Here is a 72,089-nt window from a genome sequence, read left to right on the forward strand (position 1 = left end):
AGACTGTGATTGTCTACTGTTGTGACTTAGATGAAGATCAGATCACATTTTATGACCAATTTGTGCAGAAATCCATATCATTCCAAAGGGTTCACATACTTTTTCTTGCAACTGTATATTGTGCCTGTGAATAAATCAAACTGAAAAAATGGCATGGTGTTAAACAGGCAGGAAGTGATCAAACCCATATGCAGTTGTGCATGTATATACAGGGGAGCCGCAGAGTGCACCTGTCTTTGCAAATATTATTATACTGTGAATAAATCAGTAAAATGTACAGTATATTAGCTTTCTGAGCAGATCTCATGGTGGTAATGCTATAGTACATAGAACATATGACATTCAGATGCTAGGGCACAGCTCTGTCCTCAGCATGTTTAGCCCTGTCAAACAAGGGGAGGACGAGTGTGCAGAGCACAGGGGTGTTATAAAGCAGTGCTCAAATGATTTATCCCTGCCTCCTGGTGCTCCAACTTCTCATTTACTTATAAATAAAAATGCAGATATCTCTGCAGCTGTTTAGCATATAGATTAAAGAAAGGTATTGCTTTAATCAGCATGATGAGCCTTATCAGCCAGTATGCCTAGTTTAATAGGTTTGATCCTGGTTACAGAGCAGCTTCAAACAGTAGTCAGTACACAGCTGTCATCATCTAATGTGATTCTGATTAACCCTATTTAAAGTTCAGCTGTTCTAGTAGGATTTTATTTTCTTAGTTGCATTTTACAGCAAATGCCATGGTCAGTAAAAAGCCTACAACACATCAAAGGGATCTCATTGTTGAAAGCTATCAGTCAGGGAAAAAAATGGCGTTAGACATACAATGGAACACAGTGAAGATGGTCATCTAGAAGTGGATACAATTTGGCACAACAGTGACACTACCAAAAACTGGAAATCCCTCAAAAATTGATAAAAATACAAGATGAAAATTGATCCAGGAAGCTGCCAAGAAGCCTACATTAAAGGAGCTGCAGGAATTTCGGGCAAGTACTGATTGTGCACTGCATGTGACAACAATCTCCCGTATTCTTCATATGTCTGGGCTGTGAGGTAGAGTGGCAAGACAGAACACAAGAAAAACATCCAAGCCCGGCTATGTTTTGCCCAAACCTGCGAAAAGCATGTGGGAAAACATGTTATGGTCTAATGAGACCAAAGTTGCACTTTTTGGTCGTAATCCCAAAAGGTATGTTTGATGAAAAGCCAAGACTGCACATCACCAAAAGAAGACCATACCCACAGTTAAGCATGACTGAGGCAGCATTATGTTTTGGGGCTGTTTTTCTGGAACTGAGGCTTTAGTGAAGGTGGAGGCAATAATAAGCAGTTCCAAATATCAGTCAATTTTGGCACAAAACCTTCAGGCCTCTGCTAAAAAGATGAAGATGAAAAGGAATTTAATATTTCAGTTTGACAATGACCCAAAGCATATCTCATCATCGGAAGATCAAAGTTTTGAAATGCCCCAGCAAGAGCTCAGTCCTGAATCCAAATGAAAATCTGTAGGCTGCACTGAAGAGGGCTGTACAGATGAGATGTCCTCACAATCTGACAGATTTGGGGCACTTTTGCAACGAAGACTGGGTAAAGATTGCCAAGTCAAGATGTGCCATGTTGATAGACTCCTACCCATACAGACTGAATGTTGTCATAAATTCGAAGGGGACAAAAAGTACAGTGTGCTAGTTTAAGGTTCTAAATATTTATGCAACTGCATTAATTTAGTTCTTTATTATTTCACCCTAAAATATCTGTATTAAATTGTACAGATTATAGGCAATATTAAAGGTGGAAAAAGGTCTGAAATGAATCTTCTTGGTCTGATTTCCTTACATGGCATCTGCATAGGGGAGTGTAGACTTTTTATATCCATGTAACTGCCCATAGGAGCCAGAGTCCAAATATCATATTAATAAACCCCCAAACATACACCCACAATATTTCCAGTGCTTAAAGGGATTGGCCGAAGATAGACCATCACTATTTAATCAGTGGGGGTCTGTCACCCTGTACCACTGCCATCAGCTGGTTTGTAGTAGCTCCAGCTCCAAAACTACATGGTTCTGTCCACTGTGCAGTGAATGTGCAGCGTGCCAGACTGCAGGGGTAGAACACGTGAGGTTCACGGTGGGCCGGAATGTACGAACAGTTCATCGGTTACTAATGGTTTAGAAGACGCCTCCCTGGGCCAGCAGTGCAGTGAAGGGGAGAACAGCACTGGATTCTCTGGGGCACACTCTATTACAGGGGACACAGGCCAGATGGTGATCAAGGTGCCCTTGATGGTGAATGGGTGCTGAGTGCTTGTGCGACTGGGCCCCTGACTTGTCGTGATGCCAGCACCTTGATGGTGCAAAATATTGAGAGTGGTAGTGGTTAGAGTTGAGCGAACACCTGGATGTTCGGGTTCGAGAAGTTCTGCCGAACTTCCCAAAAATGTTCGGGTTCAGGATCCGAACACGACCCGAACTTCGCCCCGAACCCAATTGAAGTCACTTTTCGGCACTAAAAAGGCTGTAAAATAGCCCAGGAAAGGGCTAGAGGGCTGCAAAAGGCAGCAAAATGTAGGTAAATCCCCTGCAAACAAATGTGGATAGGGAAATGAATTTAAAAAAATAAAATAAAAATGAACCAATATCAATTGGAGAGAGGTCCCATAGCAGAGAATCAGGCTTCATGTCACCCACCACTGGAACAGGCCTCTGTGAGATATTTAGGCCCCGGCACCCAGACAGAGGAGAGAGGTCCCATAGCAGAGAATCAGGCTTCATGTCATAGCAGAGAATCAGGCTTCATGTCACTCACCACTGGAACAAGCCACTATCAGATATTTTTAGGCCCCGGTACCCAGACAGAGGAGAGAGGTCCCATAGCAGAGAATCAGGCTTCATGTCATAGCAGAGAATCAGGCTTCATGTCATAGCAGAGAATCAGGCTTCAGGTCACCCACACCTGGAACAGGCCACTGTCAGATATTTTTAGGCTGCGGCACCCAGACAGAGGAGAGAGGTCCCATAGCAGAGAATCAGGCTTCACGTCACCCACGACTGGAACAGGCCATTGTCAGATATTTTTAGGCCCCGGTACCCAGACAGAGGAGAGAGGTCCCATAGCAGAGATTCAGGCTTCATGTCATAGCAGAGAATCAGGCTTCATGCCACCCACTACTGGAACAGGCCATTGTCAGATATTTTTAGGCCCCGGCACCCAGACAGAGGAGAGAGGTCCCATAGCAGAGAATCAGGCTTCATGTCACTCACCACTGGAACAAGCCACTGTCAGATATTTTTAGGCCCCGGTACCCAGACAGAGGAGAGAGGTCCCATAGCAGAGAATCAGGCTTCATGTCATAGCAGAGAATCAGTCTTCATGTCATAGCAGAGAATCAGGCTTCAGGTCACCCACACCTGGAACAGGCCACTGTCAGATATTTTTAGGCTGCGGCACCCAGACAGAGGAGAGAGGTCCCATAGCAGAGAATCAGGCTTCATGTCACCCACGACTGGAACAGGCCATTGTCAGATATTTTTAGGCCCCGGTACCCAGACAGAGGAGAGAGGTCCCATAGCAGAGATTCAGGCTTCATGTCATAGCAGAGAATCAGGCTTCATGTCACCCACTACTGGAACAGGCCATTGTCAGATATTTTTAGGCCCCGGCACCCAGACAGAGGAGAGAGGTCCCATAGCAGAGAATCAGGCTTCATGTCATAGCAGAGATTCAGGCTTCATGTCATAGCAGAGAATCAGGCTTCATGTCATAGCAGAGAATCAGGCTTCATGTCACCCACCACTGGAACAGGCCACTGTGAGATATTTAGGCCCCGGCACCCAGACAGAGGAGAGAGGTCCCATAGCAGAGAATCAGGCTTCATGTCACCCACCACTGGAACAGGCCACTGCCAGATATTTTTAGGCCCCGGTACCCAGACAGAGGAGAGGTTCATTCAACTTTGGGTTGCCCCGCAATATAATGGTAAAATAAAAAAAGAGGACTGAATTAAGTGCCCTGGAGTACAAGAATATATGGTTAAGAGGAGGTAGTTATAAATGTCTAATCTGCACAAGGAATGGACAGGTCTTGTGGGATCCATGCTTGGTTCATTTTAATGAACGTCAGCTTGTCCACATTGGCTGTAGACAGGTGGCTGCGTTTGTCTGTAATGACGCCCCCTGCGTGTGAAGTTATTGAGGATGACCCTATCAGCACCTTCAATCTAATATACCCTTTTATGGATAGATTTAAACTTGGCCTGATACAGCAGAAACCACTGATTTAGGGAATTGCTAATTTGGGAATTGAATTTCATTCCAGAACAAAATATATCCTTTGCCAGACAGCAGACAGTATTACAATTGGCTAGCCACAGCTGAAACACCAGATTTAGGGTACTGTTATTTTGGCAATTGTATTTCACCCCTCAATAAAATAGCAAGCACAGCCAAGCCCCTGATGTAGGATATAGCAAAAAAAAAAAAAACACTATTGATGGTTAAATGGACTTGGTGGCAGCTTGTGCTGGCGCACCACAAGGCACAAAATGACCGCTGATCACCCCAGAAAAAAGTAACAGAAAAACGGTCTGGGCAGCTTAAAAACAGTGAGCAATTAAATAGCAGAGGTTGAATGATTCACAGCTGTAGATCGATCACTTCATTAAGTGTTTTTGCTGAGTTAATCACTGCCTAATCTCTCCCTCACAGCAGCTGCATCCTCTCCCTACACTGATCAGAGCAGAGTGACGGGCGGCGCTACGTGACTCCAGCTTAAATAGAGGCTGGGTCACATGCTGCACTGGCCAATCACAGCCAAGCCAATAGCCTTTCAAAAAGCGCCAAGAAAGCGCCGAACCAGAACTTTTACGTAAATGTACAGTTCGGGTTCGCTCATCCCTAGTAGTGGTTTGAAGTTAGGAGAATGAGAAAGGTTTAAATCCAACTGTAAACTTTACTATAACCAGGTTCCAGATAACAGATTACATCCAGTGATAAAAAAGTATCTGATACACATGCGGGTTAGATGTGATGAATCCCAGTAACAGGCTGTGCTGGTAATAATGTGTCAGGCTAGGGTAGTTAGTTAGGTACTCACTGATACTCAGCTCTTTAATCTGGTTCTGTTTCTCCAGCTCTTTGATGGTGAGGCTGCCAGAAGCTAGTAAGTCCTTCACCTTGGAACCAAAGGTCCTTAAAGCCTGAATAAATGGCTGTTGTCCTTTGTGTCTTATTTCTCTCTGTTTCCCTTGAGTTGCCTTGCATTTACTACAGCTAGCAGATGCATTCTCACTCCTTCAACTCTTACTTCTTCTTTAACCCCCTAACTAGGCCTGAACTGCCCTATATATACTGTGGTGCTACCCCCATCTAGTGGTGCGATGTATGTGGTGCACCTGACAGCCTGGTAAAAAGGGATTTCACATGATAACACAGTGCAGCATGAAATTACAGAAGACAACAAAAAGCTTTAGCAGTTCCCACATAAGCTAGTGGCGCTGCAAATGCAGGTGGTTACTGCAATGCTGTTTCCATTCCCTTCAATAAACAGAGCCGTGAAGGCTGGCAGGGGGAGGTCTGGGGTGTTGGACCCCTGCTGATCAGATAGTGATGGTCCATTACTTGTAAAGTGTTGGACAGCCTTTTTAAGGGTTTAATTACTAGTATTATTCTTCAAAGCATCTTTACCACAGATTCTGGATCATCCATTCTTATGGCTCTAACTTGTGGCTCAGAATTTGTGCTGAACAATGCACATCTCTTCTATAACTGATATGATTACATGGCGCAATAATGCTAGGGTTAATTTCTTTTCAGGTAGTGACAAGGAGAAGGTGCAGCACAGGAGGAAAGTGATTATACCATCAAATTCAATCAGCTGGATTATCCGTCTCCACTATCCCTGACCTTGATTCTGTTTTCCAAGGCATGAATAACCTCCCCTTAAAACGCAATGATGGGTCCTTATGGAGCACATCACATCTTTCTTTCTGTCTAAAGATGTAAGAGGTCTTTAAAAAAAAAAAAAGAGATGAAGATCGGAAAGCCAGCAAAATAGTTTTATTCAGATGAAGAATTTCTGTGAATGCCTAATAGATCTCTATGTATGGAAAGGTCCTCCTAATTCCTAACCTGCCAGACTGATCAGATACTTTATAAAGTTTTTCCACTGAAGAACCTACAAAAGAACTCCTGATAACAAGATTCTTACTCTAAAACATGTACAGTCGTGGCCAAAAGTTTTGAGAATTACATAAATATTGGAAATTGGAAAAGTTGCTGCTTAAAGTATAACTGTCATATATATATTTTTTTGGAGTATTGGATTGTGGTGATTAATATCTCCTTGGTGGCCCTATTTCAACTTTTCACTGTGTATTCAATTACCCCTTAATTCCACAGTTTTGTTCCCTGTACTGCCTACTTTTACCTTTGCTTAAAATAAGGTTGCTATGCATGGTCCGATGGACGGAGGACGCAGAAGCACGCAGCCTGCAAGGTCACATTACTGACAGCCAGGGACTGTAAGTAAATGATTAAAGCCAGGTCCTCCCCAGCAGCTGATAACAGTGCCTGGGCTGTGTGCACTTCTCCCTGTCCCTGCGCTTGGCAGACGCTCCCTCACTCAGCAGACTGGGACAATGCAGAGTTGAAGCAGCGCAGACCAGGGAAGGGAGATCTGCCGTCTGCTCAGTGTATAAATGAAAGCAACATGTGGTAAGAGGACCCCTCTGTGCTTCAGTAGATTAACCCTTTAGGGGGAGGGCTCTGGTTACTGACACTTTTGGGGGCTATTGTTACTGGCTAGTGAGGGCAGGCGGGATTAGCCTCAGGGTGAGGGCAGTGGCGGCCATCTTAACTGAATAGTAAAATTGCAGTTTTATGCAGACTGGTTGCTAAGGGCTGAACCTTATTAAATATGGGGTAAGTCAGTCTAATAGTAACTGATTCTGGAATATCATGTTATTAGTAACTACATATATGAAAATTGAAATTAGGGTCTAAGTGTGACAGTTATCCTTTAAGTTTTTAAAATAGCAATTTGCATATACTCCAGAATGTTATGAAGAGTGATCAGATCTCAGCATAGTCCTTCTTTGCCATGAAAATTAACTTAATCCCCAAAAAAACTTTCCACTGCATTTCATTGCTGTCATTAAAGGACCTGCTGAGATCATTTCAGTAATCGTCTTGTTAACTCAGGTGAGAATGTTGACGAGCACAAGGCTGGAGATCATTATGTCAGGCTGATTGGGTTAAAATGGCAGACTTGACCTGTTAATAGGAGGGTGATACTTAAAATCATTGTTCTTCCATTGTTAACCATGGTGACCCGCAAAAAAAACGCGTGCAGCCATCATTGCCTTGCATAAAAATGGCTTCAACAGGCAAGGATATTGTGGCTACTAAGATTGCACCTCAATCAACAATTTATAGGATCATCAAGAACTTCAAGGAAAGAGGTTCAATTCTTGTTAAGAAGGCTTCAGGGCGTCCAAGAAAGTCCAGCAAGAGCCAGGATCGTCTCCTAAAGAGGATTCAGCTGCGGGATCGGAGTGCCACCAGTGCAGAGCTTGCTCAGGAATGGCAGCAGGCAGGTGTGAGCGCATCTGCACGCACAGTGAGGCGAAGACTTTTTAGACGATGGCTTGGTGTCTAGAAGGGCAGCAAAGAATTCACTTCTCTCCAAAAAAAACATCAGGGACAGATTGATCTTCTGCAGAAAATATGGTGAATGGACTGCTGAGGACTGGGGCAAAGTCATATTCTCCGATGAAACCTCTTTCCGATTGTTTGGGGCATCAGGAAAAAGGCTTGTCCGGAGAAGAAAAGGTCAGCGCTACCATAAGTCCTGTGTCATGCCAACAGTAAAGCATTCTGAGACCATTCATGTGTGGGGTTGCTTCTCATCCAAGGGAGTGAGCTTACTCACAATTTTGCCCAAAAACACAGCCATGAATAAAGAATGGTACGAAAACACCCTCCAACAGCAACTTCTTCCAACAATCCAACAACAGTTTGGTGAAGAGTAATGCATTTTCCAGCACGATGGAGCACCGTGCCATAAGGCAAAAGTGATAACTAAGTGGCTCGGGAACCAAAACGTTGACATTTTGGGTCCATGTCCTGGAAACTCCCGAGATCTTAATCCCATTGAGAACTTGTGGTCAATCCTCAAGAGGCGGGTGGACAAACAAAAACCCACTAATTCTGACAAACTCCAAGAAGTGATTATGAAAGAATGGGTTGCTATCAGTCAGGAATTGGCCCAGAAGTTGATTGAGAGCATGCCCAGTCGAATTGCAGAGGTCCTGAAAGAGAAGGGCCAACACTGCAAATACTGACTCTTTGCATAAATGTCATGTGATTGTCGAAAAAAGCCTTTGAAACGTATGAAGTGCGTGTAATTATATTTCACTACATCACAGAAACAACTGAAACAAAGATCTAAAAGCAGTTTAGCAGCAAACTTTGTGAAAACTAATATTTGTGTCATTCTCAAAACTTTTGGCCACGACTGTAAAGAATGCAAGAATCAGAAAGTGACAATGATTTATCTAATGCACTGTGCTTTGTGACGCTATAAATGAGTGTTTGTGAATACACACTTAAAAACGTTCTCATTTAACTTATTATTACAATACCAGAATCTAGGTCCCATTTTGGAGAAGTTAGAGAGCCTCTAGTCAGAAGTCAGCATCCTCCAGCACCCCAGCTGCTGTAAAACTACAAGTCCCAGCATGCACACCAGCTCGGCTGTGGTCAGAACTTCCACAGTGAAGTAGTAGGTTCACAACCTGTTGCTCAAGAACAAGACCCCAGGTAGTACAAGCCATTGTTACGGGCAATGGTTGTGAAACAACTGTGCTAACTAACCGGGTTGGCCCAGGGCTAACCCTAAGGCACTATTCTGGCAGGTCCACAGCATGCACCCTTTAACCCTTATACAGGGATATGTACTTTGCTGCAGGTTGGAAACCAGACTGCTACCTCCTGGGATAGTCTTGGTGTAGTTGGCAGCCAACACACATAGGTCAGAGGCACCAGTGAAAAGGGCCAGGGGCACAGACAAGGAACTAATACAGAACTAGAATGAAGAAAGATATTGGGACTGTGCTGCTCTTTCTTTTCCAATATACAAGCAGTAGCAGGTAAAGCCTGTAGATGACCTTTTCCATTTTTTTCTTTTTGCGTAGTCTGTCACCGTTTTTCATATTCTTTGCAGTATAGCCTCCAAACTCTCTATGCCTCCTCATTTCCTGTAGTTGATCAGAAATTTAGGGGCAAAATAGTGAAGTACTGCAGACATCAGTATAAAACCAACAGATGTATTATACTCACAAAGGTAGCTAAAATCAAAGTGCATCAAATGTTTTAAAAGTCCGGTTGCCCATAGTTCGCTAGATTTTTGGCAATTTTTCCACCTTTTTCCTGGCACAAATTAGTAACTTTGCCGAAGCCAGGGTACCGTTCCCTGCCATTCCCTCGTGTCTCACGGTGTTTAAAAAGTCACAAGAAAGGGGTTGTGCAACAATTTTAAGCCAAAAGGAGGCATAAAACTGTTCGTACATGAATCTCATTAACTGAACCGAAGAGAGATACAAAGCACATGGGCACTTATTCACAGCCACACCCAGAACGCACAGAACAGTGGCAACATGAACCGCCACAGAAACAATGGCCCAAATTCAAACCCACAAGAAGCCAACGCATGTGCACATGGTGCATTGACATAGTGAAATGCCATTGTAACAGCTATATCTCTAGGGGGTATTCAGATTGCTTTCAGTACAGTGTATGATTATAGCCTTGGGGATAATTTATTTGTGTAGGGGTACTCATCTTAAAGAATAAACTTTTAAGAAACTTTTTTATGAAAGCTTTTAGCTGAGCGGAGTGGGCACAGGCAGGATCGGCGTTTGCTTGCAGTAGAATCCCCACCCAGCTGGCAAGTCAGCGATGTGCAAATATAGTGCATCTAAAGCACACAGGCACACAGGACTTTGAGTGCTTATTTCTTTAGCAAAACAGAAATATAAGCTAATAAAGTATTTTAGAAAAATGTTTTTTTTTAGGCTATTTAGTGGAATGAGGACCCTGTTTGCAAGATCTTACAAATAGAGATGAGTGAATTTTATATTTTGAAATTCGTTCAAGCTTTGTTTACTGGTAAAAGGTGAATTGCGTTAAGGATTCCGTTACCACGGACCATAATGCAATTCTATGACGGAATACATAACGGAATGCCTTTACAGGCATTCCGTTATTCATTCCGTCATAATAGAAGTCTATGGGCTGCATAACGGATCCGTCCCGTTTTCGTTATGGTCTGCGGTAATGGAATCCATAACGCAATTCACCTTTTACCAGTAAACGAATCGCAAACGAATTTCAAAATATGAAATTCGCTCATCTCTAATTGTAAGATCTTGCAAGCAGGGTCCTCATTCCTCTCATTCTAATTTTTGATTTGTCCATTGCTATGTTATTTCTGACTGTTTGTACATGAATCCCTGAACTGTAAAGTGCTGTGGAATATGTTGGCGCAATATACAGTAAATAAAGTTTTTATTCTTATTATTAATATCTGTATTTTTTGTTTGCTCTTATTGAATGTTATTTATAATCTCAATGGGGACAAATTTAATACATTCGGTGATAAAAAGTAGCAAATCGAAAACAAAGTAACATTTTATTTTCAAGAGCACTCATGCTGTTTCTATTGTTCTAAATGCAGTGGTCTCCTTAGAGAGTAACTAAACTTTTAAAAACCAAATTAAATAGCCTAAAAAAAAACTTTGTTCTAAAATACTTTATTAGCTTATTATTCTGTTTTGCTAAGGAAATAAGCACTCAAAGTCCTAGGTGCAAATCAAGCACTAGAGTTTCTCCCAGAAATGCACTTGATGCCACATTGCCCATTGGAAGCATTCATGTATTCATGCATAACATTACAAATATGTGATGGCAAAATGTTAGCAATATTTTCCCAAACCTCAACAAATTGTTTTGCAAGGTGCGCCAAACGGCTGTTGCCTGATTTTTTGTGTGCAGTGCCTGCGTCCGATCCCTTTATTATTTCCAATAAAGCTGCAACGTGAACATTATGGTGAGTGCCGCTACTTGTGCGTCTTACTATTTAGTGTTTACCTGCTTGCAGTGGTGAGCAGTGTAATTACAAGTATGGCGTCCCCCTTCACTTCTATGGGCCGGCTCTGTAGTATACACTTGGACGACACTTCACTTGAAGGTTCACTTGAACGACAGAGCCCGAATGCTTTCCGTATCCATATGTCTGTTCCATGGATCTGCAAAAATATAGAACATGCTCAATTCTTGTCCACATTACGGACAAGGATAGAGCTGTTCTGTTATGGGCCGGATGTACCGTTCTGCAAAATGTGGAATGCACACGGCCGGTATCCGTGTTTTTCACATTCGCAATTACGGACTGCAAAACAGGCTACAGTCGTGTGCATGAGCCCTAAAAGTGAGTTTATTTAGTATCTGCAATAACTCTGGTGCTTTAGAAATGAAAAAATAAAAAAAATATATACTACAACTACTCTGTAATAACTGAATAAAAGTCTGGTGAAAGAAATTTCTTAAGTTGCAACATGAAGAAACGGTTGAGAAAACATTTCGCTAATAAAAGTGAGAAATCCTGGCTTTGGCTCACTATTTAGCAGGAGGCTGCTGCCCTCAAGTGGAACATTCTGAAATTAGCTAAACCCAGATGGGGATCTTACTTCATATTGGGCAGTTGTGTAGGGAAGGTGGTAGTAGGGGGAGGGTGGGGAGATAAAATGGAGGCTGAGGAGAGAAAATATAAGAAACTGATAGAAAATAAACAAGAAAGAGCAGTAATACAACGCAGTAAATGTCCTCTGATATATGGTATGTATAGAGTTGTCAGAAGTTTAGGGATGCTGACCCTGTGGATGCCATGAGACTAGTGACTACTGTTTTAAGATCATATAGATCATAACCAATACTACATGTTCCTTCCACATACTGTAAAGTACAAAAGTTTTAAACCCTTAAAGAGGACCTGTCGGCTCTTCTGTCTCATAAGCGAAAATAAATATTTGTATTCCCCCTAATATAACAATCCTGGAGCATCATTTCTTAGATTGCTGTGAGGTGCTCTTCCTCTATTATACATACTAGAAATGTAGTAATAGGTAGGGACGTGTCTACGTACTGTCAGTCAGTCCACTCAGAGCCGAGAATGGCAGACTGTGCGGGGGGACACCCTCAGGAATAATAGAGGAACTGTACAATGGAGAATGATACGAAAGATGCATTGAATGTGTGATTTCATGGGTAATGCAAGTACAATATTTACTAAAACAGATATGCGAAGAAAGTCAGCAGGTTCTCTTTAAAATTCTCTTCTTGCAAAACAGTTCGAATCTAAATGCATTCCACTATTATTCGGGCAAAACTCAAATCTTCTATCCATTTAGTAAGTTGAATTTAATGAGTATTGATCACTTAGGTTTTTATTAAAGAGTGTTCATTTATAGCTAATAGATACAAATATTCACATTGAGTAATCTTTTGATACATTGTTAAAGTTCATTAAAGGGGTTATACAATTTCAAGAACAAACCCCCCCCCCCCCGCACATATGCCGGGCCCCTCACCGGTAATATACTTACCCCACTTCCGGCAGCGCTCCTGGTCCCCGCATCGCCGCTGATGTTTCTCCCTGTACCTGGATAAAAACATCCGGTGTCGGGAGAAAGCAGCCAATGGCAGGCGTGGACGAGAATGAGCCTCCCTAGCGTCCCCAATGGCAAGCGGGGACGGGGATGAGCCTCCCTAGCATCGCGGGATGTTCTCATCCGTGTGCAGGGAGAAGCATCAGCGGCAATGCAGGGACCAGGAGCGGCACCGGGAGCGTGGTAAGTATATTACCGGTAAGGGGCCCGGCACATGTGGGTGGTTCTTGATATTGGATAACCCCTTTAAGTTTCCATTTGTAGTTTTGCTGCGGTAGTTGCCACTGAAAAACTGATAGCAGTCTCTTCTAATTCTGCTTCTGAGAAAACTATGCAGAAACTGCCCTCTCAGGACAGGTAGGGGACTCCCAGGATAGCTTCCAAAACTCAAAACTGTGCAGCTAGATCTGCGAGACTTGGAACATCTTGGTTTGTCTCATAAGCTTTAGTCATATATTCAGTCAATATCAAAGGTGCAGGATTGGCTGGATGGAGTGTCTGACCCCAGTAAGCTCTTCGTTTAAGGGAAAACCATGCTCCAAACATGAATTCACTCATAGTCGTAATGTATTGTCACTTACTGGGGTTTTGCAAGAATTTCATATTGATGGCCTTTCCTCAGGATAGGTCATCAAAATGAGATCAGTGGGAGGTCCACCTCCCCAACTTGAGGAGGCTGTGGCACGCCGATAAGAGCCATGGTCTTCTTGCAGCTCACCCAGAACTCACTTGAATGAGACTGAGCTGTACCTAAGCCATACGACTAATGAACGTGACGTCACTGACTGCGGCCTCTTCAAACAGCTGAACAGTGAAGATGCCTCGAGTCGGACCCCACCAGTCTGATAATGATGACCTATTCTGAGGACAGGACATCTGTATTAAACACTCAGAAAACTCCTTTAAGCAATAATATTTCTCCAGCTTACTTCCTGAACTGTACATATATGTATTTAGCCAAATTATAAAGTACCTATCATGTTAAAACCTTTTGACATGAAATAGCGACATATCAAAAATTTGGGTTGGTGGAGGTCTAGGTGTTAAGACCTCCACAATCTCAGAAACAAAAAGGGAGAAAAGACTCAGCTGAGCCATGTGCCCCTTTGCTTTTAATTGGCTCTGCTAGGTTCTCCTTGAGACAGTTTACAGACTCATAGACGTCCTCCTGCCATACCAATTAGAAAAGGTTGTGAACAATCAGGGTTTCTGTGTATTTTTATTTTTAAATAGTATAGAAAAATATAACCTATAAATTAGGAGAATAATATATAAAAAGTATTTACATGTTATAACTTTCTACAATTATTTATACAAAATATGGATTTTTTCAATCACTTCAATGTGTGTCCAAAAACCTTCTGAGCTAAATCAAAATGTAAGGACTTGTTGAACAAGTTGTTGTCTTGATTGGGATCCGTTTTGACGAGATATAATTCTTGTGCATGAATATCCGTAATGTTAGCTTCAAAAGTCACAGGGTTGTATCCAACCCATAGGGTAAATCTGTAGGTACTTGTTCTCATGGAATATCCCATAATTCTGATGTCTTTCAGATCGGGTAAGTCTGAGTTCCACTGGGGAGTATCAGAAGGTCGGGGATAAGAGCTGTAAGCTACACTTTCTGTATTTTTCTTCCTAGCCGTATCAAAGTATGGAAGAAGACTTCGTCCCTCAGTGCATAACTCAACATGAAATGAAGGGACGGGACAGTCTGGTAGGAGAGGAAGTCGAGCAAGTTCAGCAATGGTTGTATACAGAGAAACTAATTCAACAGGCTCTTCCTCGATTTTACCTAAAAAGACCAAGAACGACATCAGTGAGGCAGACATCTTTTAGAATGGCCTAACAGTATTAACACAGCTTGGATAACAACATTTTAAAAGATACTAGGCTTCATTGACATGATGTAAGAGTTATGTAAAGATCAGGATTAAATCCTGTAAAATAGAGGCATGGAATATTCAATACTTCCGTCTAACTGGGTCCAAATCGTCTGTGTCACAGTACATAAGGCTCTCACATGAACCCTGTATACAACCTTGCAATGCCTCAAGTTGTCACCTGGTGCAACCCTCAGATATTCCATAAAAGTCAGATTTGTGAGCGGTGCACGAGTCGATGGGGAGGCGTCCCAAAACTTGCAATGGAGAAAGGAAAGACCGGCACTCACGATGATAGTTCAATGCTGTAGTTTTCAAGTGTAAACTACAGCATTGAACTATCATCGCGAGTGCCGGTCTTTCCTTTTTTCTTTTCTATATTGGTAAATGTGTCAGGTCTGAAGTTCCTGCCTATGGCCCAAACTAGAGTTGTTGCGATGCCAAATTTTTGATTCGGTTTCGATACCATGAAAAAGTATTGCGATACTCAATACCATTCGATATCACGCAAAAAAAATAAACCCAAAAAGCCACGTGCATTCCGCATTTTTAAAAATGGCGAATCGCGCAGTTTTTATTTATTTTTTTCTGTTCCGGCATTCACCACCTAGATTTTTTTTAATATTTTAATAGTTTGGACTTTTCTGACGTGGCGATATGTAATATGTTTATTATTTATATATTTAATATGTGAAATTGGGAAAAGGGGGTGATTTATACTTCATATTTTGGTGTTTTTTTTTTTTTTTTACACTTTTTATTTAATAACTATTAAGCCTGATAGATCTCTATTAGGGTGAATAGGACTTCACACTGTCCCTGTTGCTCTGTGCTTAGTGCACACAGCATCAGGGATGTTACCATGGCAACCAGGGCTTCTGTAGCGTCTTGGCTGCCATGATAACCGATGGGAGCCCCAGGCTTACACAGCTGGGGCTCCGATCAGAAGCTGCCACTGCACCACCAATGGTGGGGAGGGGAGAGGACCCTGTGGCCACTGCCACCAATGATTTTAATACTGGGGGGTTGAGAGGGGCCGGCGCACTGTGCCACCAATGATTTTAATGGGATGGGGGGTTGAGGGGGGGCACACTGCATTTATACACTTAACACACTTATACAGGAGGTGGGTACTGGCAGATCAGCGGCAGTTAACCCCTTAGGTGCCGCACCTGAGGGGTTAACTGCCGCTGATCGCAGCTCCCTGTCAGGCACCCGCCTCCTGTATTGTGTTAAAGACTGACTACTTTATATGGGACTCCAGACTTTCACTATAAGGCTACACAGAGCGGCGCCCAGCGATGTCCCAGCACTCACCATTAGTCCTGGGCGCCGCTCCGTTCGCCCGCAGTGCCCCATTACTGTCTCCTCTCCTGCTCCACATGCTGCTGATTACTATCGGAGCGATGGGAGGAGACATCAGCTTCACTAGTGGGCGTTCCTTCTCCCTGGCTGTAGCGCTGTCCAATCACAGCGCAGGGAGAAGGAACGCCCACTAGTAAAGCTGATGTCTCCTCCCATCGCTCCGATAGTAATCAGCAGCATGTGGAGCAGAAGAGGAGACAGTAATGGGGCACTGCGGGCGAACGGAGCGGCGCCCAGGACTAATGGTGAATGCTGAGACATCGTTGGGTGCCGCTCTGTGTGGGAATAGTCCTATCATTAGTGGCGCAGTGCGCCCGCCCCTCCTCCGCCCCTCTCTTCTCATTGGTGGCGCAGTGTGCCCGCCCCTCCTCCGCCCCTCTATTCTCATTGGTGGCAGCGGCAGCAGCACAGGGGGGAGGGAGGACAGCTTCCTTCTCCCCGTGCTGCTGAGAGAACATGAGCGCGCCGATAGCAGTGCGCTCATGTTCAGAGATACTAGACTGCGCAGTATCGATACGATACTGGGACGAAGGTATCGATTGGGTATCGAAATTTCGATATACCCGCAACAACCCTAGCCCAAACTCTTCCTTTTTCCCGTCCACTTTGTGTAAAAGATGCGAGGGTGGTGGAAAAAAGGTAAAAAGTTGAAACAAAAAAGAATAAGACTGATACATTCCTCACAGTCTATACCTGGAGGTTTCCTCATGGGTTCAATATTAAAGGGATCTAGATAGGTAAAGATGCTTTGCTGAGTCCGTTTTGTGGTCATCATCCCTGGTACATAAAACATCAATGGCACACGAGTAGCCACATCGAAATTGCTGTACTTGGCCCATTCACCATGCTCTCCTAAAGACCACCCTGGAAAAACACAGACACAGTACTTACAATAAGGTGCAAGGATTTAAAAGCTGATAGTGACCTCATATCTCCCCACTGTCATTACCATGATCAGAGGCAAAAGCTATAATGGTGTCATCTGCCAGTCCTAGATTCTCCACTGCACTTAACAACTGGCCAACTTGACTGTCCAAGTAAGAAACGGAGGCATAATAACTCTGACGAATTAAACGCTGAAATAAAGTCAAAAATTATTTAAAAAGACAAACTTGTTCTCATATCCGTCTGAGCTGGGGATGACTGCAGAACGTACAATAGAAGTTCATTCATATACATTAAGATGACCACTTTTTTAAGTTGCATCTACTGTATATGTTTGCTTGAGATTTAGTACTGACCTTATATATGACCTTTGAGTCAAGCTACTCAAAAGGTCATATATAATTACCATGGGCTACATGCAGCATGAAATCCTGAAAGGCTTCCTGGTTACAGCTACGTGTTACTCTGAAACACCGCATCACAAAATAGGGACTCAAAGGACCATCCTACCGGTCTAACAGACACAAATATTGGGACAAATTGCTCCGGTGTTATTAAAACTTAAGTTTATTCCCCTTTTCTTGTGAAATAATAAATAAAAAAAAACAGCATAAGAAAGGGATGGTCAGGTCTGCAGTGTTGGGTCGCCCTTTTGAGGGAGGTAGCCCATTAGGCCACATGCATACAACTGCAGATCCACGAAATACAGATGCCAGCTGTATGCATGCTACAACTTCTTTGCAGGTATGCCTATTATCGTCTGCAAAATGGACAAGAATAGGACATGTTCTACAATTTACAGAATGGCCACAAGAATGCGGGTAGACACATTTTTTGTTGCAGACCCTTAGGCTGAGTTCACACGAGCGAGATTTCCGCGCGGGTGCAATGCGGGAGGTGAACGCATTGCACCCGCACTGAATCTGGACCCATTCATTTCTATGGGGCTGTGCACATGAGCTGTGATTTTCACGCATCACTTATGCGTTGCGTGATAATCGCAGCATGCTCTATATTGTGCGTTTATCACGCAACTCAGGCCCCATAGAAGTGAATGGGGCTGAGTGAAAATCGCAAGCATCCGCAAGCAAGTACGGATGCGGTGCGATTTTTCACGCATGGTTGCTAGGTGACAGTCTATTCACTGTATTATTTTCCCTTATAACATGGTTATAAGGGGAAATAATAGCATTCTGAATACAGAATGCTTAGTAGGTGATCAATTGAGGGTTAAAAAAAATTAACTCCCCTTCTCCTCTTGATCACGTAGTTCCCGGTCTCTTCTTTACTTCTTTAATGTTGAACTACCGGCTAAAGGACCTGTGGTGACGTCAGATCACATGCTCCAATCACATGGTCCATCACCGGCGATCAAGAGGAGAAGGGGAGTTAATTTTTTTTAACCCTCAATTGATCACCTACTAAGCATTCTGTATTCAGAATGCTATTATTTTCCCTTATAACCATGTTATAAGGGAAAATAATAACATCTACACAACACCGATCCCAAACCTGAACTTCTGTGAAGAAGGTCGGGTCTGGGTACCACAGTCGTTTTTTTTTACGCGCGTGCAAAACACATTGCACCCGCGTGATAAAAACTGAACATCGGAATGCAATCACAGTCAAAACTGACTGCAATTGCGTACCTAATCGCGCGGGTTTGTTGCAATACACCGGGACGCATCCGGACCTAATCCGGAAATGCCCGTGTGAACCCAGCCTTAGAAGTCAATGAATCCGTGTGTGATCTACAAGAAAATGCGTATTGGGCGCAGACCAAAAATATTGTCATGTGCATGATGCCTAAGGCTTGTTTTCTATATCTATACTTCAGAAAACCACTTGCCAAGCATGAAATCCAATATGAAAATACCCCTTTGATGGTTAATGCAGCCATTAATTTACATTGCCTTCTTCAATCCAGTTTTATGCAGTGTAATATTTGCATGAGGTCTACCTGGAAGTGTAGAGGAACGGGGCCATATGGAAAGCTGATGTTCAATGCCTGAACGTCCTGTCGCTTACGAATGTCTGTCCAAGGGTTATAAGCAACAGAAGGAAGATTCTTAGGTACGTCAGGGTCAGGTGCCAAGGAAATGTTTTCAATGGGGTATAGCTTAAGGAACTCCTAAAATAAGATATGCAAACAGAAATGTTACACACCAAGAAGTATACTTACAGCTGACCTGACCTAAGACATGGCAAGTCCTAGAACAGCAATGGTGCATCTCATACCTAAAGGTCATGCCTGTGCACAAGTAAAACTGTTATAGCTATATAAACAATGTGTAAAAAAGTTATACTTCCTAAAATTTTGAATAAATGAGTTAAAAGGTGAGAATCACTGTTACCTTTGGAAATCTGAATGGAATATGAGGCTTATGATACCCAACTGCCAGGAAAAAAGAAGAATTCTGCTGATTGACAGTTTTTAAGAGCCTTATGGCTTCTTCTGTGCTTTGTATATCTGGTAATGTTCCCTCTGGAACTTCCGAAACATCTACTGGACAAACCAAGTTGGCATGAAGCTGTCCATCTTTACCTTTGCAGGTCTGAAAAGAGCATACAAATCACATAGTTACAACCTCTATGTAAGTTCTAGACCCCACAAGCTCCCTGCAGGGTGGTGCTGTGGGAGCTCCTGCTCTGGATCTCTGGTATACCTTGGGCTACATTGAGAGTCTACCAATATCTATTCATTCCAGGGTGAGTTTCAATTAAGTAAACACAAAATACAGGGATCAGTTGTTCTATATTGTGCTCTACAGCCTAGGGCTGGCAGGAATTGTACCAAGAACATCCACTGTAAAATATTCAGCGCTGCGCTCAGGGCCGTCTTTAATATTGATTGGACCCTGGGCAAAAATTTACTTGGGCCCCCTGGAACCCGCCTTCCCACACCTTAGCAGGCAATCACGCCCTCCACCACAACACACACACAAAAAAAATCCACACATCTGGTAGAGTACAGTGAATGACTGTAAATACTTCCAGTTTTGAAGACTCCAGCGGCTCAGGATCAGTGCTCTGGGCAGCTGGGCTCAGGCTGGAAGTGGGCACCGCTCTGCAGGAAGGAGACCTGGGCTCGGCTCAGTGTTACAGTGCACCCCAGCACCCCACAGTATGCAGTATAGCACCCTATAGTATATAGCAACCCACAGTATGCATTATAGCACCCTATAGTATACAGCACACCACACTATACAGTACCCCACAGTATATAGTATAGCAGCCCACAGTATACAACAGTATACAGTAGAGCAGTATAGCACCTCACCGTATACAGCACCCCAAACTATACATGATACAGCACCCCACACTATACAGTACAGCAGTATAGCACTCCACACTATACATCACCCACAGTATACAGTATACCGCCCCCCACAGTATACAGCCCCCACACAGTATACAGGCCCACACAGTATACAGGCCCCCACACAGTATACAGCCCCACACACAGTATACAGCCCACACACACAGTATACAGCCCCCACACACAGTATACAGCCCCCCACACACAGTATACAGCCCCCCACACACAGTATACAGCCCCCCACACACAGTATACAGCCCCCCACACACAGTATACAGACCCCCACACACAGTATACAGACCCCCACACACAGTATACAGACCCCCACACACAGTATACAGACCCCCACACAGTATACAGATGTCACGGAAGGTGTACAGGCAACAAGACAATCCAAAATGAATGTATGACTCACTGGATCCAAAACTAAGGAACAAAAGGGAGACCCCTGCATAAGACCTGTAACTCTCCCTGACTGCTCAGCCTATGTGAAAATCCCAATGGTAGATGATCGCATATCCTCGTACCTCGACTGTATAACACCTGAACAGCCTACAATAGTGAGGGGACACGACCACAGGCTCCCTACACTAGACACGGAGGGAGTCAGGGTCACCTGGGATCCAGCAAACAGGAAATCACAAAAGAATGTAACACTTATCTTGTAGAAGACTGGGAAATAGGATCAGCATGCACACACACTCCAGGAAGTTGTATAAGCCGCACACTAATGTATTATGGGGAGGAATTTAAAGGGATGCAATCAGTCCAACTACATGACAGCTGAGAGAGGCTAACGAGATGAAGAACTGAAAACCAAAACAAAGAATAGCTCAAGGAGGAGGTTCTGAAAGGCATCTGTCAGAGCTTCTCAGATGTCTGGTTGTGACAACAGACCCCCACACAGTATACAGCCCCACACAGTATACAGGCCACCACACAGTATACAGCCCCACACAGTATACAGGCCCCCCACAATATACAGCACCCCACTATACAGTAGTTTACAGTATATTAGCATAACAGCCCCTGAGTGTCACCTTTTTCTGATATAATCTTCACAAAAAAAAGCTCCACAGTTAAGGCAAACTTCTCCTGCAACACTCCTGATAGGACCTGTGATAACCTCATAGCCATGTGACCAGTAATATTGCTAGGTTACTGGTCACATGGTGATGATGTCATTAAGGTCCTAGATCACATTCACAGCTCTAACACAGTACGATGCCGGGACTCACCCCCTGTGAAGCTGACAGCCTGACACCCGGGGCAGTAGCTAGCAGGGCTCAAGAGGCAGCTGCCTTGGGCCCCCCAGGAGCAACTGGGCCCGGGGCAGCTGCCCCTTGGTAAAGACGGCCCTGGCTGCGCTTGGTGAGCTCAGAGAAAGCTGAAGTGCTACTGCGAGCACTGGTGCCTTCACAAATAGCTGATTTGCAGGGGTCTCGGATGTTGGACTCCTACTGATCAGATAGTGGTGACCTATCCAGAGGATAGGTCATTAGTATAAATGTCTTGAAAGACCCTTTTAAGGATCAAAAACAACTCGTGACTCAGCAAGTGTGACATCAGGGGAGTGGGAGTCACACTGTCAGGAACATAGACTTGTGGGTCCAAAGAATGTGCCCTAAACACAGGATAAACAGGCATACCTTTTCATTCTCATACTTCTCTGAAGATGGGTGGTAAGGCCTAACAGACCAACTGTATGGATAGTCATCACTCCGATTAGATGAAATGCCTAATAAATATAATTAGACAGAACAATAGTATCACATCACAGTATTACATGATCATAACTAGAGATGAGCGAAGTTTTAAAAAATTTGCATTTGTTCTGAATTAATTTGTAATACCCAGGCCATTCTGCCTTAGGGTACAGCCACATGGAGCGGCTATGCTGTGGGCAGGTTGCAGTCATGCTGTGGTGAAGAACTGCACGGCCAATTAGCCAGCAGCTGCCTTTCATTTAATAAACTGCACTGTCATTTTCTTCATGATTGCAAATGGCTGAACTGCACCTTTAAACAGGGGCTGTTGCTTGTACAGGGTTTGGCTGGTTAGGTGTGGGGACAATATACATATTATTGTTGTTCTTGCCTGCAATCTCCTGCAGGTTTTTTCACAGTAAACACAGAATATTAATCAGCTCTGGCATACCCACTTCTCCAACCCCAGCGCTCTCCTCGCCTACAGGTGGGAGCCCTTCTTTTGCCATCTGCTTTTCCTCCTTTTCCACATTATCTAATATCGATGATCATCAGGAACATCCAGCTCCTCCTCTCTCTGCATCTTGCTGACTTTTCTAGGACATGGATACTTTGAAGGGTGATTTGGAAGAAGTAAAGCCAGCAAAAGATGAAGATAGTCATCATTAAGACCTTGCCCCCCTAAGGAGTGCAGACTGGATAGTGTTGGTTGGCACATTGGCACCAGAATAATAAAGGCTTCCATCTTATTGGTATTGAATTACATATCTTAGTTTAAAGGGGTTCTGCACTTTCATTTAACTGATGATCTATCCTCTGGATAGATCATCAGCTTCTGAATGGGGGGGGGGTCCGACACCCGGGACCCCCACCGATCAGCTGTTTGAGAAGGCAGCGGCGCTCCAGCAGCGCCGCGGCCTTCTCACTGTTTACCGCCGGGCCGCCCGCCCACTGACGTCACGACTTGTATCAACTAGAGTGGGCACGGCTGAGCTCTGTTCACTTGAATGGAGCTTAGCCGCGCCCACTCTAGTTGATACAAGTCGTGACGTCAGTGGGCGGGCGGCCCGGCGGTAAACAGTGAGAAGGCCGCGGCGCTGCTGGAGCGCCGCTGCCTTCTCAAAAAGCTGATCGGTGGGGGTCCCGGGTGTCCCTGATCCTGACGGATTTTCATCAATACCCTCGGTATCATGGAAAAAGGAGGGAAGATGTAAGCCAGCCTGAACCTCCATGGTATCGACAGAGCATCTATCGCCAGGGGGTTGTCTTCCCGGTACAGCGAACAGAACCTCAGCACCTTGGCGTTGAACCTGGTTGCCATGAGGTCCACCTCTGGCATACCCCAACTGTGAACTAGCTGCCTGAAGACCTCCGGATGCAGAGACCACTCCATGGTCGGTAGTCCTCGACTTAAGCGGTCTGCTATCATATTGAGGGAACCTCGGATATGAACGGCAGATAGATGGGAAAGGTTCAGCTCTGCCCACCGAAGAATCACCCCGATCTCTGATAGAAGGGGTAATGACCTTGTGCCTCCCTGCTTGTTTATATAAAGAACCGCAGTCATATTGTCTGACTGGACTTTCACCGCTTTGCCCCGAATCTGAGGGGCGAAGTGAAGGAGGGCATCTCGCGAAGATTGGAGGAAAGATGCCGCTCCAGGGGGGACCAAGATCCCTGTACTTGGGATCCGTCCAGGTGAGCGCCCCAGCCTACAAGGGACGCGTCTGTAGTCAATATGACCCAAACTGGTTGGGTCATAGACTTCCCTGCTGGCAGTCGAAACCACCATCTGAGGGAATTCCGGGTTTGACCGGACAGGGAGCACAGGGAATCTAGCCCCGCAGGGCTGCCGTTCCATAAGTGTAAGACCTCCGACTGAAGAGGACGGAGGTGTCATAGCGCCCAAGGGACTGCGTCCGCAGCCGCTGACATGAGCCCCACCATCTTCATGAGAGTCTGAATAGAGACTCGACGAGGGACATGAAGGACCTTTGCCAGGTCCTGAATCCGCGCTTTCCTTTCTTGAGTCAACCGGAGGGACATCTCCACAGAGTCGACCACGAATCCTAAATAATGGATTGAAGATGATGGGCTCACATTCGACTTCTGCCAGTTGATGATCCAGCCTAGGCGGAGAAGAAAGGAGATTGCGACCTGAAGATGGTGGGTAAGGATCGGAACTGAAGGGGCTATGAAAAGCCAATCGTCCAGATAAGGAATAATAGTCAGCCCTTGAAGTCTCAATGCTGCCACCACCGATACCACCACCTTGGTGAAGATAAGGGGGGCAGAAGAGATTCCGAAGGGGAGCGCGGTGAACTGAAAGTGCCTGCGAACCCCTGAAATCTGGACCGCGATCCTGAGAAATTTCCGGAAGGCGGAATGGATCGGAATGTGAAGATAAGCATCTTTGAGGTCCAGAGTAGCCATGACATCCCCGAGGTTGAGGATATGGGTGACTGACCTTATGGTTTCCATGCGAAACCTTGTTTTCCTTATAAATCGATTGAGAAATCTCAAATCGATGATAATCCGGAGGTCTCCCGTCTTTTTGGGAACCAGGAACACTGGTGAGTAAATGCCTAGGCCTCTCTCCCCTGCCGGCACCTCCTCTAGGGCTCCCTTGGAGATATAGTCCTGGATGTAAGATTCCAGGACCACTTGTTTGGCCGGCCCAAAGTTTCGTGTAGCGACGAATCTCTCTGGGGGGAGAGAGAGAAAGTCTACCCGGTACCCGACGGAGACTAAGTTCAGAACCCAAGGGTCTGCGATCAACTGACTCCAAGAGTCTTTGAAATGGGAGAGACGGCCCCCCACGGGCGTTTGGGGGAGTGGTATGGGAAAGTCTAGAGGAGACACTGCAGGGACAGCAGGGCTTATCCAAGAGCCTCGACGAGGCCCATAGTCAGGAGGGTTTTGCCTCCTTAGCGGGTTTACGGGAGCGCCTCGAATACTTACGAGACGGTCCCCCCCAATCTCTGCGCCTAGATTGCTGCCCCGGGCATCCTTCGCGCTTGTTTCCCTGCCTGGGGCGTCCCCGAAAGGGCTGCTGGGGGAGGCTCTTCCCTTTTTTGTCGGAGAGCCCCTCTATTATTCTATCCAATTCGGACCCAAACAGCCTGTCTGGTTCAAAGGGGAGCCCACAAAGATTAAACTTGGACGCGTTATCCGCGACGCAAGGTTTCAGCCAGAGTGGTCTGCGGGCAGCCGAAACTAAGGCCATGGTTTTGGCGGCCAGCTTCAACTGCATCTGGGTGGAGTCGACTAAGAAATCCATCGCCAGGTTGGCTGACTTGAAAGCTGCTAAGATGTCATCCCTGGATACGCTCTGGTCCACATCTGTCTGGATCTGATTGAGCCTAGAGCGTAGATAGGTGGCCACTTCAGTGGCCGCAATCGAAGTTGATGCGGAGGCAGCGGCCGCCGCATAACTCCTTCTGAGGGTGCACTCTGCCCTCCGATCTAGAGGGTCCTGCAGACTAGACCCATCATCTGCAGGGACTAGAGTGCGCCGGGACAACTTGGCTATCGCCATGTCCACCTTGGGAATGGAACCCCACGATTCCACCAAGGGTCTAGCCATCGGGTACATAAGTTAGAATTTTCTAGTGAGAACTGGGCCTTTCTCAGGCTTTCGCCATTCTGTGCGCATCACAGAAAGAAGGGTCTCATCCGCTCTGAAGACACGCTGTGTCCGTACGGCGGGATCGGAGGACTCCCCAATGTCAACATCATGGTCCCCCGACCTGATGGACTTAAGTAACTTCTGCGTCTTTTCTGGAGGGAAAAAGCAAGAAGTGATCTCTTCTTCCTCAGAAGAAGACCCCACCGAACAGGGGGTGGGTCTTTCGGGTGGTGCGACTGGAGCGCCCACATCCATGGGAGTCTGAGAGGGTCCTGGTAACCTCTCATTTAATAAGCGCACCACTCCCTTAATGGAATCATCCACGTATGTTTTCGTCCACTGAAACATCTCCTGCATCGTGGGTTCCGTGGACGCCGTGCGACAACTCTCACACCTAGAGTAGGGACAGCCGTCGTCTAAGGGCGTGTTGCAATCAAAGCACGCCAAATGCTTCCTCTTGGCCCCAGATTTTCGCTGATCCGGATCCTTGGGGGAAGCCATAGTCTGTAATTGGAAACAAAAAAGACAGGTCATAACACCTACAAAAAAATTGGAGGTGGAGAAACAAGACCTTAAGGGGGCCCACCAGCACTAGAGATATATAGAGCTGCAGAAGAGGAACACACAAACCCACGCTAGCAATATAAGGATATCACAAAGGCACAGGGAACTCTGGAGCTAGCTTGTCAAAGCAATGCAACCAGAGCACTGAATAACAGGCTCTGGGCGCTTAAAAGGAAGAAGCCCCGCCCCCTGGGCGGGTCCCAAATCGTAAGTATCCTAAGATATAAGAGAGCTAACAAAACTAGCTCAGCCTGCTTTGGATAGCTGCCCCGGGTCATCCTGGATCACAGGATATTTATCAGAAAGTAATTCTTATAAAGAGGGTGAGGATAGGACCTCAGCCGCGCTGCGAAAAAAACGGAAGTGACGTAGCGCAGCTAGTGCGCGTCACTTCCGGAAGATGGCGGCGCCCATAGCGCCACGCGTGTGTGGCGATGGGGAACGGGAGACCAGGAGAAACTGAAAAGGAGAGGGGAGGGGGACACCCCGCTCCCCGTGGTCCCCAGGTATAGAAAAATCGCCGCGATCCGCCTGAAAATAAAGGCAAAAAAGAGAGCCATGTAAAAAAACGGGGCGATCCTTTACATTAGAAAGAAAAAAGAAACCCCTAACTCTCAGCTCCAGAAAGGAGCGATACGCCAGTCCAACCTGTCCAAAGGACAGAAAAAAACACGGTGGGCTGGGGGGTGATCTCCTCCCTTTCAGGGAGCTGAAGATCGTTTATTGGTTCTTGGGCTCATTAAAATTCCGCCGGTCCTACCAGTCCACAGGGGCAGTTAACCCCCCATCTGTGCTGCTGGTAGGACGTAAGGGAATATGGGTGATCTTGCGTTCCTGAGCTTCTTACTTTCACTCTGTAACATGTGCAGTCACCATTTTAGGAAAAACTGATTTGTTACCAAGAAGCACCAAGAAATTTGAATTCATTGCGAATCCAAGTTTTTCTAAATTTCGGAACAAATTTTACTTCAAATGCTTTGCTTCGCTCAAAACTAATCATAAGAGACCACTATAAATCACCAAACACAACTGAAAACTCCAAAGTTCCTAATAGAACTTTAATACAGTAGCTGTTTACCGAACGCTCTCCTGATTCCTTAATTTTGGTTCGGATGAGTGTGCATGTGTTTTCATGGTCGGACCGGGGCTCCTTGGGCCCACCAGCGGGCCCATGTCATCAATGAAATCTAATTGGTTTTGATTCAAAGAAATAGACTCAAGTGGTAATTTATTGTCTCCAAAGGCAGCTTCAAATATTTTCTTTTCTATGGGGTCCTCTATGGCATCAGAGGCTGGCCCACCCAGAGGATACTTTGGTACTCTGGTGGGCCAGTATGACACTGCCACGGTTGGACTGGGGTTCCTTGGGTCCAACATAGTTCAACAGATTTTGATTCAAAGAAAGACAAAGAAACAGACTCTAGTGACAAGTTATTGGCTCTAAAGGCAGCTTCAAATGTTTTTTTTTTCTCCTGGACCATTGGAGCCCACTATGGTATCAGAGCCTGGGACTACCAGAGGATCCTGTGGTACTATGGTGGGCCAGTCTAATACTGTGTGTTTTCAATGGGGTGATAGGAGACAGCTGCTGCCAGACAACTTCTTATCTTCCAGGAGAACAAAAGGATTGGGAGTCGAAATTCAACGCATCCGATCCTTCTCTCGCCTGACGGCATGTGTCAGGGAAGAGTCACAGACTAGTGGCAGGCTTGGCGGTGTGTATGGTGGTTTTAAAAGTAGCAACAAGATGAGACAACTACTGGAAGCCATTGAGCAGCCCTTCCCCTTGTTGGTTACCTGAGGAGGACCATGTGGTTAGCATTGCAATGCTTACATATACATGACGAGTGCCGAAATTCTAACTATGCGATCTTGGTGGTAGCGATTTGCAGAAAGCGTGCCTTTGAATAGCCCATCTTGGGGAAGAATTGCATTATTTAAATAATAGTCTTTTTTTTTTTTTTTTTGTACCTGGGTGGAAAACCTTCCCGACAGACATAGTCACATAACCATGTTCTTTAAAATACTGTGGTAGGGTGGAGTAGTTCCCGGCATGCTCCCTCCAGTACGAGTTAAAGTCAAACAGTCTGGTGGTATCAGGTCTTCGTCCTGTTAAGAAGGACACTCTGCTGGGGGCACACACTGCTTGCTGTAGTAGAAAACAAGACAAAAACTATAAAGACTGCATGCTCCATAACCCTACAGTAAAATCATATTATCACAAACTCGTTATATGTTGTGCTGGTCGGACTGTAATGAGCTGGCGGCCACTACTGTTCTACTAGAACTTAAAGGGGCATTCCAGCCATACAGATTTGTCTACAATAACAGTCTATGCAATATAAGACATTTTTGCAATGTACTGTACATTATTTCAATACAGTTTTAAAAGCAGCTTGTGAAATACATACATAGCAAAAGTAGCCCGTGATGACCTTGTTTATTACCTCCTGTGCATCACTATGATCTGTTGACATACTTAAAAACCTGGCCAAACATGCACAGTCATAATTCAATGGTTTGAATGGTTCCTGTTTAATTCCCACAAAAATAATTTATCTCCTTCTTTATCGTTCTCTAGATATCAGGGGTCCCAGTGGTCATACATCCCGCTATCCCTGACGAAGCATCCCGGAGTCCACAACATGCGCACTACCACTCCACAACAGAGGGCACTCAAGGATCCTTTGTTCTCAAGGTTGCAGGGGGTTATTGTATCACTAGTGATGAGCGAATCTAAATCCACAAAGTGGATTTCAATCTGTATTTCAGGATAAATTTGATTCACCACAAAGCCGAATTTCCTCCTGCTTTGCAGTAGCGAATTGATTTAACCTGAAATAGTGCAAAAAACTAAAAAATATTACTTATTTGATCGTAATAGGCCGGCCGCCACCCACTATCTTGCTTGAAGATCTCGGCTGAAATCCCATGCGCGTTGACGTATGACGTCAACACGCCGGCCAGAATGATGAAGTCATCTCGGGCAGTGCGAGATTTTACGCCAAACCTTCAAGAAAGATGGTGGCGGCCGTCCTAACGCGAGCAAATGCATCAGGTAAGTATTATTTATTTATTTATTAAAATTTGACACTGTATTATTCTATCAAATGCCACGATCAGCTATGAATGCGGCATCTGAGGGGTACAATTACGGGGCGTGGTGTAATCGCCGCTCCCTGTCATTGCACCCACTACTTACAAAAAAAAAAGTAATTCGTCACTAAGCTGATTTTTTTGCAAAATTAGGCGAAGCAGCCGAATCCAATTTTATAAAACTTCGCTCATCTCTATTTATCACCTATCTTTGGAAAAATAACAGTTTTTGCAGGACAATCCCTTTAATGGATATTCTAGTTTTGATATTTTTTAGCATCAATTGACAGGAAACAACACATTTTCACTGACTAATAGTGATTATCTGTCATTCCCCCCATTTTCCTGCACTCCATTGGGTCATGTGACATCACATATGAGGTGTGGCAAGGCTTGTAAGGGTCGGCCCTGTCGACATGACATCACCAATGACCGTGGTCCAGAGGGCACTGCTCTTCTCATTCTCCTGGACCTTACCCTGTAGGCAGAAGTTTCTCCTGCAGGGCATCAAGCAGACTTGGGTCTGTGATGTTTGAGCTACGAGGGGATGGACAGTCATTGTCTGCAGCGGTCACCTGCCGTATACCTGCATATCTCTGCCGTAGTCTATATACAAGCAGCGCTGATTGACACAATAGGTTGCATAATTGACCACTTACCTGAGCATATGCATTTGTAAACACAACACTTTTAGATGCCAGCTGATCAATGTTCGGAGACTTTATAATATTGTCACCATAACAGCCAAGGCTTGTCCGGAGGTCATCGACAATTATGAGGAGGACATTCATACCATTCACATCACCTAAAATGGAACTCAGACAATTAATCATCACTCATAGCAAATGGCTACAAAAAGAGAGACAGTAAAACTGTGCGCTGTCCTGTCTGGAGCAGACTACACCATATACGATTTTCCATAAAGTGGCAGAAAATCTGATGCCATGGACCTTACACAGCTGTCTTCGGCTGACACCTATTCCCCTCATTTCCCATACACATGCATGCTCCTTAGCCAACTGTGCATGCGCTCTCTAAAAGGGAGACTGGGATAACATGCTGGGAGTAGTTTATTTCCCTTGAGAACAAAAGGATCAGAAAAGTTTGAATCCAACATGCCTGACCCTTCTTACCTACAGCATCGTTGGGGGGAGGGTTAGGACACACTAGATGGTCGGACAGTTCTATCGAAATCATCTAGTCCGGACGACAAGTATCTAATGTGTCTGGCCACCCTTTGTCAGAGAGTGTAACATATCACGCCTGTATATGGCAGTGCTGGAGGTTGTTATATGTTGTTACTTTACATTGAGATGTTCCACGAAAAAAATATTCTGGTATCACTCTTATTGTTTTTTGTCTTCCGTCTTAAAGGACTGATGATTTGATGTCGGTGAAGTGTTTACTAAGCCTGCTAGACGAAGGCAAGCACCGTTTGTGAAATTAAAGGGGTTCTCGGGGATTTATATGTTGATGATCTATCCTCAGGATAGGTCATCAATATGAGATCGGCGGGGTCCAACTCCTCAGCTGCACAAAGAGGCCGCAGCGCTCTGTGATGTCACATCATGGCCTAGGCACAACTCAGTCCCATTCAAGTGAATGGGGCTGAGCTGCAATACCAGCACTTACATATACATGATATTCAGAAAATCTAACCATAAGATCTTGGGGGTGGTTATCCGCAGACAGCGTGCCTTTGACCTTTGATCTTAGGAAAGCATTGCATTGTAATAATAATAGTTTGTACATTTTGTTTGATGACCTATCCTGAAGATACACACAGGACCAGCACCGGGTGTCACGGTGTGGAGCGCCATCAGTTATCATGCCTGTTTCCATCTGGTATTCATGGAGGGAACATTGACCAGGACATCGGGGAACCAGTACCACTGCCTTTTTTGACTCCGGAAATGTAGTGTTCCAACAAAACACCGCCTGGGCTTTTCATAAAGGGCTTCCGCATCCGTGAAGCCGTTCCACAAAACACAGGACATGTCCTGTACTCCGCCACAACATGTGGACCACGGACCCACTGAAGTCAATGGGTCTGCACCATGATGCGGCATGCACACGGCCAGTATCTATGGTTTGCGGACCACAAAACAGGTTTGTGTAATGCACCCTAATAAATGTGAATGGTGCTTCACAAGACCTCATGCACAAGCAGCAAAGAAGCAGTGCAGAATTCAAGTGGTTTCCAGGATTTCAAAAAATTTAAGTTTCCTCCCCCCCCAAAATATTTTATGGTGAATACTTTTGTGTGAATATTATGGGAGTGATACCTTTAGGGGCCATTAGTAAGTTGGCCTGAAGAAGAAGCCTTTGCTCTCTAAGATCTTGCAGTATGATTTTTGCTGGTTAACCAGTAAGTATCACTCCCATAATATTTATCTATTTATTAACATTAACATTACTAGTATTCAACATCACGTCGGTTTTTTTCTGGCCAAAGGGCCCTATACACGGGCCGAGAATCGCACAGATTATCGCTAACGAGTGTTCATAATAATGCTCGCTTGCGATGATCGGGCGGTGTAAATATTTACTGTTTACTGGCAGCAGATTGTGCTCCATAAACACGATCTCCTGCCGGCAAACAAGTCCTTATGGGGAAGAGCGATGGCATAAATGCAGCGGTCTCCTCCACTAGCGATCCGCAGATTGTTGGGAAGGAACGCTTCCTTCCTGACAATCTGCTGTAATATCGTCCCCTGTAAAGGGATCTTAACACGGTACTACGCAATTCTTGTTACATATTTTCCCAAAATACAAATGTATCTCCTAGCGGTAGGGGATAGGTATATGATAGGTGGCGGTCAGACTACTGAGACCTCCACAGATCACGAGCACGGAGGTCCCGTATCAGTCCCCATATAAATAATGTGGCAGTTCGAGCATGTACCAGGTAAGGCTTCTTCCACACTTGCGTTCGGGGTTCCGCTTGCGAGTTCCGTACGAAGGCTCTCACAAGCGGCCCCGAATGGATCCGTACTGCCCCAATGCATTCTGAGTGGATGCAGATCCGCTCAGAAAGCATCCGTATGGCTCCGTTTCGCCTCCGTTCCGCTCAGCAGGCGGACACTCGAACGCTGCTTGCAGCGTTTTCGTGTCCGCCTGGCCGTGCGGAGCCAAACGGATCCGTCCAGAGTTACAATGTAAGTCAATGGGGACGGATCCGTTTGATGTTGACACGATATGGTGCAATTTCAAAAGGATCCGTCCCCCATTGACTTTCAATGTAAAGTCTGGACGGATCCGTCTGACTAACAATTAGACTTAGATTTTTTTTCTGAAATATAATGCAGACGGATCCGTTCTGAACGGATCCCATCGTCTGCATTATAGGAGCGGATCCGTCTGTGCAGATACCAGACGGATCCGCTCCGAACGCAAGTGTGAAAGTAGCCTTACATCGCGGCCATATAAAATTCCACATAAATAAAATATTGTTATTTTGAAATATGGTTTCTTTAGTCAATTATTATATTATTTTAAGAAAACATTAAATACAGGATAAGATTAAAGGGAACCTGTCATCAACTTTATGCTGTCCATACTAAAGGCAGAATAAAGTAGAGACAGGTGAGGTGATTTCAGCGGTCGGTCATTTATAAGTAAAAAGTAAGTGGTTGCCGAGAACCAACATCACAATCATTGCAGACTGGGCCTGGAAAAGAGTCCCGGCCACCTGAGAAGAGTCATGGTTATTCATGAAGTCCTGCTCTCCTTGCCCACCTGCTGATGGCTGACAGTCTTCTACCTAGTTTTCTCCCTTTCTCTCTAGGAGAGAACTGCAAATCATCAGCAGATGGATGAAAGTGCAGGAGATTATGGATAACCATGACTCTTCTCAGGTAGATTTGACTCTTCAAACCCTGGGCTGCAATGATTATGATGCTGGTTCTCGGCAACCACTTAATTCTAGCTCATGAGTGAAACACCGCCGACATCAGCATTTCTGTCACTATTTTATGCTGCCCTCAGTGAGATCAGCATAAAGTTGATAACAGGTTCCAGGTCACCATGTATAAAGTGTATTGAAGTCTTGGTTGTAATTACAGCTGCTCACTGCTGCGGCTGCAACTGCGATCAGGTAAACAGTGAGGAGAAGGCAGAGCTTGTATGAGCGCTGCTTTCTCTTCAAACAGCTGATCGGCGGTGGTGTTGGGAATCGGACCCCTGCCAATCTGATATTAGTAACCTAAAAGCAAATTACATAGATAGACTATTCACATATACTGTATGCTGTTAAGATGGGAAAATCAGAGAATGTTATAAAAGACAAAAAATAACCAGTACTCACCTGCTCAATGCACCCCCCCCCCCCCCCCCAAAAGCACCGTTGCTGTGGTGGTCCCCAGTAGTCTTTGCTTACTTTGCTGTAGAGATGATTTACTGCAGTAGTGACGTGGATGTACAGCACATCATTGGCCCCACAGGTCTCCTGCCATACATGCAGGTATTAGGGGCCAAAGACGTGCTGCAGTGGTCATGTACGTGTACAGCTGTAGCAAAGTAAGACTACAGGGAACCACTGGAGCGACAGATGCTTAACCAGGAGATTAATGGTTATTTGTATAACATTCCCTGCTTTGTTTTTTTTTATCCTGGACAACCCCTAAGGCTACTTTCACACTTGCGTTCGGAGCGGATCCGTCTGGTATCTGTACAGACGGATCCGCTCCTATAATGCAGACGATGGGATACGTTCAGAACGGAACTGTTTGCATTATATTTCAGAAAAAAGTCTAAGTGTAATTTGTATTCAGACGGATCCGTCCAGACTTTACATTGAAAGTCAATGGGGGACGGATCCGTTTGAAAATTGCACCATACTGTGTCAACTTCAAACGGATCCGCCCCCATTGACTTTCATTGTAACTCTGGACGAATCCGTTTGCCTCCGCACGGCCAGGCGGACACCCGAATGCTGAGCGGAGCGGAAGCCAAGCGGAGCCAGACTGATGCATTCTGAGCGGATCCGCATCCAGTCAGAATGCATTAGGGCTGGAGGGATCCGTTCGGGGCCGCTTGTGAGAGCCTTCAAACGGAGCTCACAAGTGGAGCCCCGAAGGCAAGTGTGAAAGTAGCCTTAAAGGACATGCTGTAGATTTTTTCAAGATTTGCAACAGATTTCACCAATTGTAATGCAAGTCTGCATGTTACACAAGGTTTTGCATATTGTATGTTGTATGTAAACATAGCCTAAGGGCTCATGAACACGACCGTAGCCTGCATTGAGGTCCGCAAATTGTGGATCCGCAAAACACGGACAACGGCCATGTGCCTTCTACATTTTGCAGAACAGAACATCCTAGCCTCTATAGAACAGTCCATTTCCTAAATAGGACAAGTTCTACTTTTTTGCGGATACCATGGAACGGACATATGGATCCGCATGCGGATCGAATGCAGACAAAAACATGGTCGTGTGCATGAAGCATAAGTATGTAGATACTGTCACATGTCACGGTTTAGCTGTGGATGGCAGCCGCTGCTGTAAAGGGAGATCTAGGAAGTGGTTCAGTGCTGTACATCTATACAATGACTGTACCGCTATACAGGGTGAGTGCACACAGCTTTACCATGAGCCCATAAAATTGTCTAACGACACAACTTTTAGGACATTTTTAGTCAAATTGTTTCAGATGTCACTGAAATAACCCCAGGACTGCTGACCGCAGCGGTATTAGTGTCTCGTTCTCTGTCAGAACGGTCTACACTAGCTAATGCCCGTGTAATGTCACATACCTGTGCCAGGCTTCTGTTGTCTTCTGGTAGCCAGCCCACCAGTGACCTGAGAAGATACAAGGAGAAGGCACAGGAGTGCAGGGACGGGGTGATCTGGAGAGTTCATGCTGTTTTCTGTTGCTACTTCCTAGATGTGTGCTGAGAGGCGCGGTGTGATTGGGGAGGTGCGGCAGGGGGTGATTGGACATTGTGTAGGACGGGAGGATTGGCTGGGCATTCCTGCAGTTCAGCTCGAATACAGGACGCCTGGAGACCTCGCTGAGAAGGACAGTGTCACCCACAGAAGCCGACTGAAATAAACCAGACTCTATTTACAAATATGGCTTTTATCTACATGTAAATATTGTCGTATTTCATACTGACAGGGAACGAGTCCGGATCTGTTCAGGGGATAACGGATGGTTTCGCTCCCAAGTTTAGTTTGATTTCTTTCAGTGTTTCAGTTTTTGAGCATTTTTCACATGTGTAAAAAAAAACTAAAGAATAAGGCCTTTTTCAAACGACCATTTATTTTTTGCAGTTTTTTTGCGTTCCGTATACGGAACCATTCATTTCAATGGTTCTGCAAAAAAACGGAATGTACTCTGTATGCATACCGTTTCCGTATTTCCGTTCCGTTGAAAGATAGAACATGTCCTATTATTGCCCACAAATCACGTTCCATCGCTCCATTCAAGTCAATGGTTCAGCAAAAAAAAAAACAGAAACACATACGGAAATTTATCTGTATGTCTTCCGTATCCGTTGCGTTTTTTCTGAACCATCTATTGAAAATGTTATGCCCAAGCCCAATTTTTTCTATGTAATTACTGTATACTGTATATGCCATACGGAAAAACGGAAAAGAAACATAACAGAAACAAAAAACGGAACAACGGATCCGTGAAAAAGGACCGCAAAACACTGAAAAAGCCATACGATCATGTGGAAGAGGCCTAACACTCAACATCTCTTAGCAACCATCAGTGAAAAATGCATTGTACCCGGATGCCTTCTGTTTTTTCATGGAAGACCCATTAATTTCTATGGGGCCAGGGCTGAAAATCGCACAATATAGAACATGCTGCAGTTTCTCCTGAACGCAGAGATGATCAGCGATAGATGACGCTCATGTACACAGACCCAGTGAAATGAATGGGTCAGGATTCAGTGCGGATGCTATGCGTTCAATTCACATATCACATCCATACGGAAAACTCGCTTGTGTGAAAGGGGCTTTAGATTCAGATACTGCAATGCTGGTGATTTACATAAACGATTATTCCTGAGCTATATAGTCGGAGGCACACTTTATTCAGCTGCATGTCCTACATGTCTCCGTTTCGTTGCCGGTCGGCCACAGGTTTACCGGTTCAGTCCTTGACAAAAAGGATAGTAGCATTCCTCCGATATCACTGAATTTGCCATTCAGTGATACAAATGTGACAGAGAAAAAAATACAGCTATAGGTGGTTCAGTAACATACCAATGTTATGGAGGTGCTCTGCCTGTTATGGGGGTACTCTGCCCATGCTATGGGGAAAGTGTCTCTGTTATGGGGGTATTCTGCCTCTGCTATAGGGAAACTTCCTACCTTATGGGGGCACTCTACCTATATCATGATGGCACTCTGCCTGTTATTGGAGGTACTCTGTCTCCATTATTGGGGCAGTCTGCCTGTTATTGGGGTACTCTGCCACTGCTATGGGAAAATTGACCGGGGTGGGCTCCCCAGGATACAGCGAAGTCACGAACCGGGAAAACAACTCCACCACCAGCTTTTGCCAAAACAGAATTTTAAAAACATGGTAACAGACACAACCACAAATGCGGGGAACATACAATACATTTTCATACACCTAGCCCGAACGCTGAGACCCTTATGCTGCACAGCGTGGCGCCCTCCGATGGATGAAGAAGGAAAGCGTGCCAATTTACCTACTGGCGAGCACAACTAAACTGCCACACCTTACCTGTTATTACCGTAAAAAAAAAAAAAGAACCACTGTATGGGTGTGTGTTAGGGACAGTCACTGCGCCTGCGCCGAATACAGACGCACACGGCACAGGCGTGAGAATTCGGCCGCGATGGAGGCTGTCAATCTAGAGGAGATGGGCGGGCTGGAGGGACAAGCTGGGCGGCAGACATGGTGAGTAGATGGAGCCTCTAGGTGCTGAAAAGACGCCCCCATAGCACCTAGAGGCTCATTTGCATCTGCAGAGAAAAGTATTACAATAGCATGGTTAGGTACAGCAGACACTAGCAGATCGCTAGTGTCTGACAGCTAATTAGGTCAAAATGTGGTGGTAGAAACCCTTTAAATTATGGAGTCCTTGCAATGAAAAATAGCAACACTTGTGACCTGACACAAAAAAAGACCCTAACTAAGTACTGATGTGGTCTCAGTCTCTAGGCGCCAGCACTGTAATGAGGTGCGTGCACGATCTCACCAACCCGGGTCTGCTCTGCCTCTGCTGGTGACTCTGAACTGAACAAATGCCTCTCCATCAAGCATGCGGTAACGCAGTGTATGTAGCTTTGTTCCTCTGCTCTCCTCAGCGTTCCTGGCAGCAATCCTCCTTCCTCTGGACAGGACCAGGATCTTGGACACGATCGGCTTCACTTAGGGTACTTTCACATTAGCGGCAGGGGACACCGGCAGGCTGTTCCGGTGGGTGAACAGCCTGCCGGATCCGTCCTGCCACTAGTTCACGTGTGCCCCCGGACTGCAGCTCCGTCCCCATTGACTATAATGGGGGCGGGAACAGAGTTCCTGCCGCAGCACGGAGATAGGCAGCCGGACTAAAGCTACTTTTACACTCGCATTTGGTGCGGATCCGTCATGGATCTGCACAGAGACGATCCCCCATTCAGAAAATACAACCGTCTGCATCCGTTCAGAACGGATCCATTTGTATTATCTTAAACATAGCCAAGACGGATCCGTCTTGAACTCCATTGACACGTGAACTAGTGGCAGGACGGATCCGACAGGTTGTTCACCCACCGGAACAGCCTGCCGGAGTCCCCTGCCGCTAATGTGAAAGTACCCTAAGTGAGAAAAAAAAGCCTCCCAGGCTATGAGCTGAGCGCTGCGATTGGCCAGCGCTACAGCATGGGAGAAGGAGGCGCCGGCAGGTTCCCCTGGGTGGAGCCTAACTATGAAGATATCGGAGGCTATAACGGGAGAACGGAGCGGCGCCCAGGTATAACAGTAAGTGCAGGGGGACCCATGGGCGCCGCTCTCCATGTCTGTATAGTTACTTTAGAAGTTTTATTCTAGTGAAAGGTCCTCTTTTCTCATCTTAAAGAATGGGGGCATATCGCTAGGATATGGCCCCATTGTCTTATAGGTACGGGTCCCACCTATATCGAGAACGGATCCCCAAAAGTGAAGGAAAGCGCACTGCGCATGCACAGCCGCCCTCCATTCATTTTTATGGAGCCGTCGAAAATAGCCAAGCGCTGACTTGGCTATTGCCGTCTGCCCCATAGAAATGAATGGGAGCATGCGCAGTGCGCTCCCATTCACTTCTATGGGAGAGGCGGGGATTAGCGCTTAGTGGTGGACGGACCCTGGGAAATCTGGGGTCCTCCAGCCACAGCGCTCCCCACTCAATTCTCGATATAGGTGCGGGTCCCTAGCGATATGCCCCCATTGTCTAAGATGGGAATACCCCCTTATACGAAGCACTCCTCCTGTGTTATGGGGAAACTCTGCCTCTGTTAGGGTACTTTCACACTAGCGTCGCTGGATTCCGGCAGGCAATTCCGGACGCAAACGGATCCGAATGCTAATCCGTCTCACAAATGTATTGCAATACCGGATCCGTCTCTCTCCGGTTGTCATCCGAAAAAACGGATCCGGTATTTATCTTTCTCACACTTCTAAAGCTCTGCGCATGCGCAGACCACAAAACCGGATTAGTTTTTCCAGGACACTTAGGGCCGGATCCAGCATTAATGCATTTCAATGTAAAATAATGCCGGATCCGGCATAACGGCATGTGTTCTGGAATTTTGGAAAGAGAAAATACTGCAGCATGCTGCGTTATTTTCTCCACCCAAAAACCGTACAGTGACTGAACTGAAGACATCCTGAACGGATTACTCTCCATTCAGAATGCATGGGGATAAAACTGATCAGTTCTTTTCCGGTATAGAGCCCCGGAAAGGAATAACGCTAGTGTGAAAGTGCCCTTATGGGGATTCTCCTTGTAGTAGGAGGGACTTGACCCAGTAGGGGGCGTGGTCTGTCTTTAGGAGCAGACATCTGGCAGACACCGGGGGGAGCACTGGTGTAACCTGCCGCCGTCCTCAGGGCGGTCCCCGGTCTCTCAGGTCACGTACCGGATCCTTTCCGCCACTACCGGGAACGTTTACTATTTGGCTTTCCTTATTAGGCTTCTTGTACCGTAGTCAATGCTATAGAGGGTCAGCAGGGGGCGCTCGTGCCTGTGTGAGAAGGAGGCAGTGCGCGGTGTGTCGGAGGATTAAGGCGGCTTGCTGCAGTGGAGCTCGCAATGTCCGCTCCTTAGAGCCCGGCGCGGGGGTTACACCATGAATCTCCGGGGTCTCTTCCAGGACTTCAACCCCAGGTGAGTGCGCCTGTGCCGGGGGACGGGGGTGGGGAAACGGCGGGGAACCTGCGGTCTAAACAGGAGGAAATGGCTGAGGACGGGGAGGAGGGAAGTAACAGGCCTACACGGCCAGACCGGGGGTGATGGCATGTGGGGGCAGGCACTGGACGTGCCGGAAGGTCCCCGGTCGGACGTTGCCATGACGACTGTTGGGTAAAAACCCGTAATGGATTTTAAGGGGTTTTCTCAGAGTGACAACTTCTCCTGTCTGCAGCCTGATCAGGGAGACCCCCAGCGATCACCGGGACCCTGAGGATAAGTTGTCATTCAGGGACAACCCCTTCAAGGACTTCTCCAAGCAACCTCGCCATGACCCAAGGTCCGGTTCTGCCCACTCACCACACAGCACTGGTTCCAGTCTACCACCCACCATACAACCAGTCTGATCGAGGTCAGGTCTGCACAAGAGCATGGGGACCCCGCGTTGTCACCCGCTCACCGCCCCCTTCAGTCTGACCCTATTGTGCCGAGGGGTATTCTTCTCGGTCAGACCACCACCGGTCATCAGTCATATAAGGATCCCACCTAAAAGTAATCCAAACACAAGGCCTCAAAATTAGTCCTGACCCCCAAATTAATCCAGAGCCCCAACCTGTAGACACCCAGACCTTAAAATGAATTCACAGCCAAATCTCTAGTTTAGACTCCAGATCCCGTGCTCGTTGACAGGACTTTCATATTGATGATCAGATCGGTGGGGGTCCAACCCCTGGCGCCCCTGCTGAAGGGGCTGCAGTTTTCAGTCATGGCCCTGAGCTCGGTGTTGCAGCTCAGTCCCAATGACTGGCCAATGGTGGACGTGACGATACCGGCCCAGGAGGAGGCCCCAGCACCTGTCTGACCGACACGGCTCCGTCTGAAGTCTGTTGGGCCCCCACTTTATTCTGTTGATAAGTTGCTTGTCTTGGGCCGGAATCAGCTGATGCATCCTGCGCTATCTGCGGGCCCCACTGACAAAATGGAAAAGAATAGGACAGGTGCTATCATTTGTGGCCTTAAGTGTTCCGCCCGCCCCCCCCCCCTATAGTGATGTCCTATACTCAAGATAGATCATCGATATCAGATCGGCGGGGGTGCCAGGAGTAGAGCTGTTTGAAGAGACCCCAGCACTTGTACGAGTGCTGCCTTCTCTTCATTATTTACCTGCTCACCATGAACAGTGTAATTACTCCTCAGCCATCCCTTCACTTCAATGGAACGGATCCTTCTTATTCTTTTGAACATGAAGGAGCCATCCCATTAATGTCAAGGGGATGGCTTAGATGTAATTACACCTGCCCACCGCTGTGGTTGTGGTGGCGAGCAGGTAAACATTGAGAAGGCAGAGCTTGTACAAGCGCTGCTTTCTCTTCAAACAGGTGATCAGCAGGGTGCCGGGAGTCGTTCCCCCGCCATTCTAATATAACTGACCATCCTGACGATAGGTCATCAATACCCCCTTTAATCTGAGGGGAGAGGCAAAGGGCTCTGTATTGGGCTGGACAAAGAGGAGCCACTCCATTGGGGAGGGGGAACAAAGTTACCATTGCAGTAGGGCTGAAAAACGATTAATCGATTTAATCAAGTAAACTAATTTGACACAAACAATTTCCTTAATGCAAATTTTTTGCATTGAGGATTTGTTTGTGTCATGTGACCACGGAGCGGGAGTGAAGCGCTTGCTATTACCGCTTCGTGGTCACCTGCCGGCCCGCACCGCGCTGCACTTTCTTCCTGACACATCGTCAGGTCATAGTGTGCGCTTATGTGCACTATGACCCGACGCTGTGTGACGTCAGGACGACAGCGCAGAGAAGAAGATGGAGGAGCTGTAGAGCGGCGCCCCTACAGGAAAGGTAAGTACTGTTGCTGGGGACATGGCTAGGAGGGGAGGATAGTGGCATTGGGACATGGCTAGGAGGGGAGGATGGTGGCACTGGGGGCAGTTTGGGACGCAAGCTGGGGGGCAGTTTGGGACGCAAGCTGGGGGGCAGTTGGTGGCCTTTGGGGGCAGTTGTGGATGCAAGCTGGTGGCACTGTGGGGCAAGCTGATGGCACTGTGGGGCAAGCTAGTGGCACCTGGGGGGCAACCTGGTGGCACTTGGACTGATCGCACAGGGGGGAAGGGTGTTAGGGACGGATGGCAGGGGGTCTGATGAGTTTTTATAAAGGAAAACAGTCTATTAATTCATTTATTTTCTTATTAGATTACTTGATTAACTAAAAAAAATAATCGATAGAATACTCAATTAGTAAAATAATAGTTTACTGCAGCCCTACATTGCAGCTATTTCATACCTGGGCCGGACTTGTTGTTCAGCAGTCTAGGAAAGCTGGGTGATGAGCCGGTGTTGGGAGCCACAATGATCCCCTGAATGCTTTATGTTTTGCAGTAAATTTCTGATCTACGCCTGCTTGTTGCTGTTCTCCGTTCTCCTGTCCCTGCGCCTGGACGGTATTATACAGTGGAGTTACTGGGCGGTCTTTACACCAATATGGCTTTGGAAGCTAATGGTCATCATTGGGGCATCGGTGGGCACCGGAGTTTGGGCACGGAACCCTCAGTACAGGTATTCACCAAATACGACTCCGAGGAGCCTTGTTCACAAGAGAATTTTGTGGGTCACGCATCAGCGGGGGTATTTCCCTGCACCCGTAGCTTGTAGAACATTTTTAGCTGTTATTGAAAGGTGTCAGATTTCCTCCAAAATGTTTCTGCACATCTGGTGCTTGTATCTAAACCTTCATTTTATTGTTTAGCCAAAAATGTATAAATGTTGGTTGCTGTTTTCAAGTGACTTATCCCACCACATACATTTGTGGTATTGATAGGACAACCATAGACTCCTAGGAGGGAGATGGCCACAGTGAATGGGACATGCCCACTCCCAGTAGCCAGGGTCCAGCTGTACTGGTATGTGTTCTCATTACCACATTCCCTGTCTGATACCGTAGGGCAGAAGGTGAAACCTGTGTGGAGTTTAAAGCCATGCTCATCGCTGTGGGAATTCACTTGCTGCTCCTGATGTTTGAAGTTCTTGTCTGTGATCGAATCGAGAGAGGAAACCACTACTTCTGGCTCTTGGTCTTCATGCCGCTGTTCTTTGTGTCTCCAGTTTCGGTGGCTGCTTGTGTCTGGGGCTTCCGACATGACCGCTCTCTTGAGGTAAGTCGTGATTTTTAGGCTTAATACTTCATACAAGATCTGGAAAGTGATGGGAGGCCCATTTCCTGGTTCTTCAAGAGGTTCTCCACTTAGGCCTCTTTCACGTGACCGTTTTACTTTTTTCCGTTTACGGGCCGTTTTTTGCGTTCCATATATGGTACCATTCATTTCGATGGTTCTGCGAAAAAAAGGAATGTATTCCGTTTCCGTTTTTCAGTTTCGTTGAAAGATAGAACATGTCCTATTATTGCCCGCAAATCACATTCTGTGGCTCCATTTAAGTCAATGGGTCTGCAAAAAAACGGAACACATATGGAAATGCATCCGTATACGTTCTGTTTTTGCGGAACCATCTATTGAAAATTTTATGCCCAGTCCATGTAATTACTGTATGCTGTATATGCCATACGGAAAAATGGAACAGACACGGAAACAAAAAACAGAATAACGGATCTGTAAAAAACGGACCGCAAAACACTGAAAAAGTGATATGGTCATGTGAAAGAGGCCTTAGAATGATGTCTGCTTGTTGGGGTACAACTACATGTACAGGGTTTTTTTTATGCAGTTTATGAAGCCAAAACCAGGAGTAGATTATGAGAAGTGATATCTGTCCGTAATGTTTGCTTTTCTTTTTAGATGCATTCCTGATTTTTGCCTTCAAAAACCCTGCAAGTATAGCATTCGGTCAGTGGAGATCCGCATGTGGATCCTGATGCCAGAAAGCATCATGTATGGGCAGCAAACTGAAGAAACCTGAATAAGTGTTCATTGTCTCTGCGATGGCACCACGGAGGAAACAAAGCATTACACAGTGCTCCTTCCAGTCAGTGGTGTATCTGTAACGGGACAGGTCCTCCAGAGCGGGAGACGCTCTTTGTAACCACTCTGGAGATCAGGATTCTGAACAGAAGATCCCCTCTAATAACTGCCCAGTACAGTGTGTGAAATTTGGGTTTTCTAAGGCTAGTTTCATACTAGCGCTACCAATCTGACAGGCTGCTCTGGCAGGGAACTGCACGCAGCGGTTTTCTTTCGGCCGATTCTCGGCATATTTGCCTGATCTTTGCTGGTCCCCATTGTAGACAGTGGGTCTGGATGGAGACCTTCATGTTTCTGGCAGCCTCTTCCCTGCCAGAACAGCCTGCCGGATCCCTAGCACTAGTGTGAAATTAGCCTAAACCAGATAACCCCTTTCAAAGATGTCATTAAAGGGGTTACTGATATCATTTTAAATTCACACTGTAGCAGGACTATGTGAAAAAAGACCCACTCGAAATTTAAAACACCCTCCATTTAAATGGCGCGGTCCCTGTGAAAACTGGGGACCCATTCATCATCACGAGACCTCTGTAGCCAATCGGTTACCTTGGCAGTCAAGTGTGCAAGAAGGGTACATCTGTTGCTAATTTTAAATTTATTTTTTTGTTAATACAGTTCTGTGTACAGTGTGAGTTTAAATTATACTGGACAACCCCTGTAAGTGGATGGCTATACCCCTTACCAGAGATATGAGCAGCCGCCCCACCCTCCCCTTCAGTCTGGGGGAGGAGGAGGGGAGCAGTTGGAAAGTTGACAAACTGCAGGAGGAAAGGAAATATAGTACAAAATATATAGAAATGTGACCTTATCATCATTATACTGACCCCAATAATAAAGTTATGTTATTTATACCAACAGTGAACGATGTAAATAAATTCCACAAAATAATGTAAACATTTTTCTTTTTTTTTCTTTTCCCCCTACAATTTAATAATAAATGTTATTTAATACACTATCTATACCCCAAAATGATTCCTGAAAAAGCCACAACTCAAAAAATAGGAAGGAAAAATTTAAAACTTATGACTGCTGGAACACAAAGGGCGAGCATGTTCCTGGTCCTTAAGACTAAAATTAATGATGTCACTAAAGGGTTAAAAATGCAATAGTGTCCCCTGACTTGTGCGCCAACAAGATTTACTTCAGACACACGTTAAAAATCTACAATAAAAAATGTGACATTTTGGGAAGTTTTTTTCTAATTTTAATGTGACTGTGAGGAGGATAAAGGTGTTTTCCAGTGTTTAGGTAACTGGGCAGTTTCCGGTGCTGCTGTACTCTAGGTTTTCTTCCCCTTTTATTTAGACCTCCACATAGACTTGAATGTGGCAGTATTATATATTTACCAAACTCCGTTATGATACAAAGTAGGACAGAAAAATAAAGATAAGGCTACTTTCACACTTGCAGCAGGACGGATCCGACAGGCTGTTCACCCTGTCGGATCCGTCCTGCGGCTATTTTGCCGTGCCGCCGCTCCATCCCCATTGACTATAATGGGGACGGGGGCGGTGCTCCAGCGCAGCACGGCGGTGCACGGAGAAAGCCTGCCGGACTAAAATTACTGCATGTCAGGCTTTTTAGTCCGGGGGCTTTCTCCGTGCACCGCCTTGCTGCGCCGGAGCTCCGCCCCCATCCCCATTAAAGTCAATGGGGACGGAGTGGCGGCACGGCGAAATAGCCACAGGACGGATCCGACAGGGTGAACAGCCTGTCGGATCCGTCCTGCCGCAAGTGTGAAAGTAGCCTTAGGTTGACTTATGCTGTATACAATTCCTGTATAATGCTGCTTAAAGAAGAACTCCTGCAAAAAAATGTTTTCTCTGACCTGCTAGAAAGGTACATGATGTAACTGTAGTGAATGTAATCTTACCAGTGTCTGTATTTGTGAGTTATAACCTCCCTTCTGATCCTCAGCTGTGTCATGTGACCAACAATTAGACTTTCCAAATAACGCAGCATCTTATGTATTCCTATGGTAGCCTCAATGTCAGTCTCATAGAAACATAGAATGTGTCGGCAGATAAGAACCGTTTGGCCCATCTAGTCTGCCCAATATACTAAATACTATGGCTAGCCCCTGGCCCTATCTTATATGAAGGATGGCCTTATGCCTATCCCATGCATGCTTAACCCCTTAAGGACATAGGGCGTACCGGTACGCCCTATTTCCCGAGTCCTTAAGGACCAAGGGCGTACCGGTACGTCCTAACTTAAAATCTTAATTCCGGCGCCGCTGGGGTTAATCGGAACGGGATTTCGGCTGAAATCATTCAGCCGGCATCCCGTAACAACGCAGGGGGGGGTCATTTGACCCCCCCGTATCGGCGATCGCAGAAAACCGAGGTCAATTCAGACCTGCGGTTTGCTGCGCTTTTTGCCGTTTCTGATCCCCGCGGTCCCTGACCGCGGGGATCAGAAACTTCAGAGTGCCCGAAATCAATATTGTTAACCCCCCCCTGCACCCCTGCACGATTTGATGGCGGCGGGTGGTGCAGGGGGGGTGTCGCATGCAGTGGGGGCGTTGCGGGAGGCGGGCGGTGCGGCAGGCGGGATCGCGATCCCCCGCCCGCCTCCCATTGCATAATCGTTGGTGTACAGTGGGTATACCAGGGTGCCAGCACATTGCTGGCACCCTGGTATAAACGGCTGACATCGTTGATGCGATGTCAGCCGTTTAACCCTTTCCATACAGCGGTCCGTACGGACCGCTGTATGGAAAAGGTTAACAGTAAGAGGGAGCTCCCTCCCTCTCCGATCGGGGGGCTGCTGTGCCTTTGCAGCCCCCCGATGGGAGAAGGAGAGAGCCCCCAGACAGCCCCCCCAGAACCCCGTCCTTACCCTTCCCCGTCTGCGAAGTTCTGACCATAACTGAGCAGACGGGGAAGGTTCCCATGGCAACAGGACGCCTGATCAGGCGTCCTGCTGTCCATGGTGCTGAACAGATCTGTGCTGAAAGCATAGACCTGTTCAGTGCAAGTAAAATACAGTGCAGAAACCTATATAGGTTCTGTTCTGTATTTTACAGACATCAGACCCACTGGATCTTCAAGAACCAAGTGGGTCTGGGTCAAAAAAATCAAATAAAAAGTGAAAAAAGTTAAGATAAAAAAAAAAAACATTTATCACTGAATAAAAATTAAAAAAATAAAATACACTACACATATTAGGTATCGCCGCGTCCGTAACGACCTGATCTATAAAATGGTCATGTTACTTTCCCCGCACAGTGAACGCCATAAAAATAAAAAAATAAAAACTATGAGAAAATTGAAATTTTGCCCACCTTACTTCCCAAAAAAGGTAATAAAAGTGATCAAAAAAGTCGCATGTACGCCAAAATAGTACCAATCAAACCGTCATCTCATCCCGCAAAAAATGAGACCCTACTCAAGATAATCGCCCAAAAACTGAAAAAACTATGGCTCTTAGACTATGGAAACACTAAAACATGATTTTTTTTGGTTTCAAAAATAAAATCATTGTGTAAAATGTACATAAATAAAAATAAAGTATACATATTAGGTATCGCCGCGTCCGTATCGACCGGCTCTATATAAATATCACATGACCTAACCCCTCAGGTGACCACCGTAAAAAAAAAAAAAAAAAAAACTGTGTAAAAAAAGCAATTTTTTGCCATCTTACGTCACAAAAAGTGTAATAGCAAGCGATCAAAAAGTCATATGCACCCCAAAATAGTGCCAATCAAACTGTCATCTCACCCCGCAAAAAATTAGACCCTACTCAAGATAATCACCCAAAAACTGAAAAAACTATGGCTCTTAGACTATGGAGACACTAAACAATTTTTTGGTTTTCAAAATGAAGTTATTGTATAAAACTTACATAAATAAAAAAAATTGTATACATATTAGGTATCGCCGCGTCCGTGACAACCTGCTCTATAAAATTACCACGTGATCTAACCTGTCAGATGAATGTTGTAAATAACAAAAAAAAAAAACATGCCAAAAAAGCTATTTCTTGTTACCTTGCCGCACAAAAAGTGTAATATAGAGCAACCAAAAATCATATGTACCCTAAACTAGTACCAACAATACTGCCACCCTATTCCGTACTTTCTAAAATGGGGTCACTTTTTTTGGAGTTTCTACTCTAGGGGTGCATCAGGGGGGCTTCAAATGGGACATGGTGTCAAAAAACCAGTCCAGCAAAATCTGCCTTCCAAAAACCGTATGGCATTCCTTTTCTTCTGCACCCTGCCGTGTGCCCGTACAGTAGTTTAGGACCACATATGGGGTGTTTCTGTAAACTACAGAATCAGGGCCATAAATAATGAGTTTTGTTTGGCTGTTAACCCTTGCTTTGTTACTGGAAAAAAAATATTAAAATGGAAAATCTGCCAAAAAAGTGAAATTTTGAAATTATATCTCTATTTTCCATTGAATCTTGTGCAACACCTAAAGGGTTAACAAAGTTTGTAAAATCAGTTTTGAATACCTTGAGGGGTGTAGTTTCTTAGATGGGGTCACTTTTATGGAGTTTCTACTCTAGGGGTGCATCAGGGGGGCTTCAAATGGGACATGGTGTCAAAAAAACTGTCCAGCACAATCTGGCTTCCAAAAACCATACGGCGCACCTTTCACTCTACGCCCCGCTGTGTGGCCGTACAGTAGTTTATGGCCACATATGGGGTGTTTCTGTAAACAGTAGAGTCAGGGCAATAAAGATACAGTCTTGTTTGGCTGTTAACCCTTGCTTTGTTAGTGGAAAAAATGGGTTAAAATGGAAAATTAGGCAAAAAAATGAAATTCTCAAATTTCATCCCCATTTGCCAATAACTCTTGTGCAACACCTAAAGGGTTAACGGAGTTTGTAAAATCAGTTTTGAATACCTTGAGGGGTGTAGTTTCTTAGATGGGGTCACTTTTATGGAGTTTCTACTCTAGGGGTGCATCAGGGGGCTTCAAATGGGACATGGTGTCAAAAAAACTGTCCAGCAAAATCTGGCTTCCAAAAACCATACGGCGCACCTTTCACTCTACGCCCCGCTGTGTGGCCGTACAGTAGTTTATGGCCACATATGGGGTGTTTCTGTAAACAGCAGAGTCAGGGCAATAAAGATACAGTCTTGTTTGGCTGTTAACCCTTGCTTTGTTAGTGGAAAAAATGGGTTAAAATGGAAAATTAGGCAAAAAAATGAAATTCTCAAATTTCATCCCCATTTGCCAATAACTCTTGTGCAACACCTAAAGGGTTAACGGAGTTTGTAAAATCAGTTTTGAATACCTTGAGGGGTGTAGTTTATAGAATTGGGTCATTTTTGGGCGGTTTCTATTATGTAAGCCTCGCAAAGTGACTTCAGAGCTGTAGTGGTCCCTAAAAATTGGGTTTTTGTAAATTTCTGAAAAATTTCAAGATTTGCTTCTAAACTTCTAAGCCTTGTAACATCCCCAAAAAATAAAATATCATTCCCAAAATAATTCAAACATGAAGTAGACATATGGGGAATGTTAAGTCATCACAATTTTTTGGGGTATTACTATGTATTACAGAAGTAGAGAAACTGAAACTTTGAAATTTGCTAATTTTTCCAAATTTTTGGTAAATTAGGTATTTTATTATGCAAAAAAATTAATTTTTTTGACTTTTTTTTACTAGTATCATGAAGTACAATATGTGACGAAAAAACAATCTCAGAATGGCCTGGATAAGTCAAAGCGTTTTAAAGTTATCACCACTTAAAGTGACACTGGTCAGATTTGCAAAAAATGGCCTGGTCCTTAAGGTGAAAATGAGCCCGGTCCTTAAGGGGTTAAACTCCTTCACTGTATTTGCAGCTGCCACTTCTGCAGGAAGGCTATTCCATGCATCCACTACTCTCTCAGTAAAGTAATACTTCCTGATATTACTTTTAAACCTTTGCCCCTCTAATTTAAAACTATGTCCTCTTGTAGCAGTTTTTCTTCTTTTAAATATTCTTTCCTCTTTTACCTTGTTAATTCCCTTTTATGTATTTAAAAGTTTCTATCATATCCCCTCTGTCTCGTCTTTCTTCCAAGCTATACATGTTAAGGTCCTTTAATCTTTCCTGGTAAGTTTTATCCTGCAATCCATGTACCAGTTTAGTAGCTCTTCTCTGAACTCTCTCCAAAGTATCAATATCCTTCTGGAGATATGGTCTCCAGTACTGAGCACAATACAAATGAGGTCTCACTAGTGCTCTGTAGAGCGGCATGAGCACCTCCCTCTTTCTACTGGTAATGCCTCTCCCTATACACCCAAGCATTCTGCTAGCATTTCCTGCTGCTCTGTGACATTGTCTGCCTACCTAGTCTTCTGAAATAATGACCCCTAAATCCCTTTCCTCAGATACTGAGGTTAGGACTGTATCACTGATTTTATATTCTGCTCTTGGGTTTTCACGCCCCCGGTGCATTATCTTGCACTTATCAACATTAAATTTCAGTTGCCAGATTTTTGACCATTCCTCTAGTTTTCCTAAATCCTTTTCCATTTGGTGCATTCCTCCAGGAACATCACCCCTGTTACAAATCTTTGTGTCTTCAGCAAAAAGACACACCTTACCATTGAGGGCTTCTGCAATTTCACTGATAAAGATAATAAAGAGAAGTAACTTACTTCCCGTCCTGCGTCAGTTGGAGATCAGAGTCTTGGTCACATGACTCAGCTGAGAAGCAGAAGGGAGGTGATAACTCGCAAATACAGTCACTGATGAGAGGATTACATTATGCATCTTTCTAACAGGTCAGAAAATATTTTTTTTGCAGGAGTTCTTTAATGTCTTCTTGTTGGTTCACAAATAATATACTAGAACTAAAGTAAAGACTGACACAGAAGGATAATTGTAAGAGACTGAGGGGAGCGGACACACTGGGTAGTGCATGATCATTTAACTTTTGTCTTTTCTTTGCAGTTGGAAATCTTGTGTTCGGTTAATATATTACAGTTCATATTCATTGCGTTGAGGCTTGACGGCATCATCACGTGGCCATGGCTTGTAAGTGGTTTCTTCAGGTCTTCCTGGAGCGCTCTGCTGTTGGGGAGGTGTGATTGTTTGTTATATCGGGGTTTTATTCTGTAAATGACCAGCTCTTCCTGATTGTAGGTGGTCTGCGTGCCGCTCTGGATCCTGATGTCCTTCCTCTGTTTGGTGGTCCTGTACTACATCGTGTGGTCTGTCCTGTTCTTGCGCTCCATGGATGTCATCGCTGAGCAGAGAAGGACTCACATCACCATGGCGGTCAGCTGGATGGCCATAGTTGTGCCTTTGCTCACTTTTGAGGTATTTTACCTTTTATAAAAGAAGTGCTGGTGGTTCACTCTGTAATGAGATTAGTGTTGCATATCTAATACCACATTGGTAGGAATGCAGCATAAATGAGTGTTTGAGTTTTCAGCAGTGCAGAGATGAGGGCTACAGACGAGCCGTCAGGGCAGCTCTCCAACGGATTTGCTTGAGAAGGAGACAGAGCAGCCTGCTCAGAGAAAAGAAAGAAGGTGAACATTTTTAGTAAAGGCCTATTGGGGAAAAAAAATCTTTAGCCCATAATGAGTACAGTGGTCTAATAAAAAAACTTTTAGTGTTGCCCACATACTTCAAAGGGGTTTTCTTGTTTGCATCAACATCCTTTTAAAATAGTCATTTATGAAGGCTGCTGTAATTCTCTAATGTATTTCCTATCTCCTGTTCTGGGCTGTGGTCACATGACCATGTCCATTCAGCTCTTACTTCCTGTGGGGTTATGTCCATGAGAGTATCACCAGGGGAGTGTCTGTAACTATCTGGTGGGAGGAGCTATAAACTGAGTTGTTGGAGGCGGTGCTTGACTTGTGGTAGAGAAAGGAGAAGTGCATCATGGGATTGGTTGGATACAAAGAAAAGGAGGTTAGTCAGCACATCCCAATACGCAGGTGCACGCTGCCATGGCTAAAAACAGAGAAAAAAGACAATGCAGCAGCACTCTGCAAACCGGATAAAGTACAATAATGCCATAGTCACAAAAAATATTATAGTGCTAATGCTACGCTTATTTTATAAAGTGAGATGCTTGGCAAATGCATTTTGTACAAAACCATTTAGGCCCGTCTGCTGAATGTTCGGCAGACGGGCCTAAATGGTTTTGTACATAATGCATTTGCCAAGCATCTCACTTTATAAATAAACGTAGCATTAGCACTATAATATTTTTTGTGATTATGGCATTATTGTACTTTATCCGGTTTGCAGGGTGCTGCTGCATTGTCTTTTTTTCTCTATTGGTTGGATACAGCTGTATGAAGGGTGGAACAAACCACAGCGATTTGGTGAAAATCAGTCAGGAAAGGTCAAGGACATGCTTATATATTTTCAGAAAATAGGCACCTGGTACATTGTCAGAATGGCACGTGGCGCTTTATACACACAGGCACCTTTTGTGCAATTTTGTGCTAAATTGTAATTTTTTTTATAAAACGATATAAAAGTGTGACCCAAGCAGAAAATGTATAACACCCCTCACCTCCTAGAAATAAAAGTTCAGCATGTGCAGAGCAGATGCATACCCCTTAGGCCTAGATAAACCAGAACTGGAAAGAGTAAAATATGGTTTTAAGCTGGAAAAAATAACTAACCTATAAAATACAGGGTCTTACACTCCTTGAACCTCCCCCAACTGCAGCCCTAAAACCTATTGGAAGCAGACAGCCTGATGACTGGTCTGCTGACAGCCATGTCCACCTTCATGTAACTCTGTGACAGGGTCTATGACTATAACAGGAATAATTATAAAAAAAAAAAAGCATCAAAACAAGCATTGTGCCTAAAACTCACATACAAGCAGAGGTGTAAACACAAAAACAATGTAAAAATAATATATTAAGTGTGTACACTCTTAAAGGGAACCTGTCACCGGGATTTTGGGTATAGAGCTGACGACATGGGCTGCTAGATGGCCACTAGCACATCCACAATACCCAGTCCCCATAGCTCTGTGTGTCTTTATTGTGTAAAAAAAACGATTTCATACATTATGCAAATTAACCTGAGATAAGTCCTGTCCCTGACTCATCATATGGTATTCCGGATGTGCCATCTAGCAACCCATGTCCTCAGCTCTATATACAAAATCACGGTGACAGGTTCCCTTTAATAACACTGAAACTTGAAGCCTTGCAATATTTGTCATCCACAAACAGCTGCAGTGCTACCAAAAGCTATGGTGCACGGCCTACTGTCTATAAAAGTGCAACTCAAAGGGGTTTTCCCACTTCATCAAATGGCATTTATTATGTAGAGGAAGTTACTACCAGACACTTACTAATGTATTGTGATTCTCCATATTGCTTCCTTTGCTGTCTGGATTCATTTTTATGTATTATACACTTCTCGTTTCCATTGTTACGACCACCCTGCAATGCAGCAGCAGTGGTTGTGCTTGCACGTTATAGGAAAAATCACAGACTTTTTTTGTTGACCATAGTGTGCAAGCACGGCCACCGTTACTGGATTACAGGGTGGTCGTTACCATGGAAACGAGCAGTGTGTAATGTGATGGAAAAATGAATCAAGCCAGCAAAGGAGGCAATATGGACAATCACGATACATTAGTAAGTGTCTTGTATTAACTTTCTCTACATGATAAATGCCATTTGCTGAAGTGACAGAACCCCTTTAAGTAATATCCACCTCCATGCAACTTTGCAGCAACAGTGATAAGCAAAAATTGCATGCAAATTCAGATTTGTAACTAAACTATGCAAGCAAAATATACCGTACTCTGTAAGATCGGAGCTCATACATACCACATGTCTGACTGCTGAATGTGTTGAAGTAATGCAAAAACTACAGGAAAGCACCAACCAACTTTTGCATGCAGATATTGGGAGTGATATAGGTATACCATTTTTAATCTTTTACAAACTGTAATCCTAATTGAAATATAGATCCCTAAATCAAACATTGTTTTCTTTCATATGGGTGTAATGCAGGTGCTTTATTGTGTATTGGGACAGTGTAAAATGTTTTTTTTTTTTTTTTTATATGCGTGTGGGGTAAGAGTACGATGTGACTTGACATGGCAATCCAGATGCTAGTAATCATCTGTATCATAGACGCAGAGGAGTGATTAGATGAGACTCTCCATATTTACCAACCAGAGAGCAACCTTCCCCCTTTGATACGGGGGGGGGGGGGGGGGGATGTAATAATGCGCACAGAAGTCTGTGTTAACCCTCCCCCTCGGGTCATGCACTTATGTATATGTAGAGGAGGGTCTATTACAGCCGTCCGTACGTCCCCCACTGCCCTTCTTCCTCCATGCTGTCTGGGATAACAGCCGGGTTAAGGGGGGAGACTACGTCAACATGTTGTATAGCAGCTAGAGATATGAGGCACATCCTGTTTTAAATCTGAGAGCTTTAAAACAAGAGTGGGATTGCAGTGCTAGTTGCAACACAGGAGACCATAGCACATTTATATATTGGGTCAGAAGCAAGATCTCCCTCTTCATTGGGCTGTATCATGCCTAGACGCTTAAATTCTTAGCTTTAAAACAAGACCTGGTTGTTATACAGCCTGATGGCATTATTAGTAGCTATGCCATATCTCCTACATCCTCGGCTACTGTAGTGCCTCCCCGGGAGGATGTATGAAAGATATCCTTGGTAGCAAAAGGGTTAAAGGTGTTTTGGGAACCAAACTTAGAACTGCTAACCAGTCTGCTAAGAATCCCTTTACTGGCCATATCTTACCGCATCTTTCTTCACAACAATATACTGATCAGGATGCCTTCTCTCTCTGTAGATCCTGCTTGTTCATCGGCTGGACGGACATAATTTGTTCTCTTACATCCCCATCTTTGTCCCTTTGTGGCTTTCGTTAATTACCCTGATGGCAACGACATTTGGACAGAAAGGTGGCAATCACTGTAAGTACTGCACGTGTGATGTGGTGACGTTGTAGCCTCATTCTAGATGACTTACTGTAACCATAATCTTACAGGGTGGTTTGGTATTCGTAAAGACTTTTGCCAGTTCCTGCTGGAGATCTTCCCCTTCTTGCGGGAATACGGGAATATCTCCTACGACATTCACCACGAGGACAGTGAAGACGCTGAGGAGACCCCTGTGCCAGAGCCGCCCAAGATAGCGCCCATGTTCCGCAAGAAGACTGGTGTTGTTATCACACAGAGCCCGGGGAAGTATGTGGTGCCACCGCCCAAACTGAACATCGACATGCCTGATTAACACGGCATTACACCGACACGTCCTGTACCGCTCCTCATTACTAGACTGTAAACTCCACTGACCTCACTCCTTTTTTTTCCTTTCAATGTAATCTACTTTATAATGCAGCTCTCCTGACAAGTGTGTTTTAGCAAGTACTTGCATTGCTGTTTTGAAAAAAAATATTCGGAAGCATTACTAGAACTCTATGTTGTGCCGTTCCTCTGTTATTCCTCCTGGCAACATGTGAATAAATTGAAAACTGCATGTTACGATTACCTTGCTCAGTTGGGCATGTCCCTACACACTGACATTGTCCATTCAATGCTAACAGTGTCAAACTGCATAAGGAAAACCGCCTATGAAAACCCAGTTTTCAATACACTTGTAAGAGAGGAACCGCACAATATTGGAGGACAACTGAAGATGGTCCTTAATTTTCATTTCAGGAGTAATACTGGTATTTAGTAAAACAGACGTGTCAGGTGTGTGTCCTCACACCCATCCATGGTGCTGCATTGAGATCCCTGACCATGTCAGCTCAGCTTCTAGATGAATTATCAATTCCTAATGAATTTTAATGTACATTGCCATTTGCCAATATTTTTTATTTGTTTGCATTGTGCACGGAGCCATTGCTTTGGACCGATCTCGCATCTCTTCCATTCTAGCCTTTTTTCTTTTTTTTTTTTTTATATGGACACTATGCCTTCTTCTAAGAAATGGTCAAGCTTGGTGTTTTCTACTGCATGGGACTACTCCTTCTTTAGGATTTTGTGTTTTTTAATGTTTTGGCCATGCTTGCTTGTATAGTATTTATAAAGGAAAATCCACACATTTTGGCAATGTAATATATTCCGTGGAAAATGCGATGTCTGTACAGTATAAATAGAGTATTTTTTATAAAATAAGGTTCGTATAAAACGAGACCCTGATAATGAAACGTCATGAATAATGCTCCAATGAAATCTGTAACGCTAACCCGCCAGTTACTGTGCTTTCATTGTTAAAGAAGTTGTCTTGTAGCTGACGACCCCTCTGGTCCTAACCTGTGCCCCCTAAAAAAAAAAAAAAAAAGAAACCCTAGCCTGTGCTGAACCGTAGTTCTTGGCCATTTCCAGTCCCCACAGGACTGGAATTGGATTTGTTCAGTGACATACTGTTCAAAACTGATGTGACCGCTGAGACCTGTGATTGGCTGCAGAACCTGTCATCAGAACCAATCCGATTGAAAGCAGCTCCCAGCGAGCTTCATCCGCTGTACGGAGAGTGCGCCAAACACAGGAGAGGTGGGGGTGCTGCATGTAGAGTGAGAAGTGCAACAGCAATGCCCTTGTTGCACCCAGGGACTAATTTACATATGATTTAAAGGGAACCTGTCATCAACGTTATGCTGATCTCACTGAGGGCAGCATAAAATAGTGACATAAGGCTAGGTCTACACGACGACATTTGTTGCGCGACAAAAAGTCGCACGACAAATAGGGCGCAACATTTGTCGCGCGACATTTTGTTGCACTAATGTCGCGCGGCAATTTTTATAATGGCAGTCTATGGTGTCGCACTGCGACATACTGCGACGCGACAGTCGCAGAAAAATCCATCTCGAATGGATTTTCTGCGACTGTCGCGTCGCAGTCGCAGCATGTCGCATGTTGCAGTGCGACACCATAGACTGCCATTATAAAAATTGTCGCGCGACATTAGTGCAACAAAATGTCGCGCGACAAATGTTGCGCCCTATTTGTCGTGCGACTTTTTGTCGCTCAACAAATGTCGTCGTGTAGACCTAGCCTAAATGCTGATGTTAGCTCATGAGCTAAAAGTAAGTGGTTGCCGAGAACCAGCATCATAATCATTGCAGCACAGGCCTTGGAAAAGAGTCAAATCTACCTGAGAAGAGTCATGGTTATCCGTAATCTCCTGCACTCTCACCCATCTGCTGATGATTGGCAGTTCTCTCCTAGAGAGATAGGGAGACAACTAGGTAGAAGACTGTCAGCCATCAGCAGGTGGGCAGGAGAGCAGGACTTCATGAATAACCAGGACTCTTCTCAGGTGGCTGGGACTCTTTTTCCAGGCCCAGTCTGCAATGATTGTGATGTTGGTTCTCAGCAAGAACTTACTTTTTACTTATAAATGACAGACCGCTGAAATCACCTCACCTGTCTCTACTTTATTCTGTCATTAGTATGGGCACCATAAAGTTGATGACAGGTTCCCTTTTCTCTGCAATAAGGCCACAGAGCGACATGGGAACAAGAACATTATATTCAGCCTGCAAGGGGTCATCGGCATGTAAACTGGTTTTAATAGGATGGATTTAATGGGACACAGGTTAGGACTAGGGATGAGCGAATCGACTTCGGATGAAACCACTTGGAACTGAACCCGAGTTTTGAAAAAAAATGGCTTTTTTACAGTATAAATCAATTTCTGAAGTTATGCGAAGTCTCGCTCATCGGAGACAATACATTCTAATACTGTATGGAGCGCTCGATGTTTCATCCGAAGTCGATTCACTCATCCCTAGTTATGACTAGAGTTGTTGCGATACCAAATTTTTGATTCGATTTCGATACCATAAAAAAGTATTGCGATACTCTATACCACGTGAAAAAATAAAACACCTAAAAAGCCACGAGCATTCCGCATTTTAAAAAAAATGGTGAATTGCGCAGTTTTTATTCATTTTTTTTTTTTCTGTTCCGGCAGTTCACCGCATAGATTTTTTAAAATATTTTAATAGTTTGGACTTTTCGGACGTGGCGATATGTTTATTTATGTATTGTTTATATATTTACTTGAGGTGTGTGTGTTTTATTTTTTTATTTTTTTCTCTTCAGTTTATCTAATAACTATTTCCCCCCTTAGGGGCTAGAACCTGGGATCTTTTAATCCCTTTTCCTATTCACCCTGCTAGATCTCTATTAGAGTGAATAGGACGTCACACTCTCCCTGCTGCCCTGTGCATAGTACACACAGCAGCAGGGAGCCGACTATGGCAGCCAGGGCTTCAGTAGCATCCTGGCTGCCATGGTAACCGATCAGATTACACTGCTGGGGCTCCGATCAGAAGCTGCCACTGCTACCAATTAATACTGGGGGGGGTGAGGGGGACGGGCGCACTGCGCCACCAATGATAATTAAGCTTTAATACAGGAGGCGGGTGCCAGCTGCAGAATCAAATAGCCAAGACCCTGCCTGGGGAGCTGCGATCAGTGGCAGTTAACCCCTCAGGTTCCGCACCTGAGGGGTTAACTGCCGCTGATCGCAGCTCGCTGCCGGCACCTGCCTCCTGTATTAAAAGTTAGAGGTCCTTTCATGGGTCCAGACTTTAAGTAGCAGGCTACATAGAGCGGCGCCTAGGGATCTTCCTGCACTTACTATTATTCCTGGGTGCAGCTCCGTTCGCCCGCTGTGGCCCAGTATGCTAATTACTAATATCGGAGCAATGGGGAGGAGACATCAGCTTCTCTCCTGAACGCCCAGGAGAGAAGCTGTTGTCTCCTTCCCATTGCTCCGATATTAGTAATTAGCATACGGAGCAGAAGACGGTAATGGGGGCACAGCAGGTGAACGGAGCAGCGCCCAGGAATAATAAGTGCAGGAAGATCCCTAGGCGCCGCTCTATGTAGCCTGCTACTTAAAAAAAAAGTCCGGCCCTGTGAAAGGTCCTCCTATTATTGGTGGTGCAGTGTGCCCGCCCCTCTCTCTATATTGGCAGTGTGGCACAGGGGGAGGGAGAGAGTGACTCCTTCTCCCTTGTGCTGCTGAGGGAACATTAGCGCGCTGACGTTCTGTGCTACTAGACTGTGCAGAAGCGCTGCCCAGTATTGAAAAAAAATTGAAATCCCGGTATCGTATTGATACTGAGACAAAACTATCGCTTGGGGTATCGAAATTTTGATACACGCAACAACCCTAGTTAGGACCATAGGGGTTGTCAGCTCCTAGGCTGACCAATCAGTTTATATGTAAAATATTCTAGATATCAATAAGTTATTCGGCAGCAAAACAGTGTTGTTGTACAGCAGAATTCATTAAATCAATTGTTCATCATAATCTAGTTTCCTTTGAGACGCTCACGATGAAAGGGTTAATCCAGTGGAAGCAAAGAACGATCCCAATTTGAAAAGGGCCGATCATGCCAGTCTCTGACCTCAGTCTTCTGCAGTCACCAAAATTCAGCTGTCTAATACACTAGAGCACCTCTTAGAGGGTATTCACACATGGCTGATAAAAAAAAAAAAAAAAGGATCCAAGTATCTCATTCGTCTGAGTGGGGCTTGTAAATGCTGGAGGACGAATCAGTGATGACGAGAAGCCTTTGCTGTGGTAGAGGTGTGTCTCCGGGCCACACCTTTACATGCCTCTTGAGGACAGGTCACTGCTGAGACCAGTGATTGGCTGCAGTGGCGAACTTGACCCCGTCTAGAAGTTTACAGGATGGAGCCAGGAACCTTGCACAGAGTGTTGTGGAGCATGCTTTTTTTTTTTTTTTTTTTTTTTCCCCCACTAGGTACAACACGCTGTTGTGACTAATCAAAAAGGGCCAAAAGACTGGCCAATCCCTTTAAATGGTATTGGTATATTGCTAGGATATGCCATCACTTGTTAACAGTGGTGGTCCAATCACGGTGACCTCCATTGATCCCTTCAAAGTTTTCCCTGCGTAACGGTGCTCCCGGCCTCCGAGCTGTGTCGTGAATTGGGGCTAGCCCTATTTCTTTGGATTTTTGGCGGCCAGGAGCTACGCTGTGCAAGGGAGAACCAGTTCCAAGTGGCACTGTGTAGCATGGGGTCCAACGTCTAGCACCCCCACCAAGCGTAGCAGTGGAGAGACTATCATAATATGGAGTAAGCACTGCCTAGTGTGCCGTGGCTCATGCCGAATTGTGGGAGGGGGCTGCATCCAACATTCCCCTATGCTTATAGGAGGGTCCAAGTGCTAATACAGGCCACAATCTACAGTGAGGGCTCATTCAGACGGCCGTATGTTTTGTTCCGCATTTTTAGTTAATGGGCGCGGATCCATTCATTCTAACAGGGCCACAAAAGATGCGGGCTGCACACTGTGTGCTGTCCACATCCGTTGTTCCGTGGAAAAGATAGAACATGTTCTATTCTTGTCAGCAATCACGGACAAGAATAGGCATTTTCTATTATGGTTGCGGCCACGTGCAGTCCACAAATTGTGGAACGTACTTGACCGGTATCAGTGTTTTGCGGACCACAAAACTCTTACGGTCGTGTGAATGTAGCCTTAGGGTGCATTCGCATGACTGTATTTTCGGTCTACGTCAGATCCACAGTTTTTGTAGATCGCACATGGACCAATTAATTTCTATGGGGCCGCAAAAAATGTGGGCAACACATGGATTTCATCTTTATACTGTCCACATCCGTATGGCCGAGCCGCAAATGACAGAACGTGTCCTAGTCTTATCCGTATTGGTGACAAAAATAGGCATTTTTTTTTTCAATGGGGCCAGCAAAAGTGCATCCATATTTTGCAGATCTGCGATTTGTGGACCCCAAAACAGATACGGTTGTGTGAATGCTCCCTTATTAACCCAGCATTGTTTATGTTACAGAACTGCTCAATGGGATCCTGAGGCAGGAGCCATCACTTCAGGGTTCACCCAACACGACTGATTGTTGGATAATTTTCATGATAATCCAGCAACTAACGTATCTCAGATTGAAAATGATTAACATGAGTTGATGGTGAGCAGGTCTGGGGGCATTGCTGGGTTTGACTGTTATAATGCTGTCCTGTACACACATGGTATCTACACATTGGGTTTTCTGACATCCTCATATGCCGATTATAAAAAAGGACAAAAAACACATTTTCCTACGTTATCTCAAAGTCACCACTGCTCAGCGTGTTCCCAAAATCATTTTACGGCAGGGAAAATTAGCTCGTTCCTGGCAATGTCCGCACAGAACACCAGTAAACTGTGGGCATTTACAAACGATGGGACGTTTTTCCTGTAATGAATCCTAAATGATAATAAATGGGTTTATAATAACATCCACACATTCTCGTAGATAATAATAAGGCAAAGATGGTTTGTTTCCTGACAACATAATCAGCCCCCATAATGGGATAAGGGGGAGGCTGTTAGATTCTCCCCTTCTCCCCCCCCCCCCCCCGTCCCAGGTCTGATATCACCTGAATCACTCAAAAAGTATCAGTATACAATGTATACATTATAAAAGCTAAAACGAAGTACAGTAAATAAAATAAAAAAAATCATAGGGTACATTCACATCAGTGTTAAGAAATCCCACAGAGGAACAGCCTGCCGGCGTTGGATAATGCCGTCAACTGCCAGATCGCCATTGTCTATTATGGGATCTGTCCTGTTTCCAGCAGAAACTCCAACTTTCAGTTGGACAAAAAGCCCTGCATTAGGACTTTTTGTCTGGCCGTGCACTTCTGCCAGAAACCTGTCTAATCCCATCATAGTCAATAGGGATCCGGCCGTTCACGGCATTGTCCAGCTAAGCCGGATACAGTGAACTCCAGCAAGTTCTTTTTCTGCCAGATTGCTTAACGCTGATGTGAACGTACCCTCCGTGGCCCAAAAAACACTGATATTTCATATATCACTTAATTCAAAATAAGTATAATATAATGTTAAGGCGTCCCCGTCACAACAAAATGCAGTGCAATCTGCATGAAGTATGTTATAGAGCAGGAGGAGCTGCGCTGACTGATACATAGCTTTTGTGGGAATTAATTTATTCATTAAAATACCATATCCGCTTTCTCTTCACTTGTACACGGGACCGTCTAATCAGGGACAATCACTGATAACACACCTCCCCTGTGTACAGAGATCAGTGGCTGACAGCTATCTCTGTATACACACTTACACAGACAATGCGATCACTGATAATAGCTGAGTGGACCTTCCTGAGCTCAGAAAGAGCAGCGATAAGTGTGGTACAGGCCTAGAGCCAGTCTAAGCTTACACCATCTATAGGATTAGTAAATCCAGACCTTTGTTTGTCCCCATATTGGACTTGAACATGCTATTACCATACACTGCAATACTTCTGTATTGGGAGTCCTCTCAGATCCCAGCTGCAGCACAAGGGTGTCGGCTGTATAACACTGCCGACATTGACTATCTATGGAGCAGGCTCAGCTCATGACCCCGCGCCACACACTCCTCACTCACCTGTGATGTACATTTACATCGAGGTGTACAAAAGGTGTTAATTAATATCAAGGTGAGCCTATGTATAACAGTTTTGCCATGGCACTTTGCAGCGATTTTCGAATATAATATTTGATAAGTGGCCAAAATCCCATAATAACCCTGCACCGCTGCAGTGACTTGAACATTTGCATCTGATGCTTCGCAGGCGTTTTTACAGCCACCGATACCCTACCAATGTGACATCTCCAGCATTGGAAAACGGTTTATTTCTTTTCCATAAACAGCGCCATTTTTGTCAGTGGGCGGTGTCCGCTATTGCAGTTATTTGGGCGATATGACTGACACTCATTAGTGCACAAAAAAATCCAGACCTGATGGATTTTGCGTCGCATTGATTGATTTTAATACAACTCGCTTGTGACTTTACTAGTGTTGTGCGAATCTGATTTGGATTGCTCTATCTGAACCCGATTCGTTAGAAAACTTAAAGGGTCACTAAGTTTTAAAAAAAAAACGTTTAAATTACGTATCAATCATATGCAAAAGTTTAGATCGGCGGAGGGCTAAGTGCTGACACCCCCCACCAATCCCAAGAAGCGCTCGCATAGTACGCTCTCTCTCCTCGTTGCTCGAGACTGGCTCCGTAAAAGTCTATGGGCTTGTCTCGATTCAGTCCTCAGCAGTGAGGAGAGAGAGCTTGTTATGCACACGCTTGTGGGGGTCTCCATGCTCAGACCCCCAGAGATCTAAACTTTTGATATGTCTTTAGGACATTTCAAAAGTTTTTATGAAAAGTTAGTGAACAGTTAACTGAAGCCATATTATTGTTTTATTCACTCATATAGCGCCAACATATTCCACGGCACTGTACATAGGCTGCCATCACGCATATCGGTACCTGTCCCCATTGGGGTTCACCATCTACATTTCTAATTAACTTATGTATGGGATTGGGGGGGGGCAGGGGTAACTTAGAACACCCAGGGGATATCCACACAAACATACAAACTCCATGCAGATGTTGCCCTTGGATGGATTCAAACCCAGAACCCCAGCGCTCATTAGTGATGAGCAAAGTATTCGTCATGAAGCACATTTCTTTGTAAGCAGCAGGGGCAATGACCGCCCCCGTCATTGTACCCCTCAGATGCTGCGTTCATAGCTAATTGCGGCCTCTGACAGTAGAGGGGAGTCCTCTCCTGCATAACGGAAACGGGACGGATCCGTTTTGCAGCCCATAGACTTCTATTATGACGGAATGAATAACGGAATGCCTCTAAAGGCATTCCGTCATGGTCCATGGTAACGGAATCCATAACGCAATTCACCTTTTACCAGTAAACGAAGTGTGAACGAATTTCCAAATATGAAATTCGGTCATCTCTAATTACAGTGTAAAATTTAATAAAAAATAAATAAATTACATCATACTTACCTCGTCCATTTGCTCGCGACGGGCCTGCCGCCACCATCTTGATTGAAGATATGGCGCAAAATCGTGATGACGGCCAGCGTGGTGAAGTCATACCTCACTGCCCACGGGATTTCACGCGAGATCTTTAATCAAGATGGTGGCCCGTCACGAGCAAATGGATCAGGTATGTCCGATTTATTTTTATTTATTTATTTTTTACACCATTTCAGGGAAAATGGTGAAATCCACTTTGTGGACTTTCATTCGCTCAACACCAGTGCTGATAAAACATGGGTATGGTTTTATATAAAATGCGTTTATTGCCGTCAGACGTTGCACTGACTATATATCGGAATACTCTTGATTAGTAAGAATCGCTGGCAGAAGGAGACCAGACTCACACATGCATTCACTGTGCGCTGCCTCCAGGTCCATGTCCCCAATGTCTTTCCATTCATTCAACAGGGAATGAATTCCTCGGGTATTGTCACCTGCCAAACGTCTTTTCCACCTCTTGCTGGAATCGGCTTCAATAACCACCTGGCGTTGGAAACGACTGTGAGGTATTTGCCTTGCAGTCCGGTTAACAGGGCTTTGTTCTCAAGTTCAGTGATATCCTCGCTGGTGACATCATCGGTGAGCTGCCAGGTGTCGCCTATGTCAATAAGTCCTGTGAAAAGAACACGCAATGTGAAAAGCTGCACCGTGAAGAATGGATTTGGAAATCTGATAAACCGCAATATCCAATAACTAAATAGCTCCCTCAGCAGCAGGAGCGTTCTGATAACGGCAGATCTCTAAACAGTGGAGGTGACACTATCATTCCGTTCTTCCTGGGAAAAGGTGCAGTGCAGCAACACAGTCCTGTAAAAACGTTTTATTCCAGCACGTAAAAAAAGGGTCACAGCCTGTATTCCAAAGTGGCAGAATGGCTTACGCAGTTCGGATGGACACTATTCTTAGTCATAGTCTTGACGCTCTAGCTGGCCAAGTCTGTATGGGGGGCGCTGCCTGCTGCTGTGTATGCCAAGCAAATGTGCTCCATTAGTACAGAGACACTTTTCAAGGGCATCTGTCAGCAGATTTGTACCTATGACACTGGCTGACCTGTTACATGTGCGCTTGGCAGATGAAGACATCGGTGTTGGTCCCATGTTCATAAGTGTCCGCATGGCTGAGAAAAGTGATGTTTTAATATATGCAAATTAGTTTCTGTAAACTACAGAATCAGGGTAATAAATATTGAGTTTTGTTTGGCTGTTAACCCTTGCTTTGTTACTGGAAAAACAAAAAAAAGGAAAATCTGCCAAATGTGAAATTCTGAAATGTAATATTTTCCATTAATTCTTGTGGAACACCTAAAGGGTTAACAAAGTTTGTAAACTCAGTTTTAAATACCTTGAGGGGTGTAGTTTCTAAAATGGGGTCATTTTTGGGTGGTTTCTATTTTGTAAGCCTCGCAAAGTGACTTCAGACCTGAACTGGTCCCTAAAAAAATAGGTTTTGGAGATTTTCTGAAAAATTTCAAGATTTGCTTCTAAACTTCTAAGCCTTCTAACGTCCCCAAAAAATAAAATGGCATTCACAAAATGATCCAAACATGAAGTAGACATATGGGGAATGTAAAGTAATAACTATCTTTGGAGGTATTACTATGTATTATAGAAGTAGAGAAATTGAAATTTGCAAATGTTTCAACATTTTTGGTAATTTTTCATAAATAAAAATGAAATTTTTTTGACTCCATTTTACCACTGTAATGAAGTACAATATGTGGCGAGAAAACAATCTCAGAATAGCCTGGATAAGTCAAAGTGTTTTAAAGTTATCACAACATAAAGTGACACTGGTCAGATTTGCAAAAAAATGGCCTGGTCTTTAACCCCTTAGTGACCAAGCCTGTTTGGGCCTTATAGGGAACCTGTCACCGGGATTTTGTGCTGAGGACATGGGTTGGTAGATGGCCGCTAGCACATCCACAATACCCAGTCCCCATAGCTCTGTGTGCTTCTATTGTGTAAAAAAAACAAAACACGATTTTATACATATGCAAATTAACCTGAGATGAGTCCTGTCCCGGACTCATCTCAGGGACAGGACTCATCTCAGGGACAGGACTCATCTCAGGGACAGGACCCATCTCAGGGACAGGACCCATCTCATCAAATAGTTTTTTTTTTTACACAATAGAAGCACACAGAGCTATGGGGACTGGGTGTTGCGGATTTGCTAGCGGCCATCTAGCAACCCATGTCCCCAGCTCTATACACAAAATCCAGGTGACAGGTTCCCTTTAATGTCCAAGCCAGATGTTGGAAATCTGACATGTGTCACTTTAGCAGAGAATAACTTCGTAAAGGTTTTGCACAAAGTAATTCTGACATTGTTTTCTCGTCACATATTGTACTTTAATTAGGTGGTAAAATTTTACAGATAAAATATGCATATCTTTATTTAAAAAAAATGATTTTTTTTTCAAATTGGCATATTTTCAACTGCAATATTTCACATACATAGGCCTCATGCACACGACAGTTTTTTTTCACGGTCCGAAAAAACGGGGTCCGTGGGTCCGTGATCCGTGACCGTTTTTTCGTCCGTGGGTCTTCCTTGATTTTTGGAGGATCCACGGACATGAAAAAAAAGTCGTTTTGGCGTCCGCCTGGCCGCGCAGAGCCAAACGGATCCGTCCTGAATTACAATGCAAGTCAATGGGGACGGATCCGTTTGAAAATTGAGCCACAGTGTGTCATCTTCAAACGGATCCGTCCCCATTGACTTACATTATAAGTCTGGACGGATCCGCTTGCCTCCGCACGGCCAGGCGGACACCCGAACATAACTTGAAGCGTCCCCATCACCATGGGAACGCCTCTACGTTAGAATATACGGTCGGATATGAGCTACTTCGTGAAACTCATTTCCGACAGTATATTCTAACACAGAGGCGTTCCCATGGTGATGGGGACGCTTCAGGTTAGAATACACTGCAAACTTGGTACAAGACTGCCCCCTGCTGCCTGGCACCACCCGATCTCTTACAGGGGGATATGATAGCACAATTAACCTCTTCAGGTGCGGCACCTAAAGGGGTTAATTGTACTATCATATTCTCCTGTAAGAGATCAGGGCTGCCAGGCAGCAGGGGGCAGACCCCCCCCTCCCCAGTTTGAATATCGTTGGTGGCACAGTGTGTGCCCATCGCCCCCCCCTTCCTCCCTCTATAGTTAAAAATCGTTGGTGGCACAGTGTGTGCCCATCGCCCCCCCCCTTCCTCCCTCTATATTTAAAAATCGTTGGTGGCACAGTGTGTGCCCATTGTACGATTTTAAACTATAGAGGGAGGAAGGGGGGGGGCGATGGGCACACACTGTGCCACCAACGATATTCAAACTGGGGAGGGGGGGGTCTGCCCCCTGCTGCCTGGCAGCCCTGATCTCTTACAGGAGAATATGATGGTACAATTAACCCCTTTAGGTGCCGCACCTGAAGAGGTTAATTGTGCTATCATATCCCCCTGTAAGAGATCGGGTGCTGCCAGGCAGCAGGGGGCAGTCTTGTACAAAGTTTGCAGTGTATTCTAACTAGAAGCGTCCCCATCACCATGGGAACGCTTCTGTGTTAGAATATACTGTCGGAAATGAGTTTTCACGAAGTAAAAACTTAGATCAGAAAAAGCTTTTATGCAGACGGATCTTCGGATCCGTCTGTATGAAAGCAACCTACGGCCACGGATCACGGACACGGATGCCAATCTTGTGTGCATCCGTGTTCTTTCACAGACCCATTGACTTGAATGGGTCCGTGAACCGTTGTCCGTCAAAAAAATAGGACAGGTCATATTTTTTTGACGGACAGGATACACGGATCACGGCCTCGGCTGCAAAACGGTGCATTTTCCGATTTTTCCACGGACCCATTGAAAGTCAATGGGTCCGCGAAAAAAAACGGAAAACGGCACAACGGCCACGGATGCACACAACGGTCGTGTGCATGAGGCCATACAAAAATACTATTCAATATTTGTATCAGAAATATATTTCCACATCTTTACTTTGGCTCCACTTATAAAAAAAAAATGTACTTTTCTTTTTTTTTATCTAGGAGACTTACCATTTTAACATAAATGTAAAATTTTTTGAAGTACCGTACTTTTCGCCCCATAAGACGCACCCCCCCCCCCCTAAAATGGGGGGAAACTGCCCCTGCCTGACATTTTTACATCGCAAGCTGCGATGTACGAGCAAGCGGGGAGGGACTGGGAGGAGGAGCTGGGGGCCGGCAATAGCGGCGGGGCAGTCACTGTAGTCCGGTCCCGCCGCTCCAGTGCTGCACTATACAAATATAAAATGTCTCATTCAATTAAAAGTGATTACACATGGGGCCCCCCCCCCCTCCAAATTACATTCGTACATTCTAACCGCCTCTGTAGAATGCAGGCAGGCCGGGAGGCAGCGTAACTCCCTGATGTCACGTGCCTGCGCCGCCTACTTTATGAATGAAGCAGGCGGCGCAGGCAAGTGACGTCAGTGAGTGACGCGCCGTCCGGCCTGCCTGCATTCTACAGAAGCTGTTAGGATGTACGGTAATATTAGGACTGAGGGGGCATGTTTAATCACTTTTAATTGAATGAGACTTTTTATATTTGTATACTGCAGCACTGGAGCGGCAGGGGAGGGGGGGGGTTCTGTGGATGGCACATGTATAACAGTGCGTCATCCACAGATCCCCCCCCCATAACAGTGCGTCATCCACAGATCCCCCCCCCCATAACAGTGCGTCATCCACAGATCCCCCCCCATAACAGTGCGTCATCCACAGATCCCCCCCCCCATAACAGTGCGTCATCCACAGATCCCCCCCCCCATAACAGTGCGTCATCCACAGATCCCCCCCCCCCATAACAGTGCGTCATCCACAGATCCCCCCCCCATAACAGTGCGTCATCCACAGATCCCCCCCCCATAACAGTGCGTCATCCACAGATCCCCCCCCCCCCATAACAGTGCGTCATCCACAGATCCCCCCCCATAACAGTGCGTCATCCACAGATCCCCCCCCCCATAACAGTGCGTCATCCACAGATCCCCCCCCCATAACAGTGCGTCATCCACAGATCCCCCCCCCCCATAACAGTGCGTCATCCACAGATCCCCCCCCCCATAACAGTGCGTCATCCACAGATCCCCCCCCCCCATAACAGTGCGTCATCCACAGTTCCCCCCCCCATAACAGTGCGTCATCCACAGATCCCCCCCCCCCCCCATAACAGTGCGTCATCCACCAAAAGCGCATCTTTTGGTTAAAAATATTTTTTTTCTTCTTATTTTCCTCCCCAAAAAAATATATATAGGGCGAAAAAATATATTTTTTCCTGCAACAAGCCAAGTTTGCAGAGGCTTATAAGTGTAAGAATAATAGAACCCCCCCCCCGGAAGTGACCCCATTTTGAAAACTAGATCCCTTAGCGTATTCATCTATGGGTGTAGTGAGTTTCTTTACCCTAGTCTTAAAAAAAAAAATAATGCTAAGAAGGTAAAAAAAGAAATTAAATTTTTTTTTTTTTTTTTTTTTTTTTTACACAAGTGTCAATTTAAAGACAGTTTTTTTTTCTGCAAAGCACATGAAAATGAAGAAATACACCCCAAAGTGTATCACCCCATTTCTCCTGTCTTCAGAAATACCCCCATTGTAGCCGTAATCTTATGTCTTGACACACGGCAGGGCCCAAACATAAGGCTGGGTTCACACCTGAGCGTTTTACAGCGCGTTCCTACGCGCTGTAAAACGCTCAACAAGAAGAAACCAATAATTCCCTATCGGCATGGTTCTCACCTGGGCGTTTTACAACGCATACGATTGCGCTGTAAAACGCCCGACACCCCAAAAAGTACATGAGCTTCTTTGGGGCGTCTTGTCGCGCGTTCCCGTACATAGACTTTCGGGAACGAGTGACAATGGGCGTTCGCTTGTCTCTGTATGCGAGATTGCAAACGCCAGTACAATCGTGCATACAGAGCGCTCCATCGCGAACGCCCAGGTGTGAACCCAGCGTAAAGGAGCACTACGTGGCTTTCAGAACACAAAATTTGCTTGAAAATGTTTAAGCCCCGTTGCACACTTGTAATGACGTTGAGCTGCCAAAACAATAGAAAACCCCCATAAAAGACCCCATTTTGAAAACTACGGGATAAAGGTGACAGTTTTATTGATACTATTTTGGGTTACATATGATTTTTAATCGCTCTATATTACGATTTTGGTTAGGCAAGGTTACCAAAAATTAGATTATTTTATTTTTTTCACTTTTTTTTTGGACCCAGACCCACTTGGTTCCTGAAGATTCAGTGGGTCTGATGCCTCTATAATACACTGCAGTACACTATAGGGTTGTTGTGGGTATCGTAATTTTGATACCCAATCAATACTTTTGTCCCAGTATCGATACGATACCGGGATTTCCATTTTTTCGATGCTGGGCTGCGCTGCTGTTCAGTCTAGTATCACAGAAGCGCCGCCCAGCTCATCAATATTCACTTCGCTGGGCGGCTTCTGCTGTCCCCGACCTTCCGAGATCCGGTGCATGCTCAATAGAAAGCTATAGGTGCCAGGCACATGCGCAGAAGCTGAAAGTGAGTCCGATGCCCATAGCTTTCTATTGGGCATGCGCTGAATCTCAGAAGGTTGGGGACAGCAGAAGCCGCCCAGCAAAGTGAATATTGATGAGCTGGGCGGCGCTTCAAAACGGCGGTTGGGCTGATGCTGGCTGGGCGCAAGTGGAGCTGAAACTCCGCCCCTTGGGCAGAAAGAACAGCGATTACTTCAGGTTATAAAACATGAGTTTACTGTAGTCATAATGTGGACAGGGGGGATACTTATATGTTTTTAATGGACATTAGAAGACCTGTGCATGGATATGTACAGCTAATTATGGTTATTGGGCCTGTCAGTGTCTTTTTAAGTATAAATCACCCCCTTTCCCAAAATATATAAACAATAAATAAATAAACATATTACATATCGCCACGTCAGAAAAGTCCAAACTATTAAAATATATGCGGTGAACGCCGGAACAGAAAAAATAAAACTGTGCAATTCGCCATTTTTTAAAATGCGGAATGTACTTGGCTTTTTTGGTTTATTTTTTTCACGTGGTATCGAGTATCCCAAGAATGTCAGCTGTATGCTGACACTCTGCTAACTGCTCGGCCATCCTGAAGCAGATCGGGGCGGAAAGGGGGATCAGCAGCGCTGCCACCGGCCATCCTGAAATTAGGGGGGCACAATGAGCGCTGGAGCCTACGGGGGGCCGGTATTAAATACATTGGGGGCCATATTGCCCCAATCGGGGTGCTGCGGGACCCGATCGGGGCATAATTACTTAATATCTCTCCTCTCCTGAGGAGAGAGACATACTGCAGGGGCAGGGGCGGCGGCGGCCAGCTTATAGTGTGTGCTGGGCCGCCGCCATCTTTCTTGAGGGAAGGGGGGGGGGGGGGTGAGGAGTGAGGATCGGGACCCAGCTTTCCCTTATGGTGAAGCTGGGGGACCCGAGCACTGCACAGGAGACTTTCTCCCACCTCTCTTACATGAGGCATTTTCGGTGATCGCCTTGATACAGTGTATCACGGCGATCACGTGATCAGAGACTGCTTGTCACGGTTTCTGATCACTGCCCCGGGCACGGAACTCCAGCGCTTGATTTAAGCGCTAACTTGGGCTGAAGTCCCACCATAAAAAGGCGGCGCTCCAGCCCAAGGCCCCTTAGTGACTGGGTGGTCACTAAGGGGTTAAGGTGAAATATGGCAGGGTCCTTAAAGGGTTAAAATCTTCCATAGACATATTAATACACATTAGACAGAAGACCCACCTGCAATGACTCCCCTGCCGAACTGCTCCCCTTGATGTAGCAGCTGCTGCACCTGGACAGCTGCCATCCCAAGCCTGTCCTGCAGAACCTGCCTCCAGTCCTGCTGCTCCCAGTCTCTGACAGCAATGTGTACAGCCAGGGTGCTGTTCCTGTAGTCAGCCAGCAGAGGGCGCCAACGTGTTTCCACAGTCTTGAGTCCGTTTAATAGCAGCCCTGCGTAGGGCTGGCGGAAGGAGAGACAGCCGAGCTCCATGTCTTCCCGCGGGGATTCTCTAACCTGTGAGGACCTCGTGTAAAGAGGCTGCAGCTGCTTAGAGCGTGCCGAGCACCATAACTCACTTGCTGGCTTCAGATAGAGAGAGACTCGCTGAAGAAACGCCGCCTCATCAGTAGGTGGATGCTATAAAACTACAATACCCACAATTCCTCTCCGATGATGAGTTTTGTACAACTTTATTGAAAACACAAACGCACAAGGTTCAGAATGTGTTGATCCTGGACATGACTCTAGGGGGCACTCTATGAACGGTCTTATACTTTTTTCCCCCTTCAAACTCATGCTCTTTGGACCATATTAATATGTTTATTAAACCACACACACACACATCCCGACATATAAAGTAATGGAAGGAATCCCTCAGTCCCACACAAGAATGTGATGCTATTGTCAACTCTCCGCATACATCTGGGAGGTTCCCAGTAAAAGGAAGCAAATCTTCTGGCGAAAGCAGCTCTCCATGTATAGTAACGGGGATGCTGCGCAGTGCACTAAGGGGGCGGGCTACCGAACGAAATAAGCAGAGCGCCACATTAAAGGGGTGGAGCTATACAAAAAGCGGGCAGGGTCTTTAAATAGTGGTATGGTGATAAAAAGATTCCCAAGTCACAAACATTGGTAAGTATGGTACAAACTATGGTAGAGTAT

The 72,089-nt window shown here is 45.2% G+C and overlaps 3 protein-coding genes across 3 annotated transcripts; 1 reads left to right on the forward strand and 2 right to left on the reverse strand.

Annotated features, from left to right (window-relative positions):
* Positions 1–12,963: 12,963 nt before the first annotated feature.
* On the reverse strand, positions 12,964–35,047 carry IDS (iduronate 2-sulfatase). The gene is made up of 9 exons (XM_044306070.1): positions 34,926–35,047; positions 29,831–29,976; positions 28,047–28,224; positions 21,827–21,915; positions 19,213–19,413; positions 18,819–18,989; positions 16,923–17,049; positions 16,667–16,837; positions 12,964–14,520 (listed from the first exon to the last, which is right to left on the reverse strand). Exons 1-9 carry the CDS (start codon positions 35,029–35,031, stop codon positions 14,060–14,062), a joined length of 1,650 nt encoding a protein of 549 aa, XP_044162005.1. The 5' UTR covers positions 35,032–35,047; the 3' UTR covers positions 12,964–14,059.
* Positions 35,048–39,161: 4,114 nt separating this feature from the next.
* TMEM185A (transmembrane protein 185A) lies at positions 39,162–55,531 on the forward strand. Its single transcript, XM_044306435.1, has 7 exons — positions 39,162–39,503; positions 41,918–42,094; positions 42,480–42,690; positions 50,414–50,497; positions 50,606–50,782; positions 54,281–54,404; positions 54,479–55,531. The coding sequence occupies exons 1-7, from the start codon at positions 39,466–39,468 to the stop codon at positions 54,721–54,723; spliced, it is 1,056 nt and encodes a 351-aa protein (XP_044162370.1). The 5' UTR covers positions 39,162–39,465; the 3' UTR covers positions 54,724–55,531.
* Positions 55,532–63,589: 8,058 nt separating this feature from the next.
* Positions 63,590–71,577, reverse strand: LOC122919455 (protein EOLA1-like). The gene is made up of 2 exons (XM_044268499.1): positions 71,165–71,577; positions 63,590–63,964 (listed from the first exon to the last, which is right to left on the reverse strand). The coding sequence occupies exons 1-2, from the start codon at positions 71,415–71,417 to the stop codon at positions 63,753–63,755; spliced, it is 465 nt and encodes a 154-aa protein (XP_044124434.1). The 5' UTR covers positions 71,418–71,577; the 3' UTR covers positions 63,590–63,752.
* Positions 71,578–72,089: the final 512 nt, after the last annotated feature.

This window comes from Bufo gargarizans, chromosome 9 (genome assembly GCF_014858855.1).
Source record: "Bufo gargarizans isolate SCDJY-AF-19 chromosome 9, ASM1485885v1, whole genome shotgun sequence".
Taxonomy (NCBI): domain Eukaryota; kingdom Metazoa; phylum Chordata; class Amphibia; order Anura; family Bufonidae; genus Bufo; species Bufo gargarizans.

Bases quoted from the DNA above. Each gene is read 5' to 3' on its own strand.
- IDS (XM_044306070.1), bottom strand. From the start codon at position 35,031: ATGAACTCTCCAGATCACCCCGTCCCTGCACTCCTGTGCCTTCTCCTT. The intron at 28,225-29,830 runs GTAAGTGGTCAA...TTTCTACTACAG, and splicing joins TTACAAATGCATATGCTCAG to CAAGCAGTGTGTGCCCCCAG. The intron at 17,050-18,818 runs GTAGACCTCATG...ACTTTATTTCAG, and splicing joins CCGTTCCTCTACACTTCCAG to CGTTTAATTCGTCAGAGTTA.
- TMEM185A (XM_044306435.1), top strand. From the start codon at position 39,466: ATGAATCTCCGGGGTCTCTTCCAGGACTTCAACCCCAG. The intron at 39,504-41,917 runs GTGAGTGCGCCT...TATGTTTTGCAG, and splicing joins TTCCAGGACTTCAACCCCAG to TAAATTTCTGATCTACGCCT. The intron at 42,691-50,413 runs GTAAGTCGTGAT...TTTTCTTTGCAG, and splicing joins GACATGACCGCTCTCTTGAG to TTGGAAATCTTGTGTTCGGT.
- LOC122919455 (XM_044268499.1), bottom strand. From the start codon at position 71,417: ATGGAGCTCGGCTGTCTCTCCTTCCGCCAGCCCTACGCAGGGCTGCTA. The intron at 63,965-71,164 runs GTGGGTCTTCTG...TTCTTTTCACAG, and splicing joins CGGCAGGGGAGTCATTGCAG to GACTTATTGACATAGGCGAC.